Source organism: Pseudophryne corroboree, chromosome 8 (assembly GCF_028390025.1).
Source record: "Pseudophryne corroboree isolate aPseCor3 chromosome 8, aPseCor3.hap2, whole genome shotgun sequence".
NCBI classification, from domain to species: Eukaryota; Metazoa; Chordata; class Amphibia; order Anura; family Myobatrachidae; genus Pseudophryne; species Pseudophryne corroboree.
Window position 1 is genome coordinate 176995400 of NC_086451.1, and position 68359 is coordinate 177063758.

Sequence of the window (68359 nt, forward strand, 5' to 3'; positions counted from 1 at the left end):
ATGCAAGAAAGTATTTAATGTGAAAATACGAAACACTAGACTAATTGGAGGTGCGCCCTAAAGCAAATGACAATGTTAGGATTAGGGGGTTCGGAAAGACCTCTAGTGTATACACTACTATATACATTTTAAGGTAGGAAGGTACAAATTACATATTCACATTGCATCTATGGGCTGGATTCAAATGTCCCTTTCCTCCCTCAATCGTGCCCGTCAGCAGCTATTCTAATGTTGCTGCCAACGGGTGCGACATGTTTATTTCAGCTCGCTACCCCCAGGGGAAACAAGCTGAAATGTGTGCAAAGAGACCCATTTGGGCAACCAAACGGTGTCTTTTCACGATCGCGCCCATTACTTTATTCAGGTTTAGGTGCTTTGTGCACCTAAACCAGAGTGTAATGGGCGCAATAATTGAGGGCATTTGAATTTCCCTTATATGTGTGTGTGTGATATACACACAGACACACATACTGTATTTCTTTATATAATGGACACCTCAGTTTCTATTCATTCATGTCCTGCCCCCTACTCTGTCAGACCCCTTCCCCTCTACTTTTCTGACCCCAAACGCCACTCATTCTTGTTGAGTGCTGGTGGGCCCATTCAGAATTTTGCTATGGGGCCCACAAAGGTCTAGTTACGCCACTGGGCAGGGTTATAGAGGAGGCGGTGCAAGGCATCCTGGGAACAGTCAAAGCTTTAGCCTGTTGGTGCCTTGGATCAACATCCAACTCTACACCCCGATGTTAGTGTAGTGCCTTTTGGGGTTAAGGTTTTACAGAAAGTTACAGGTTTTTTTAATTTAGTAAAATATGCCCCATTTTAAAGATAGGGCATTTAAATTTGTTGCACCTGTGCAGTACATAGCAGCCTGCAGGGCATGTACAGTGGCTTCATTTGGGTGCACATACATTGCCGGCTCCTGGTCGCAAACTGAAATTATTGTGTGTAAGTGGAATTAGCGGTGTTTATGTCATACAGGGGGGTGGGGGAGGTTTGTGGTTGGCGGGGGGCACACTGTGCGATTATTATCCTGCATCTATACATACATGCGCTAAAACCTGGACATACACTGATGTACCCACACCTAATATCCATACATACACGCCCTGACACCTGGACATACACCAACATTCCCACACCTGCATCTATACAAACACATGCTGACACCTGGACATACACCAACATTCAAGCACCTGCATCTATATATACACGCGCTGACAAATGGACATACACCGACGTACCCACACTTGCATCTATACATACATGCACTGACATCTGGACATACAAGCACCTGCATCTATACATACACGCGCTGACACCTGAACCTACACTGACGTTCCCACACCTGCATCTATACATACACATTCTGACACCTGGACATACACAGACGTACCCACACCTGCATCTATACATACACGCGTTGACACCTGGACGTACACTGACGTACACACACCTACATCTATATATGCATGGATGCAAATGTGGGTACGACTGTATACGTCCAGTTGTTAGCATGTGTATGTATAGATGTTAGGTGTGGGTACATCAGTGTATGTCCAGGTGTCAGCACATGTATGTATAGATTCACATGTGGGTACGTTGGTGTACGTTTAGGGGTCAGCGTGTTTATGTATAGATGTTGGTGTGTGTATGTCAGTGTACGTACAGATATAGGTGTGTGTATGTATGTATGTATGTATGTATGTATGTATATGTATAGAGGAAGGTGTGATACATACATATAACACATACATGATAGATACATACATATATCACACACACGATAGATAGATAGATAGATAGATAGATAGATAGATAGATAGAACACATACATACAAGATAGATACATACATACATATATGATAGATACATATATACACACACATACGATAGATAGATAGATAGATAGATACATATATATATATATATATATATATCACAAACATATATGATTCATACATATATCACACACACATACATGATACATACATGAGAAAGACCTGGGAAGGTGATGAGGCCCGGGCCCCCTGCTGATGTTGCGTTGAGGAAGGCAGTGTTCCAGGGCGGATGCCAGTCGGGGAGAGCGCCGCGCAGCCCGGGAAAAATACTGCTGAGGAGCTACATCTGGAAGAGCCCCAGGGAGGGAGAGTGTCACATGCCCCATCCTGCGCGGCACACTCTGCAGGCCTGCACATGGGAAGGGAGGTCTCTGGCCACACATACTCACCCTGCTGCTGAAGCCCCGCTGCTGTCCCCATCAGCGCTCTCCAGCGGGGAGCGGGGCCACGATGAACCTCAACCTGTGAGAACTATCTTCATGATCAAGAGATCTCATATGCAAGATAAGTATGTGTTGGGAAAGGGCTGGGGAGGGCGGCTGCTCGGGCACACCCTCGTCAAGTTAAGGAGATTTAACTGAGGAAGCACAAGGGAACTCTCGTCTGGGGACAACAACTGCAGGGAGACCACATCTTTTCAGATGAACATGGGAGGGCGGAAGGCTGCCTAATACTGAAGCACCCTCAGACATTAAACCATATGCAACAACTATTGCAAGCATTCCTGGGGGAAGGTCTGCAGCAGACGGATTTGCATTCAGTGATGTCATCCAAGCAGTGGGCCAAAGTTGGCTGGAACCCTCATCTGTATATGAAAAGAGAAAAGGGGCATGCGGGGCATGGCGGTCTTTTGCGGCGCTTGGATAACCCCAAGTTTGCATTAAACACCCCCACCCTCCTTCGGTGTGGGGCTCATGTTGGCCATGCCCAAGCCCCTGAAGCATTCAAGCTGATTTCTTGCAGCAGCTGGGCTCTACAAGACAAGTAAAAGGGTGTGGGCCCTGCAGCACCACCGGTAGTTTGCATACACACATATATAGGACAGCATCTCTTATATGCCCCAGGGTCAATAAAATAGTATCCTTGTCTAGGCTATCCATCCCCTCAGATAAGGCATTTGTCCATGCCGCTACAGCACTACACACCCAGGTCGACGCAATTGCCGGTCTGAGTAAGGTACCTGAATGTGTATAAATGGACTTCAGGGTAATCTCCTGTTTGCGGTCAGCACACTCTTTGAGGGTAGCCGTATCCTGGGATGGGAGGGCTACCTTCTTGGATAAGCGTGTTAATGCTTTGTCCACCCTAGGGGAGGATTCCCATCGTAACCTATCCGTTGATGGGAAAGGATACGCCATAAGAATCCTTTTGGAAATCTGCAGTCTTTTATCTGGAGATTTCCAAGCTTTTTTACATAACTCGTTCAGCTCGTGTGAGGGGGGAAAGGTTACCTCAGGCTTCTTTCCCTTGTACATATGTACCCTCTTGTCAGCGACAGGGGGTTACTCTGTGATGTGCAAAACATCTTTTATTGCCATAATCATAAATCGAATGGATTTTGCCAATTTTGGCTGTAACTTTGCATCATCGTAATCGACACTGGAGTCAGAATCCGTGTCGGTATCTGTGTCAACAAACTGGGATAGTGGGCGCTTATGAGACCCTGACAGTCCCTGCAACATAGGATCAGGCATGGGTTGAGACCCTGACTGTCCCAAAGCTTCTGCCTTGTCTAATCTTTTGTGCAATGAGTTTACACTAGCATTTAAAACATTCCACATATCCATCCAATCAGCTGTCGGCAGAGAAACCACATTCATTTGCTCCCGCTCCTCTCTAATATAGCCTTCTTCCTCAGACATGTCGACACACGTGTACCGACACACCACACACACAGGGAATGCTTTTTCTGAAGACAGTTTCCCCACAAGGCCCTTTGGAGAGACAGAGAGGGAGTATGCCAGCACACACCCCAGCGCTATATAACCCAGGAATAAAACAGTAACTTAATGTTTGCCCAGTAGTGCTGCTGTATGTAATTTGCGAATTATGTGCCCCCCCCCCTCTTTTCAACCCTCTTGTCTAACGTGGTATAAGCAGGGTAGAGTCCGGGGAGCTTCCTCTCAGCGGTGCTGTGGAGAAAAAAAGGCGCTGGTGAGTGCTAAGGGAGAAGCCCCGCCCCCTCGGAGGCGGGCTTCTGTCCCGCTTAAACTGTAAAATTGGTGGGGGCTCATACATTTATACAGTGCCCAGCTGTATATATGTTATATTTTTGCGAAAGAGGTTTATATTGCTGCCCAGGGCGCCCCCCCTGCGCCCTGCACCCTTACAGTGACCGGAGTATGTGAGGTGTATGGGACCAAAGGCACACAGTGCTGTGCGTTACCTCAGTGAAGATCATGAAGTCTTCTGCAGCCTCTGAAGTCTTCTTTTCTTCTCATACTCACCCGGCTTCTATCTTCCGGCTCTGCGAGGGGGACGGCGGCGCGGCTCTGGGACGGACGGCGAGGGTGAGATCCTGCGTACCAATCCCTCTGGAGCTAATGGTGTCCAGTAGCCTAAGAAGCAGGACCTTGCAACTCAGAGAGTAGGGCTGCTTCTCTCCCCTCAGTCCCTCGATGAGGGAGTCTGTTGCCAGCAGTGCTCCCTGAAAATTAAAAACCTAACAAAATACTTTCTGTCAGAAAGCTCAGGAGAGCTCCTGAAAAGCACCCAGTCTCCACTGGGCACAGTATCAAACTGAGGTCTGGAGGAGGGGCATAGAGGGAGGAGCCAGTGCACACCCAGAACTAAAGTCTTTCTTAAAGTGCCCATGTCTCCTGCGGAGCCCGTCTATCCCCATGGTCCTTACGGAGTCCCCAGCATCCTCTAGGACGTTAGAGAAAATAGGATTTTAATACCTACTGGTAAATCCTTTTCTCTTATTCCGTAGAGGATGCTGGGCACCCGTCCCAGTGCGTACTGTGTCTGCAGTTATTAAATGGCCCTTAACTCCAGAACATTTATGTGGAGACAACTTTCCTGACTTGACCATCTTCCTTGGATGTTTTCCCCCTGTGTGACTGCTCCCCAGCCTCGGAGGGTTGCATCCGTGGTCCCTAGGATCCCGTCCTGGATCCCAAACCATCGCCCCTCTAGGTGGTGAGAACTGTGCAGCCACCAATGGAGTGAGATTCTGGTCTTGGAAGACAGGATTATCCTCCGGTGCATGTGTAGGTGGGATCCGGACCACTTGTCCAACAGGTCCCACTGGAACACTCTGGCATGGAGCCTGCCAAACTGAATGGCCTCGTAGGCCGCAACCATCTTCCCCAGCAACCGAATGCATTGATGGATTAACACTCTTGCTGGTTTCAGAATTTGTTTGACCAGACTCTGGATCTCCAGAGCCATTCCACTAGAAGAAAACCTCTTCTGTGTCCAGTATCACTCCCAAAAACAACAACCGCGTCATTAGGACCAACTGCGATTTTGGCAAGTTTAGGAGCCAACCATGTTGTTAAAGAACTGTCAGGGAGAGTAGATGTTTTGCACCAACTGGTACCGGGATCGCGTCCTTTATCAGGAGATCATCCAAGTACGGGATAATTGTGACTCCTTGCTTGCGAAGGAGAACCATCATTTCCGCCATCACCCTGGTGAAAATCCTCGGAGCCGTGGACAGACCAAACGGCAACGTCTGAAATTGGTAATGACAATCCTGAATTGCAAACCTCAGGTAGCTTGATGCAGTGGCTAAATGGGAACATGTAAGTAGGCATCCTTTATGTCTACCAAAACCATGAAATCTCCTTTATCCCCCGGACTGGAGATCACTACCCTGAGAGATTCCATCTTGAAATTGAATTTCTTTAGGTAGAAATTAAGGGATTTCAGATTTAAGATTGGTCTGACTGAGCTGTCCGGCTTCGGGACCACGAAGAGGCTTGAATAAAAACCTTCTCCCTGCTGACTAAGGCTGATTTGAACAATTGGTGAGGGGGAACTTCTTGAAACCCCAGTTTGTACCCTTGGGACACTATTTGTAAAACCCACGAGTCCAGGTCCGAATGAATCCAGAACTGACTGAAGAGTTTTAGACGTGCCCCCCAGTGGCGGAACTAGCGAGCAGTGGGCCCATGTGCGACAAAATGGCTTGGGCCCCCCCCCCCATCCCATCCCATCCAAGTCCACCCCCTCACCCCTGGAGAGGATCTGGTGAGGGGGGCCTGCTCAGGGAAGTGGATACCTAGCAACAGTGCCGTAACTAGACATTTTAGCAGTGTGTGCAAGAAACGGCATTGGAGCCCCACCCCTGCATGCAAAACAGGGGCAGTGCGCGCCGTAGGCGCGCGCAAAAAAACATAGTGGCGTGGCTTCGTGGTTAAGGGGTGTGGCCACAAAATAATACCAATTCATAAAACGGTGCACAGTAGTCTCCATTATTCAAATTACGCCGCACAGTAGCACCACTACACCAGGTAGAGACCCTTTTACACCTTACGGCGGACAGATTCCTCTTTTTACACATTACAGCAGACAGCGTCCTCTTTTTACACATTACAGCAGACAGCGTCCCCTTTTTACACATTACGGCAGACAGCATCCCCCTTTTTTACACAACGGCAGACAGCGTGCCCTTGTTACACATAGCGGCAGACAGCGTACATTTTTTTCACATAACGGCAGACAGCCTGCCCTTGTTAAACATAGCGGCAGACAGCGTACACTTTTTACACATAACGGCAGACAGCCTGCCCTTGTTAAACATAGCTGCAGACAGCGTACACTTTTTTCACATAACAGCAGTCAGCCTGCCCTTGTTATACATAATGGCAGACATCGTACACTTTTTACACATTACAGCAGACAGCTTGCCCTTGTTACACATTACAGCAGACAGCTTGCCCTTGTTACACATTATGGCAGACAGCGTGCCCTTGTTACACATTACAGCAGACAGCATCCCCCTTGTTACACATTACGGCAGGCAGATTCCCCCTTGTTACACATTGCGGCAAGCAGATTCCCCCTTTTTACACATTGCGGCAAGCAGCTTCCTCCTTTTTACACATTGCGGCAGGCAGATTCCCCCTTTTTACACATTGCGGCAGGCAGTCCCCCTTTTTACACATAGCTGCAGGCAGATTCCCCCTTTTTACACATAGCGGCAGGCAGATTCCCCCTTTTTACACATTGCGGCAGGCAGTCCCCCTTTTTACACATAGCTGCAGGCAGATTCCCCCTTTTAACACATAGCTGCAGGCAGATTCCCCCCTTTTACACATAGCTGCAGGCAGATTCCCCCTTTTTACACAAAAAGCGGCAGGCAGATTCCCCCTTTTTACACATAGCGGCAGGCAGATTCCCCCTTTTTACACATAGCGGCAGGCAGATTCCCCCTTTTTACACATAGCGGCAGGCAGTCCCAACAAAGAAAGAAAGAGAAGAAAGAAAGAAAGAAAGAAAGAAAGAAAGAAAGAAAGAAAGAAAGAAAGAAAGAAAGAAAGAAAGAAAGAAAGAAGAATTATACTTACCCTCTCCGCTGGCTCAGGCTCCTCGTGCAGCTTGACGATTCCCGGGCAGTAGAGAAGGAGGAGAAGGGAGGTGGAGGAGGGAGCCGCAGCAGCGCTGTGTTATTGGTGGAGGCGCTGCTGCTGCTGCCCCTCTGCTTCACTATAGGCTGTTCTCGGAAGACAGCCTATAGTGAAGCAGAGGGGCAGCAGCAGCAGCGCCTCCACCAGTAACAAAGCGCTGCTGCGGCTCCTTCCTTCACCTCCCTCCTCCTCCTCCTCCCCCCCGTGCCGCTGCTCCTCTCATCTCCAAGCGACCCTCCTCCCTCTTCGTGTGTTACAGAGGCGGCAGCGTGTCTGGTGCTGCGGCTGCTGCCCGTAGTGCCCTGGCCTGATCTGTTCGTTACGACGGGCGGGCGGCGGGAGTCGCAGGACGCAGACCCGACGGGAGCGCTGGTGTGCGGCTGCGGCATGATACAATGAGTCATTGTGACTCATTGTAATGCCGGCGGCTGTGGGCCCTTGAGTGCGGCGGGGCCCCAGTGCAATGCACTGCCTGCCCTGCCAGTAGTTCCGCCCCTGGTGCCCCCCACTGGTGTGGGCTCCTGCAAGAGAGCCCCAGCGTCATGCAGTGGATTTGGCAGAAGCAGAGGACTCTGCTCCTGCGATCTTGAAGAGGCTTCTTGGAGTCAGCATCAGCATTCCCTTGGTGAATCCACAATGCCCTCCTCTCCGAGACTGCCATGAAATTGGCCCGTGAGCACTTGTGCCCGGTGTAGGATTTTTAAATATGTGTAGTTTACTGTATGCAAGGGTTTAAAACCTTTTAGGAACTGAGATCTAAGGTGTATTACATGTAGTTTAAAAAAAACAAAAAAGGTTTATTTTATGGCAGTAGTTTCCAAACTGGGGTTCTTGCACTGGTAGCATAGTTTGGTGGTCCAGGACCAATTAAAATTATTTATACTTTATTAAATTGGCAAAACCATTCCCTCACAACATAACTGAACCTGAGAATGACATGCTATAAACACAATTTACTTAATTTTATATTTTTTTCTGAATTTCTCAATAAAAAAAACTTTGGCCTAGGGGTGCCGTGAAACAAATTTTGATACTATTTATTTATATAGTGCTCTTTCTCCAACAGGACTCAAGGCGCTTGAGATATGGCTTCTGGAACTGAACACAGGATTCTAAATGTGGCTGTACCAAGGACCTATACAGTGGCATTACAGGTTGAGTATCCCTTATCCAAAATGCTTGGGACCAGAGGAATTTTGGATATCGGATTTTTCTGTATTTTGGAATAATTGCATACCATAACGAGATATTATGGTGATGGGACCTAAATCTAAGCACAGAATGCATTTATGTTTCATATATACCATATACACACAGCCTGAAGGTCATTTTAGCCAATATTTTTTATAACTTTGTGCATTAAACAAAGTGTGTGTACATTCACAGAATTCATTTAAGGTGTCATATACACCTTATACACACAGTCTGAAGTTCATTTAATACAATATTTTTAATAACTTTGAGTATTAAACAAAGTTTGTGTACACTGAGCCATCAAAAAACAAAGGTTTCACTATCTCAGTCTCACTCAAAAAAGTCCGTATTTCGGAATATTCCGTATTTCGGAATATTTGGATATGGGATACTCAACCTGTATTACTTTTTTCTGCTACTGGTTCTTTACCTATGCAAACAAGCATCTGACTTGCCTTTCCTATTGCTTTGTTACATTGCTCACCTGAAATAGTAATACTTAGATAGCTTTCCTCTTGCCATTATAATGCCCTTAATATTATAGTTAGCCTTTGTATTTTTGAGACGTGTATGATTTTGCATTTTTTGGCATTAAATGTTGCCATGTTCTTGACCATTCCTCTAGTGCAGGGGCGGAACTGCCAGAGACAACGGAGTCAGTTGCCGCCGGGCTCCAGCCCTAAAGGGGCTTCCTCCATTGCCCTCCGGCTGTTACGTGCCCTTCCTACTAAATAGACAAAGGCGCTACCAGCAGGGTCTCGCAGTTTGTACATTCCATGCCGTAACACCCTTCTTTCCACCTTTTTAAAGACCCAGCCCAGCAGCCTCGCCGCTGCCACCACCGCTAGCTGCAGCACTGCCAGCGGTGGGGTGCCCCTGCTTCTTCTCACACCACAGATAGCTGGGCAGCACTGCAACTGCCTGCCTGATTGCTCCGCCCCCTTCCGGCTCCCAAGCACCTCTGCTGCCCAGTGATCCAGGAGCCTGCTGCTAGGAAGAAGTGGCCGAGCTTCAGCAAGCGAGTCTGGACACTGGCGGAGGAAGCCATGATAACCAGATAATGGGGAGTGGAGAGCCAGTTCCAAGGTAATACTTTATACAGCTGGTTGAGATCCTGGTCGGTGGATATGGATTCCAAGAAAACCCTGGAGGTGCTTCCTTTCAAGGGAGACACTCTCTTTGGAGAAGACCTCAATAAGATTGTAGCTGATCTGGCTACTGCTAAAACAGCTTGCCTACCTAGTATGACTCCTACCACGCAGAAGGCTAAAAGTACTTTCCCTTGGCCCTTTCATCCTCAAGGTAAAGCGTACCCAAGGTCAGGCATACCCAAAGCAAGCTCATGCTTCCAGACCTGACAAGCCCAGACTGAAGCAAGCCTGGGCTGCCCATCAGCCTGCTTCCAAAACGGACAAGCCTGCCGCATGACGGTGCAGGCCTCCCTCTGGGGGATCCCAGGGTGGGGGGCCCGACTTCTAGGTTTGGCATAATTCTAAGCTAGAGAATTCTGTTTGGAGCTCACCTTGTACTTTGTGAAGAAATAATCAGCATTGTGGCTGAGCAGATACATGTAGTGTGTGGCTGCAAACTGCATGGATCTGCTGCGTTGTAATGCTGATACTTTTTTTTTCAAAGTACCAATAGCTTCATATAATGTTCACAATTTTTATGCAGGATCAAATAGCTCAATAGGTAGGGTGTTTGATTAGAATTCAACAGGTTATAGGTTTGAATCCTGGGTATGGTAGTTATAGGTTTGAATCCTGGGTATGGTATAGTTGTTCTGACTGCCGGCATCCTATCACCTGGGATATCATACTAAATAAATGGAGTTGATCAATTTTTTTTTATTTTTTTTTTAAACTAGGGACAATTTCCAGATACTTTTCTTTATAACTGAGATTGCCCCCTGGAACTTCACATCAGTTGACAACTATGCATGAGTGGGCAGTGCTTGCTCTGGATGTGCCGTCATAAAAGAAAGCACAACTGACAGTTATCCTGGGCGTACACTACACAATTATCTGTCAGGCTATCTATCCAGTCTGGATGGATGGAATGAAAATCTGGTAATGTATAGAAGCAAATGTCAATTAACCATTTGCTCCCAAACACTAGAAAAGTGGTCAAAAATGGTCATTACACAAATTGGTTAAACCCAAAATTTAACCAATTTGTTTGAGGGACCATTTTTGTCCATTTTCTAGTGTTTGAGAGTAAATCGTTGATGGTCATTTGCTCACATAGATAACCGGATTTCTATTCCAACCAGCCAGTGTTGGAGATATGGTCTGCCAGATTACATAATGCATACCAGAGCCATAACTAGACTTTTTGGTGCCCTGTGACAGATAATTATATGCCCCCCCCCCCCTCCCCATTTTTGCAATATGGACAAAAGGCGCATGCCTTGTGGGGAAGGGGCATAACAAGATTGGTCTCAGAGAAAGCACATGAGATATGAAGATATATCTAGTATACTTGACACTCAATGGTTTGTGGTATTGCCGGGGTGCCCTCCTTAAATGCATATACAGTCACACATGGCGTGTTTGTGCAAATGGCATATCAGCAGTCAGCACTAACTGGTGACATGCCATTTGTACAAGTAAGCCATGTGTGACTAATATATAAACATACTTTATTAAATAACACCTCAAACTATCATACCCAGGATTCAAACCTATAACCTGTTGAATTCTAATCAAATACCCTACCCATTGAGCTACTTGATCCTGCATCTATTCTAACCTCCAAAAACAGATTCAGTTGCATTTTCCAGCGTGTTTTGTTTGCGCCTTTGCAAATGTCTTACATCGACAAACTTATTTAGTACTATTTTGCAAATAGGGTTACATTGTCGCAACATTGTGTTCCCTAATTGCTTGATTTTTTTAAATGCAACAATTGATAAAGACACCTGATAATTGCTCTGTGGAGTCTTATTTTGTGTCTACTTCTTATCTACATTTAATTCCCTACCTCTAATCAAGGCATTTTTAAATGCTGGGGGCTGCCAGGACGTGAGGCCTACCTAGACTTTAGATCTGAATTTGAAAGTACTTGTGAACTAACTTAATTTCCTACTTCTAAATTCATTCCTAAATTCACTACTTACATTAATCCTGTAGTTGGGCATTTTGAGCCTTCAATTGTGGGCATTGTTTTGTGTCCAGACCAGCAGCTGGTGGTGTGCATTTGCTGGAAAGGCATCGAAGACCTCCGATATGCTGCATCTCCTGATGTGTGTCTCCCTCAAGTGGCTGTCAGCAAATGCATGCTAGACACCCCATTCCAAGCTGATTGTGACATCACGGAACATGCATCATAGAACAGGCATGCTAGAATATGGGTCTTCAACCTGCGACCCTCCAGCTGCTGTGGAACTACATATACCAGCATGCCCTGCCTCAGTTTTAGCATACCTTAATAGCAAAACTGTGGCAGGGCATGCTGGGATGTGTAGTTTCACAGCAGCTGGAGGGCCACAGGATGAAGACCCATGTGCTAGAGCCAAGCCGCAGGTACATTGAATGCTAGCAAGCTGAATGTTTAAATCATTTTTGTTCCGCAGCATTCCAATGCGGAAGATTCCATGGAACCAGAGATTATTCCATTGAGATGGACATGCTGCCTGGATGACTGCACTGTGCAAATTAAATCACGGAGCCAGTTGGCTTGTGGGTGGCTCTGGTGACTGGGGGGTTGGGTGGGCGGTGTGTCGGAGGTGGAGCACATGCAAATGAATGTGTATCATCCAGCTAGTGAGAGTGAAAACTCATGCAGGAGTGTGCCTGCTTGTCAGTGGGTTATGCACCTTGCCAGGCGTCAAATCTACATGGAGCAGCTGGAGGGGTCAAGAGCAGGTTTGCAAAATATAGATAGAAGAGCATATATGCTGGCGCATTCTCCATGATTGTGTCAGCTTATGTTTTGGTGCACTGCACTTTCCTTCACTAAGTTTTAGCCATTTTGGTTAAACGCAAGTGTAGTTGCTTCTCGCACTTTTGGCTGTGATCTTGTATCGTGGTTGAAGAGTCTGCTGGAGGGATTGTTTTCTTCATTGGCGAGAGACTGAAGATATTCCAGGATGGAAGGCTTGGGAACACTATCCGTTTTTCAGTTGTGGAAGAGTTGAAAGACCGGATTGGACTACATTCTATAGTAAAGGATATCTTTGTATTTATTAATCCTCCCTTTATATGTGTCTGTCTTTCAATAAAGCTTCGGGCTTGTGATTCCCTCACCCTCTTACACTCCACACACATAGCCTTATTAACTGTTGTATTATTGTATAGTTTAAATGTATAGTGCAGTTCATGATTTATAGTGTAGGCTGGCCTGTGCTGTAGTTCTTGAACTGTACTATACCGACAGCATTTGTATTGTGTTTTATCTGTGCTGCAACACAGTACTTATGTGTGTAATGTTTATGTATGTTTTTTTGCTTCTTTATGTCAATAAAGACTGCTTTTTCAATCCAATATCTGAAAACAATCAATGTTTATCTTTGATGGCAATAGAAGTGGTATGATATTTGCTGCTTTTGAAAGGCAATATCTGATATGTCCCCTATCTGGGAACCATATATTAAATGGCTTTTCAGAAAAGGAAGATGGTAGAAGAGCTTTCAGTTCTTGTTGGACCGATGCACATTTCCTATTCTAGCCTCCAAAAACAGATTCAGTTGCATTTTCCAGCGTGTTTTAAATGTGCCTTTGCAAATGTCTTACATCGACAAACTTATTTAGTACTATTTTGCAAATAGGGTTACATTGTTGCAACATTGTGTTCCCTAATTGCTTGATTTTTTAAATGCAACAATTGATAAAGACACCTGATAACTGCTCTGTGGAGTCTTATTTTGCGTCTACTTCTTATCTCCATTTAATTCCCTACCTCTAATCAAGGCATTTTTAAATGCTGGGGGCTGCCAGGACGTGAGGCCTACCTAGACTTTAGATCTGAATTTGAATGTACTTGTGAACTAACTTAATTTCCTACTTCTAAATTCATTCCTAAATTCACTACTTACATGAATCCTGTAGTTGGGCATTTTGGGACTTCGATTGTGGGCATTGTTTTGTGTCCAGACCAGCAGCAGGTGGTGTGCATTTGCTGGAAAGGCATCGAAGACCTCCGATATGCTGCATCTCCTGATGTGTGTCTCTCTCAAGTGGCTGTCAGCAAATGCCTGCTAGATACCCCATTCCAAGCTGATTGTGACATCACGGAACATGCATCATAGAACAGGCATGCTAGAACATGGGTCTTCAACCTGCGACCCTCCAGCTGCTGTGGAACTACACATCCCAGCATGCCCTGCCTCAGTTTTAGCATACCTTAATAGCAAAACTGTGGCAGGGCATGCTGGGATGTGTAGTTTCACAGCAGCTGGAGGGCCACAGGATGAAGACCCATGTGCTAGAGCCAAGCCGCAGGTACATTGAATGCTAGCAAGCTGAATGTTTAAATCCTTTTTGTTCCGCAGCATTCCAATGCAGAAGATTCCATGGAACCAGAGATTATTCCATTGAGAAGGACATGCTGCCTGGATGACTGCACTGTGCAAATTAAGTCACGGAGCCAGTTGGCTTGTGGGTGGCTCTGGTCACTGGGTGGTTGGGTGGGTCGTGTGTCGGAGGTGGAGCACATGCAAATGATTGTGTATCATCCAGCTAGTGAGAGAGAAAACTCATGCAGGAGTGTGCCTGCTTGTCAGTAGGTTATGCACCTTTCCAGACGTCAAATCTACATGGAGCAGCTGGAGAGGACAAGAGCAGGTTTGCAAAATATAGACAGAAGAGCTCTCCAGCCTAGTTTGCTGTCTGTTTCCACTTCTCTTTTCTTGAGCCGCTCCCTTCTATGCCCTTGCGCACTATCCTGACTTCTCCCGTCTGCTTACTTTGTGCCTTCCAATGCACAATGCAAACTACAGGTAGTGCTGCAGGGCCCACACCCTTTTACTTGCCTTACAGAGCAGCTCTGGAGCTGTTACAGTGCCCAGCTGCTGCAAGAAATCAGCTTGAATGCTTCAGGGGCTGGGGCATAGCCAACATGAGCCCCACACCGAAGGAGGGTGGAGGTGTTTAATGCGAACTAGAGGTCATCCAAGCGCCGCAAAAGGCCGCCATGCCCTGCACGCCCCTTTTCTCTTTTCATATGCAGACGAGGGTTAAAGCCAACTTTGACCCACTGCTTGGATGGCATTACCATATGCAAATCAATCTGCTGCAGGCCTTCCCCCAGGAATGCTTGCACTAGTTGTTGCATTTGGTTTGTTGTTTGGGGGTGCTTCAGTATTAGGCAGCCTTCTGCCCTCCCATGTTCATCTGAAAATATGTGTTCTCCCTGCAGTTGTTGTCCCCAGATGAGAGTTCCCTTGTGCTGCCTCAGTTGAATCTCCTTTACTTGACAGAGATGTGCCTGAGCAGCGGCCCTCTCCAGCCCTATCCCAAATCATACTTATCGTGCATAGGAGATACCATGGTCATGAAGATTGTTATCCCAGGGTGAGGTTCATTCATTGCATTCTGGGTATGCTGACCCCTGTGATTTCCCCAAATGTGGGAAACTTGACTGCATTATTTGTAGTAGTGGGGGACTGTGTTTGTGCTTTCCTCTGGTCAGCTCTGGTAGAAGTCAGATTTCTTTGTCTCATTTCTTCCTCTAGCCTTGTTCTTCTTTCGAGAGTTCCCTTGTGCTGCCTCAGTTGGATCTCCTTCACTTGACAGGGGGGTGCCCGAGCAGCGACCCTCCCCAGCTCTAGCCCAACTCCTACTTACCTGCCAGGTGAGATACTATGATCATGTAGGTGCTTCTCCCAGGGCAAGGCTCACCCATTGCACTCTGGGTGTGCTGCTCCTGCGATTTCCCCAAATGTGGGACACTTGACTGCATAATTTGTGTTTCCCCTGGTCGGCTCTCGTATAATTCAGATCTCTTTGTCTCAGGTCTCTCTCCAGCCTAGTTTGCTGTCTGTTTCCACTTCTCTTTTCTTGAGCCGCTCCCTTCTATGCCCTTGCGCACTATTCTGACCTCTCCTGTCTGCTTACTTTGTGCCTTCCAACGCACAATGCAAACTACAGGTAGTGCTGCAGGGCCCACACCCTTTTACATGCTTTACAGAGCAGCTCTGGAGCTGTTACAGTGCCCAGCTGCTGCAAGAAATCAGCTTGAATGCTTCAGGGGCTGGGGCATAGCCAACATGAGCCCCACACCGAAGGAGGGTGGAGATGTTTAATGCGAATTAGGGGTCATCCAAGCGCCGCAAAAGGCCGCCATGCCCTGCACATCCCTTTTTTCTTTTCATATGCAGACGAGGGTTGAAGCCAACTTTGACCCACTGCTTGGATGACATCACCATATGCAAATCCATCTGCTGCAGGCCTTCCCCAGGAATGCTTGCACTAGTTGTTGCATTTGGTTTGTTGTTTGGGGGTGCTTCAGTATTAGGCAGCCTTCTGCCCTCCCATGTTCATCTGAAAATATGTGTTCTCCCTGCAGTTGTTGTCCCCAGATGAGAGTTCCCTTGTGCTGCCTCAGTTGAATCGCCTTTACTTGACAGAGATGTGCCTGAGCAGCGGCCCTCCCCAGCCCTATCCCAAATCATACTTATTTTGCATAGGAGATACCATGGTCATGAAGATTGTTCTCCCAGGGTGAGGTTCATTCATTGCATTCTGGGTATGCTGACCCCTGTGATTTCCCCAAATGTTGGAAACTCGACTGCATTATTTGTGGTAGTGGGGGACTGTGTTTGTGCTTTCCTCTGGTCAGCTCTGGTAAAAGACAGATTTCTTTGTCTCAGATCTTCCTCTAGCCTTGTTCTTCTTTCGAGAGTTCCCTTGTGCTGCCTCAGTTGGATCTCCTTCACTTGACAGGGGGGTGCCCGAGCAGCGACCCTCCCCAGCTCTAGCCCAACTCCTACTTACCTGCCAGGTGAGATACTATGATCATGTAGGTGCTTCTCCCAGGGCAAGGCTCACCCATCGCACTCTGGGTGTGCTGCCCCTGTGATTTCCCCAAATGCGGGAAACTTGACTGCATAATTTGTGTTTCCCCTGGTCGGCTCTCGTATAATTCAGATGTCTTTGTCTCAGGTCTCTCTCCAGCCTAGTTTGCTGTCTGTTTCCACTTCTCTTTTCTTGAGCCGCTCCCTTCTATGCCCTTGCGCACTATCCTGACTTCTCCCGTCTGCTTACTTTTTGCCTTCCAACGCACAATGCGAACTACAGGTAGTGCTGCAGGGCCCACACCCTTTTACTTGCCTTACAGAGCAGCTCTGGAGCTGTTACAGTGCCCAGCTGCTGCAAGAAATCAGCTTGAATGCTTCAGGGGCTGGGGCATAGCCAACATGAGCCCCACACCGAAGGAGGGTGGAGGTGTTTAATGCGAACTAGGGGTCATCCAAGCGCCGCAAAAGGCCGCCATGCCCTGCATGCCAATTTTCTCTTTTCATATGCAGACGAGGGTTGAAGCCAACTTTGACCCACTGCTTGGATGACATCACCATATGCAAATCCATCTGCTGCAGGCCTTCCCCCAGGAATGCTTGCACTAGTTGTTGCATTTGGTTTGTTGTTTGGGGGTGCTTCAGTATTAGGCAGCCGTCTGCCCTCCCATGTTCATCTGAAAATATGTGTACCTCCTGCAGTTGTTGTCCCCAGATGAGAGTTCCCTTGTGCTGCCTCAGTTGAATCTCCTTTACTTGACAGAGATGTGCCTGAGCAGCGGCCCTCCCCAGCCCTATCCCAAATCATACTTATTTTGCATAGGAGATACCATGGTCATGAAGATTGTTCTCCCAGGGTGAGGTTCATTCATTGCATTCTGGGTATGCTGACCCCTGTTATTTCCCCAAATGTGGTAAACTTGACTGCATTATTTGTGGTAGTGGGGGACTGTGTTTGTGCTTTCCTCTGGTCAGCTCTGGTAAAAGTCAGATTTCTTTGTCTCAGATCTTCCTCTAGCCTTGTTCTTCTTTCGAGAGTTCCCTTGTGCTGCCTCAGTTGGATCTCCTTCACTTGACAGGGGGGTGCCCGAGCAGCGACCCTCCCCAGCTCTAGCCCAACTCCTTCTTACCTGCTAGGTAAGATACTATGATCATGAAGGTGCTTCTCCCAGGGCAAGGCTCACCAATTGCACTCTGGGTGTGCTGCTCCTGCGATTTCCCCAAATGTGGGAAACTTGACTGCATAATTTGTGTTTCCCCTGGTCGGCTCTCGTATAATTCAGATCTCTTTGTCTCATGTCTCTCTCCAGCCTAGTTTGCTGTCTGTTTACACTTCTCTTTTCTTGAGCCACTCCCTTCTATGCCCTTGCGCACTATCTTGACTTCTCCCGTCTGCTTACTTTGTGCCTTCCAACGCACAATGCGAACTACAGGTAGTGCTGCAGGGCCCACACCCTTTTAGTTTCCTTACAGAGCAGCTCTGGAGCTATTACAGTGCCCAGCTGCTGCAAGTAATCAGCTTGAATGCTTCAGGGGCTGGGGCATAGCCAACATGAGCCCCACACCGAAGTAGGGTGGAGGTGTTTAATGCGAACTAGGGGTCATCCAAGCGCCGCAAAAGGCCGCCATGCCCTGCACGCCCCTTTTCTCTTTTCATATGCAGACGAGGGTTGAAGCCAACTTTGACCCACTGCTTGGATGACATCACCATATGCAAATCCATCTGCTGCAGGCCTTCCCCCAGGAATGCTTGTACTAGTTGTTGCATTTGGTTTGTTGTTTGGGGGTGCTTCAGTATTAGGCAGCCTTCTGCCCTCCCATGTTCATCTGAAAATATGTGTTCTCCCTGCAGTTGTTGTCCCCAGATGAGAGTTCCCTTGTGCTGCCTCAGTTGAATCTCCTTTACTTGACAAGGGAGGCATTTTGGATTTTTTCTTTGGGTACCCTTACACCTGATGGTCTGAATGAGAGCATCGAACTGAACAACATTGGCAGTCTCTGAAGATTTTATCTATTGATTTACCTAATATATTATTTATTGAATATCCATTTATTGTATGTTTAATAAATAAACAAAATTATTAGAAGTAGCTATTTTGGAAACAGCTTTCCTCTTAGGATGAAACTGTATAATCCTGTTGTGTGTATTCCTTTAAAGTTCCTTAGTAAAATCCACTAGTAATGATGAACATCAGATTTCTTCCTCCATCCTCTTTTTACACTTTCTCTTGGTTCTATATATATATTTTTTTTTCTATTTTTATTTTTTTCCCCTCCTTCTCCCAAAAGGCCACCCTCCCTCCCCCCCCCTCCCTGTTTTAAATTTTAAAATCTTTAAATATTTAAATCTTCGAATCCTTAAATTGTCTGTTTAATATTTATTTTTTCTTCAATTCTTTTTGTTGTTTAAACAGCAATGTAATTATTCCAGGGGTTAAAATAATGAAATATAGAAATAATATTAACAAAAATTAAAGGTAAAAATGAATTGATAGAATGATCCCATTAAAAGTAAATAAATAATATGGATGTTAAGCTGAGCAGGTTGGATTCGAACATGGGACTAGTTGCATAGAGTGCAGGTGATGTTTCCCCTGCGCCACAAGAACTGCTTTAGTAGTGGCATGGATTTATGTTACCCTAAAAGGTTTTATATAAGTAAATGGGGATCCTTAGTGCTGAGTCTCTGAATTATGTATATGTGATTATAGATATGAGGTATTGATTGAAAGATTATAGGTTAATCTGTATATAGATTATATATTTTCTGTTATTTTTTAAACCACCTTGTTGCTTATTTTATTATTATTTTTAATCACCATGTTGCTTATTTTTATATTATGAAATGCCTTTATATGTGCAATTGCAATTAGAAAGTTGTTCCATATGTGAGTCATTACATGTATGCATCCAATTAGTACATGTATGTATCCAATCAACTAATTAGTAATACTATTGGTCCGGTGCATTTTAAAAAGAGCCTGCTAGGCTGCTGATGTATCCTCTGACGAAACCGCTCTTGGATAACAGCGGAGAAACGCGTAAGGAAGGTGATTACCGGACACTCTGATTGCTGAGATATAAGCCCGTTCATGAACGAGCTACATCACGGCGGACGTCTGATGTAAAGACAGCGGTGAAGGGGAAAAAGCAATTTGAGACCGAGCAAAAGGAGGTCTCTACCCCACGGCAGGGAGAAATATCCCGACCGCGAGTGCCAATAAGATCCAGCCACGGTTAACGGGGGTCGTAGCATACCGCTGTGTTTCACCAACCATCACAGCGCTCTCCCCCTGTTTTCTTTCATTACTCACGTGAGTTACATATGAACTTTAACTGCAGTAAATAAGAGGCGTTGGTTACAACTGTTGCTGTTCATCCACAAGAAGGAATTTAATGTATCAATTACAATTGGAAAGTAACGATTAAATTACAACAGCTGTATCCAGGAGGATTTTTTGGACACTTTAATAAACATTCCGTTGTCATCAAGGGCAATATGAAATAGATCCTGATTACATTTAGATATGGATAGTGGTGCCTATATATGTTGACTCCATTGTAATTTATTGAATGTGTGTTTCTTCTGTCTATATATATTTTTTAAAAATAAAGAGCTTGTATATTTTATTTTTTGCGCTCCCTTGATAACAAGTGTGATTATCTTTAAAATTTGGTTTATTATTGGTAGAACAGTACTACCTATGGGAGCAGCATTTTATAATATATGGTGAAAATTAATAGATGTATAAAGATTAAATAAGCAACAAATTGGTGAAATAGATACGTTTTGATAGGAGCGCTGGGTTCTATATATATATATTGACATTTGGTTATATATATGTATAGACTTTATAAATTCTTGACAGAGATGTGCCTGAGCCCTCCCCAGCCCTATCCCAAATCATACTTATTTTGCATAGGAGATACCATGGTCATGAAGATTGTTCTCCCAGGGTGAGGTTCATTCATTGCATTCTGGGTATGCTGACCCCTGTTATTTCCCCAAATGTGGTAAACTTGACAGCATTATTTGTGGTAGTGGGGGACTGTGTTTGTGCTTTCCTCTGGTCAGCTCTGGTAAAAGTCAGATTTCTTTGTCTCAGATCTTCCTCTAGCCTTGTTCTTCTTTCGAGAGTTCCCTTGTGCTGCCTCAGTTGGATCTCCTTCACTTGACAGGGGGGTGCCCGAGCAGCGACCCTCCCCAGCTCTAGCCCAACTCCTACTTACCTGCCAGGTGAGATATTATGATCATGAAGGTGCTTCTCCCAGGGCAAGGCTCACCCATTGCACTCTGGGTGTGCTGCTTCTGCGGTTTCCCCAAATGTTGGACACTTGACTGCATAATTTGTGTTTCCCCTGGTCGGCTCTCGTATAATTCAGATCTCTTTGTCTCAGGTCTCTCTCCAGCCTAGTTTGCTGTCTGTTTCCACTTCTCTTTTCTTGAGTTGCTCCCTTCTATGCCCTTGCTCACTATCCTGACTTCTCCCGTCTGCTTACTTTGTGCCTTCCAACGCATAATGCAAACTACAGGTAGTGCTGCAGGGCCCACACCCTTTTACTTGCCTTACAGAGCAGCTCTGGAGCTGTTACAGTGCCCAGCTGCTGCAAGAAATCAGCTTGAATGCTTCAGGGGCTGGGGCATAGCCCCACACCGAAGGTGGGTGGAGGTGTTTAATGCGAACTAGGGGTCATCCAAGTGCCGCAAAAGGCCGCCATGCCCTGCACGCCCCTTTTCTCTTTTCATATGTAGACGAGGGTTGAAGCCAACTTTGACCCACTGCTTGGATGACATCACCATATGCAAATCCATCTGCTGCAGGCCTTCCCCCAGGAATGCTTGCACTAGTTGTTGCATTTGGTTTGTTGTTTGGGGGTGCTTCAGTATTAGGCAGCCTTCTGCCCTACCATGTTCATCTGAAAATATGTGTTCTCCCTGCAGTTGTTGTCCCCAGATGAGAGTTCCCTTGTGCTGCCTCAGTTGAATCTCCTTTACATGACAGAGATGTGCCTGAGCAGCGGCCCTCCCCAGCCCTATCCCAAGTCATACTTATTTTGCATAGGAGATACCATGGTCATGAAGATTGTTCTCCCAGGGTGAGGTTCATTCATTGCATTCTGGGTATGCTGACCCCTGTGATTTCCACAAATGTGGGGAACTCGACTGCATTATTTGTGGTAGTGGGGGACTGTGTTTGTTCTTTCCTCTGGTCAGCTCTGGTAAAAGTCAGATTTCTTTGTCTCAGATCTTCCTCTAGCCTTGTTCTTCTATCGAGAGTTTCCTTGTGCTGCCTCAGTTGGATCTACTTCACTTGACAGGGGGGTGCCCGAGCAGCGACCCTCCCCAGCTCTAGCCCAACTCCTACTTACCTGCCAGGTGAGATACTATGATCATGAAGGTGCTTCTCCCAGGGCAAGGCTCACCCATTGCACTCTGGGTGTGCTACTCCTGCGGTTTCCCCAAATGTTGGACACTTGACTGCATAATTTGTGTTTCACCTGGTCGGCTCTCGTATAATTCAGATCTCTTTGTCTCAGGTCACTCTCCAGCCTAATTTGCAGTCTGTTTCCACTTCTCTTTTCTTGAGTTGCTCCCTTCTATGCCCTTGCGCACTATCCTGACTTCTCCCGTCTGCTTACTTTGTGCCTTCCAACGCACAATGCAAACTACAGGTAGTGCTGCAGGGCCCACACCCTTTTACTTGCCTTACAGAGCAGCTCTGGAGCTGTTACAGTGCCCAGCTGCTGCAAGAAATCAGCTTAAATGCTTCAGGGGCTGAGGCATAGCCATCATGAGCCCCACACCGAAGGAGGGTGGAGGTGTTTAATGCGAACTAGGGGTCATCCAAGCACCGCAAAAGGCCGCCATGCCCTGCATGCCAATTTTCTCTTTTCATATGCAGACGAGGGTTGAAGCCAACTTTGACCCACTGCTTGGATGACATCACCATATGCAAATCCATCTGCTGCAGGCCTTCCCCCAGGAATGCTTGCACTAGTTGTTGCATTTGGTTTGTTGTTTGGGGGTGCTTTAGTATTAGGCAGCCTTCTGCCCTCCCATGTTCATCTGAAAATATGTGTACCTCCTGCAGTTGTTGTCCCCAGATGAGAGTTCCCTTGTGCTGCCTCAGTTGAATCTCCTTTACTTGACAGAGATGTGCCTGAGCAGCGGCCCTCCCCAGCCCTATCCCAAATCATACTTATTTTGCATAGGAGATACCATGGTCATGAAGATTGTTCTCCCAGGGTGAGGTTCATTCATTGCATTCTGGGTATGCTGACCCCTGTTATTTCCCCAAATGTGGTAAACTTGACAGCATTATTTGTGGTAGTGGGGGACTGTGTTTGTGCTTTCCTCTGGTCAGCTCTGGTAAAAGTCAGATTTCTTTGTCTCAGATCTTCCTCTAGCCTTGTTCTTCTTTCGAGAGTTCCCTTGTGCTGCCTCAGTTGGATCTCCTTCACTTGACAGGGGGGTGCCCGAGCAGCGACCCTCCCCAGCTCTAGCCCAACTCCTTCTTACCTGCTAGGTAAGATACTATGATCATGAAGGTGCTTCTCCCAGGGCAAGGCTCACCAATTGCACTCTGGGTGTGCTGCTCCTGCGATTTCCCCAAATGTGGGAAACTTGACTGCATAATTTGTGTTTCCCCTGGTCGGCTCTCGTATAATTCAGATCTCTTTGTCTCATGTCTCTCTCCAGCCTAGTTTGCTGTCTGTTTACACTTCTTTTTTCTTGAGCCGCTCCCTTCTATGCCCTTGCGCACTATCCTGACTTCTCCCGTCTGCTTAATTTGTGCCTTCCAACGCACAATGCGAACTACAGGTAGTGCTGCAGGGCCCACGCCCTTTTACTTGCCTTACAGAGCAGCTCTGGAGCTGTTACAGTGCCTAGCTGCTGCAAGAAATCAGCTTGAATGCTTCAGGGGCTGGGGCATAGCCAACATGAGCCCCACACCGAAGGAGGGTGGAGGTGTTTAATGCGAACTAGGGGTCATCCAATTGCCGCAAAAGGCCGCCATGCCCTGCACGCCCCTTTTCTCTTTTCATATGCAGACGAGGGTTGAAGCCAACTTTGACCCACTGCTTGGATGACATCACCATATGCAAATCCATCTGCTGCAGCCTTCCCCCAGGAATGCTTGCACTAGTTGTTGCATTTGGTTTGTTGTTTGGGGGTGCTTCAGTATTAGGCAGCCTTCTGCCCTCCCATGTTCATCTGAAAATATGTGTTCTCCCTGCAGTTGTTGTCCCCAGATGAGAGTTCCCTTGTGCTGCCTCAGTTGAATCTCCTTTACTTGACAGAGATGTGCCTGAGCAGCGGCCCTCCCCAGCCCTATCCCAAATCATACTTATTTTGCATAGGCGATATCATGGTCATGAAGATTGTTCTCTCAGGGTGAGGTTCATTCATTGCATTCTGGGTATGCTGACCCCTGTGATTTCCCTAAATGTGTGAAACTCGACTGCATTATTTGTGGTAGTGGGGGACTGTGTTTGTTCTTTCCTCTGGTCAGCTCTGGTAAAAGTCAGATTTCTTTGTTTCAGATTTTCCTCTAGCCTTGTTCTTCTTTCGAGAGTTCCCTTGTGCTGCCTCAGTTGGATCTCCTTCACTTGACAGGGGGGTGCCCGAGCAGCGACCCTCCCCAGCTCTAGCCCAACTCCTACTTACCTGCCAGGTGAGATACTATGATCATGAAGTTGCTTCTCCCTGGGCAAGGATCACCCATTGCACTCTGGGTGTGCTGCCCCTGTGATTTCCCCAAATGTGGGAAACTTGACTGTGTAATTTGTGTTTCCCCTGGTCGGCTCTCATATAATTCAGATCTCTTTGTCTCAGGTCTCTCTCCAGCCTAGTTTGCTGTCTGTTTCCACTTCTTTTTTCTTGAGCCCCTCCCTTCTATACCCTTGTGCACTATCCTGACTTCTCCTCCCGTCTGCTTACTTTGTGCCTTACAATGCACAATGCAAACTACAGGTAGTGCTGCAGGGCCCACACCCTTTTTCTTGCCTTACAGAGCAGCTCTGGAGCTGTTACAGTGCCCAGCTGCTGCAAGAAATCAGCTTGAATGCTTCAGGGGCTGGGGCATGGCCAACATGAGCCCCACACAGAAGGAGGGTGGAGGTATTTAATGCGAACTAGGGGTCATCCAAGCGCTGCAAAAGGCCGCCATGCCCTGCATACCCCTTTTCTCTTTTCATATGCAGATGAGGGTTCCAGCCAACTTTGGCCCACTGCTTGGATGACATCACCGTATGCAAATCCGTCTTCTGCAGACCTTCCCCCAGGAATGCTTGTACTAGTTGTTGCATTTGGTTTGTTGTTTGGGGGTGCTTCAGTATTAGGCAGCCTTCTGCCCTCCCATGTTCATCTGAAAATATGTGTTCTCCCTGCAGTTGTTGTCCCCAGATGAGAGTTCCCTTGTGCTGCCTCAGTTGAATCTCCTTTACTTGACAGAGATGTGCCTGAGCAGCGGCCCTCCCCAGCCCTATCCCAAATCATACTTATTTTGCATAGGAGATACTATGGTCATGAAGATTGTTCTCCCAGGGTGAGGTTCATTCATTGCATTCTGGGTATGCTGACCCCTGTGATTTCTCCAAATGTGGGAAACTTGACTGCATTATTTGTGGTAGTGAGTGACTGTGTTTGTGCTTTCCTCTGGTCAGCTCTGGTAAAAGTCAGATTTCTTTGTCTCAGATCTTCCTCTAGCCTTGTTCTTCTTTCGAGAGTTTCCTTGTGCTGCCTCAGTTGGATCTCCTTCACTTGACAGGGGGGTGCCCGAGCAGCGACCCTCCCCAGCTCTAGCCCAACTCCTACTTACCTGCCAGGTGAGATACTATGATCATGAAGGTGCTTCTCCCAGGGCAAGGCTCACCCATTGCACTCTGGGTGTGCTGCTCCTGCGATTTCCCCAAATGTGGGAAACTTGACTGCATAATTTGTGTTTCCCCTGGTCGGCTCTCGTATAATTCAGATCTCTTTGTCTCAGGTCTCTCTCCAGCCTAGTTTGCTGTCTGTTTCCACTTCTCTTTTCTTGAGCCGCTCCCTTCTATGCCCTTGCGCACTATCCTGTCTTCTCCCGTCTGCTTACTTTTTGCCTTCCAACGCACAATGCGAACTACAGGTAGTGCTGCAGGTCCCACACCCTTTTATTTGCCTTACAGAGCAGCTCTGGAGCTGTTACAGTGCCAACTGCTGCAAGAAATCAGCTTGAATGCTTCAGGGGCTGGGGCATAGCCAACATGAGCCCCACACCGAAGGAGGGTGGAGGTGTTTAATGCGAGCTAGAGGTCATCCAAGCGCAGCAAAAGGCTGCCATGCCCTGCACGCCCCTTTTCTCTTTTCATATGCAGACGAGGGTTGAAGCCAACTTTGACCCACTGCTTGGATGACATCACCATATGCAAATCCATCTGCTGCAGGCCTTCCCCCAGGAATGCTTGCACTAGTTGTTGCATTTTGTTTGTTGTTTGGGGGTGCTTCAGTATTAGGTAGCCTTCTGCCCTCCCATGTTCATCTGAAAATATGTGTTCTCCCTGCAGTTGTTGTCCCCAGATGAGAGTTCCCTTGTGCTGCCTCAGTTGAATCTCCTTTACTTGACAGAGATGTGCCTGAGCAGCGGCCCTCCCCAGCCCTATCCCAAATCATACTTATTTTGCATAGGAGATACCATGGTCATGAAGATTGTTCTCCCAGGGTGAGGTTCATTCATTGCATTCTGGGTATGCTGACCCCTGTGATTTCCACAAATGTGGGAAACTCGACTGCATTATTTGTGGTAGTGGGGGACTGTGTTTGTGCTTTCCTCTGGTCAGCTCTGGTAAAAGTCAGATTTCTTTGTCTCAGATTTTCCTCTAGCCTTGTTCTTCTTTCGAGAGTTCCCTTGTGCTGCCTCAGTTGGATCTCCTTCACTTGACAGGGGGCTGCCCGAGCAGCGACCCTCCCCAGCTCTAGCACATGTAAGTTTGTTTTTATTTTACTACATTGTGGTTTGTGGCTCTATACCATGTAATGCATGTCTTTTAACAGTAGTCAAGTCTTCCAATGTGCTTGTTAGTGAAACCCAATACATAGCTTTATTTTATTTTGTTTCTTCAAATATTGAATGCATATGTCTTATAACTTTTTTTTTCAATATATAAACATTTTTATTATAAGATTTTCAATGACACAAGTACATCCAAGTTGCAGATTATGGGTTGTGAAGGACAAATCAACCATATAAACAATTTAAGCAATTTAAATTGCATGCAGGTAGTAGAATATCAAACTCCTTGGATGAGAGTTGGTCGTAATAAACTAGGATAGAAAAGAATAAAGTAGAAAATAAGATTTTAAACCTACCGGTAAATCTTTTTCTCGTAGTCCGTAGAGGGTGCTGGGGACTCCGTAAGGACCATGGGGATAGACGGGCTCCGCAGGAGACATGGGCACTTTAAGAAAGACTTTAGTTCTGGGTGTGCACTGGCTCCTCCCTCTATGCGCCTCTATGCCACAGTTAGAGAAACTGTGCCCAGAGGAGACTGACAGTATGAGGAAAGGATTTTGTTAATCCAGGGCAAGATTCATACCAGCCACACCAATCACACCGTATAACTTGTGATAAACTACCCAGTTATGAGTACGAAAAAACAACATACTGTAGCATCAGTGCAGGACCGATGCAACTATAACATAACCCTTATTGAAGCAATAACTATATACAAGTATTGCAGAAGTAGTCCGCACTTGGGACGGGCGCCCAGCATCCTCTACGGACTACGAGAAAAAGATTTACCGGTAGGTTTAAAATCTTATTTTCTCTAACGTCCTAGAGGATGCTGGGGACTCCGTAAGGACCATGGGGATTATACCAAAGCTCCAAAACGGGCGGGAGAGTGCGGATGACTCTGCAGCACCGATTGAGCAAACATGAGTTCCTCCTCAGCCAGGGTATCAAACTTATAGTATTTTGAAAAGGTGTTTGAACCTGACCAAGTAGCAGCTCGACACAGCTGTAGTGCTGAGACCCCTCGGGCAGCCGCCCAAGAAGAGCCCACTTTCCTCGTGGAATGGGCCTAGACCGATTTCGGTAACTGCAATCCAGCCATAGAATGCGCTTGCTGAATCGTGTTACAAATCCAGCGAGCAATAGCCTGCTTTGAAGCAGGGGCACCAATCTTGTTGGTTGCATACAGGACAAACAGCGCTTCAGTTTTCCTGACTCTAGCCGTCCTGGCCACGTAAATTTTCAAAGCCCTGACCACATCAAGTAACTCGGAATCCTCCAAGTCACGCGTAGCCAAAGGCACCACAATAGATTGGTTCATATGAAAAGATGAGACCACTTTTGGTAGGAATTGAGGATGGGTCCGCAATTCCGCTCTATCCACATGGAACACCAAATATGGGCTTTTATGTGACAAAGCCGCTAATTCCGACACTCGCCTAGCCGAAGCCAAGGCTAATAACATGACCACCTTCCACGTGAGATATGTTAACTCCACCGTTTTAAGGCTGCTAAAAACTGCTAGCGAGCAATCAACTCAGAATGACCCCCATAGTGTATTGCAAGAAAATATCTGTAAATCCAATGGTACCGTAAGTGCGGTATATACTCGCACTTCTTTGCGGGGCGAGAACATCTCCCCTAAGTGAAGTCAGCCCTATGAATAGAGTTTGTGTGATCCCTGTGCAGCAGTCACAGAAAGGGTTCATCTCTGCAGTTTGTCACTCAAATTACATTGTTGCATTTTTTCTAGAAGTGGATCTGAGAGCTGTTACCTGCAGACCAGCTACAATAATTATCCTGGGATAGTGCGCAAGGGCATAGAAGGGAGCGGCTCAAGAAAAGAGAAGTGGAAACAGACAGCAAACTAGGCTGGAGAGAGACCTGAGACAAAGAGATCTGAATTATACGAGAGCCGACCAGGGGAAACACAAATTATGCAGTCAAGTTTCCCACATTTGGGGAAATCGCAGGAGCAGCACACCCAGAGTGCAATGGGTGAGCCTTGCCCTGGGAGAAGCACCTTCATGATCATAGTATCTCACCTGGCAGGTAAGTAGGAGTTGGGCTAGAGCTGGGGAGGGTCGCTGCTCGGGCACCCCCCTGTCAAGTGAAGGAGATCCAACTGAGGCAGCACAAGGAAACTCTCGAAAGAAGAACAAGGCTAGAGGAAGATCTGAGACAAAGAAATCTGACTTTTACCAGAGCTGACCAGAGGAAAGCACAAACACAGTCACTCACTACCACAAATAATGCAGTCAAGTTTCCCACGTTTGGGGAAATCACAGGGGTCAGCATACCCAGAATGCAATGAATGAACCTCACCCTGGGAGAACAATCTTCATGACCATGGTATCTCCTATGCAAAATAAGTATGATTTGGGATAGGGCTGGGGAGGGCCGCTGCTCAGGCACATCTCTGTCAAGTAAAGGAGATTCAACTGAGGCAGCACAAGGGAACTCTCATCTGGGGACAACAACTGCAGGGAGAACACATATTTTCAGATGAACATGGGAGGGCAGAAGGCTGCCTAATACTGAAGCACCCCCAAACAACAAACCAAATGCAACAACTAGTACAAGCATTCCTGGGGGAAGGTCTGCAGAAGACGGATTTGCATACGGTGATGTCATCCAAGCAGTGGGCCAAAGTTGGCTGGAACCCTCATCTGCATATGAAAAGAGAAAAGGGGTATGCAGGGCATGGCGGCCTTTTGCGGCGCTTGGATGACCCCTAGTTCGCATTAAATACCCCCACCCTCCTTCTGTGTGGGGCTCATGTTGGCCATGCCCCAGCCCCTGAAGCATTCAAGCTGATTTCTTGCAGCAGCTGGGCACTGTAACAGCTCCAGAGCTGCTCTGTAAGGCAAGTAAAAGGGTGTGGGCCCTGCAGCACTACCTGTAGTTTGCATTGTGCATTGTAAGGCACAAAGTAAGCAGACGGGAGGAGAAGTCAGGATAGTGCACAAGGGTATAGAAGGGAGGGGCTCAAGAAAAAAGAAGTGGAAACAGACAGCAAACTAGGCTGGAGAGAGACCTGAGACAAAGAGATCTGAATTATATGAGAGCCGACCAGGGGAAACACAAATTACGCAGTCAAGTTTCCCACATTTGGGGAAATCACAGGGGCAGCACACCCAGAGTGCAATGGGTGATCCTTGCCCAGGGAGAAGCAACTTCATGATCATAGTATCTCACCTGGCAGGTAAGTAGGAGTTGGGCTAGAGCTGGGGAGGGTCGCTGCTCGGGCAGCCCCCTGTCAAGTGAAGGAGATCCAACTGAGGCAGCACAAGGGAACTCTCGAAAGAAGAACAAGGTTAGAGGAAAATCTGAGACAAAGAAATCTGACTTTTACCAGAGCTGACCAGAGGAAAGCACAAACACAGTCCCCCACTATCACAAATAATGCAGTCGAGTTTCCCACATTTGTGGAAATCACAGGGGTCAGCATACCCAGAATGCAATGAATGAACCTCACCCTGGGAGAACAATCTTCATGACCATGGTATCTCCTATGCAAAATAAGTATGATTTGGGATAGGGCTGGGGAGGGCCGCTGCTCAGGCACATCTCTGTCAAGTAAAGGAGATTCAACTGAGGCAGCACAAGGGAACTCTCATCTGGGGACAACAACTGCAGGGAGAACACATATTTTCAGATGAACATGGGAGGGCAGAAGGCTACCTAATACTGAAGCACCCCAAAACAACAAACAAAATGCAACAACTAGTGCAGGCATTCCTGGGGGAAGGCCTGCAGCAGATGGATTTGCATATGGTGATGTCATCCAAGCAGTGGGTCAAAGTTGGCTTCAACCCTCGTCTGCATATGAAAAGAGAAAAGGGGCGTGCAGGGCATGGCAGCCTTTTGCGGCGCTTGGATGACCCCTAGCTCGCATTAAACACCTCCACCCTCCTTCAGTGTGGGGCTCATGTTGGCTATGCCCCAGCCCCTGAAGCATTCAAGCTGATTTCTTGCAGCAGCTGGGCACTGTAACAGCTCCAGAGCTGCTCTGTAAGGCAAATAAAAGGGTGTGGGACCTGCAGCACTACCTGTAGTTCGCATTGTGCGTTGGAAGGTAAAAAGTAAGCAGACGGGAGAAGTCAGGATAGTGCGCAAGGGCATAGAAGGGAGCGGCTCAAGAAAAGAGAAGTGGAAACAGACAGCAAACTAGGCTGGAGAGAGACCTGAGACAAAGAGATCTGAATTATACGAGAGCCGACCAGGGGAAACACAAATTATGCAGTCAAGTTTCCCACATTTGGGGAAATCGCAGGAGCAGCACACCCAGAGTGCAATGGGTGAGCCTTGCCCTGGGAGAAGCACCTTCATGATCATAGTATCTTACCTGGCAGGTAAGTAGGAGTTGGGCTAGAGCTGGGGAGGGTCGCTGCTCGGGCACCCCCCTGTCAAGTGAAGGAGATCCAACTGAGGCAGCACAAGGAAACTCTCGAAAGAAGAACAAGGCTAGAGGAAGATCTGAGACAAAGAAATCTGACTTTTACCAGAGCTGACCAGAGGAAAGCACAAACACAGTCACTCACTACCACAAATAATGCAGTCAAGTTTCCCACATTTGGGGAAATCAGAGCCGACCAGGGGAAACACAAATTATGCAGTCAAGTTTCCCACATTTGGGGAAATCGCAGGAGCAGCACACCCAGAGTGCAATGGGTGAGACTTGCCCTGGGAGAAGCACCTTCATGATCATAGTATCTCACCTGGCAGGTAAGTAGGATTTGGGATAGAGCTGGGGAGGGTCGCTGCTCGGGCACCCCCCTGTCAAGTGAAGTAGATCCAACTGAGGCAGCACAAGGAAACTCTCGATAGAAGAACAAGGCTAGAGGAAGATCTGAGACAAATAAATCTGACTTTTACCAGAGTTGACCAGAGGAAAGAACAAACACAGTCCCCCACTACCACAAATAATGCAGTCGAGTTTCCCACATTTGGGGAAATCATAGGGGTCAGCATACCCAGAATGCAATGAATGAACCTCACCCTGGGAGAACAATCTTCATGACCATGGTATCTCCTATGCAAAATAAGTATGACTTGGGATAGGGCTGGGGAGGGCCGCTGCTCAGGCACATCTCTGTCAAGTAAAGGAGATTCAACTGAGGCAGCACAAGGGAACTCTCATCTTGGGACAACAACTGCAGGGAGAACACATATTTTCAGATGAACATGGGAGGGCAGAAGGCTGCCTAATACTGAAGCACCCCCAAACAACAAACCAAATGCAACAACTAGTGCAAGCATTCCTGGGGGAAGGCCTGCAGCAGATGGATTTGCATATGGTGATGTCATCCAAGCAGTGGGTCAAAGTTGGCTTCAACCCTCGTCTGCATATGAAAAGAGAAAAGGGGCGTGCAGGGCATGGCGGCCTTTTGCGGCGCTTGGATGACCCCTAGTTCGCATTAAACACCTCCACCCTCCTTCGGTGTGGGGCTATGCCCCAGCCCCTGAAGCATTCAAGCTGATTTCTTGCAGCAGCTGGGCACTGTAACAGCTCCAGAGCTGCTCTGTAAGGCAAGTAAAAGGGTGTGGGCCCTGCAGCACTACCTGTAGTTTGCATTGTGCGTTGGAAGGCACAAAGTAAGCAGACGGGAGAAGTCAGGATAGTGCGCAAGGGCATAGAAGGGAGCAACTCAAGAAAAGAGAAGTGGAAACAGACAGCAAACTAGGCTGGAGAGAGACCTGAGACAAAGAGATCTGAATTATACGAGAGCCGACCAGGGGAAACACAAATTATGCAGTCAAGTGTCCAACATTTGGGGAAACCGCAGGAGCAGCACACCCAGAGTGCAATGGGTGAGCCTTGCCCTGGGAGAAGCACCTTCATGATCATAGTATCTCACCTGGCAGGTAAGTAGGAGTTGGGCTAGAGCTGGGGAGGGTCGCTGCTCGGGCACCCCCCTGTCAAGTGAAGGAGATCCAACTGAGGCAGCACATGGAAACTCTCGAAAGAAGAACAAGGCTAGAGGAAGATCTGAGACAAATAAATCTGACTTTTACCAGAGCTGACCAGAGGAAAGCACAAACACAGTCCCCCACTACCACAAATAATGCAGTCGAGTTTCCCACATTTGGGGAAATCACAGGGGTCAGCATACCCAGAATGCAATGAATGAACCTCACCCTGGGAGAACAATCTTCATGACCATGGTATCTCCTATGCAAAATAAGTATGATTTGGGATAGGGCTGGGGAGGGCCGCTGCTCAGGCACATCTCTGTCAAGAATTTATAAAGTCTATACATATATATAACCAAATGTCAATATATATATATAGAACCCAGCGCTCCTATCAAAACGTATCTATTTCACCAATTTGTTGCTTATTTAATCTTTATACATCTATTAATTTTCACCATATATTATAAAATGCTGCTCCCATAGGTAGTACTGTTCTACCAATAATAAACCAAATTTTAAAGATAATCACACTTGTTATCAAGGGAGCGCAAAAAATAAAATATACAAGCTCTTTATTTTTAAAAAATATATATAGACAGAAGAAACCCACATTCAATAAAATACAATGGAGTCAACATATATAGGCACCACTATCCATATCTAAATGTAATCAGGATCTATTTCATATTGCCCTTGATGACAACGGAATGTTTATTAAAGTGTCCAAAAAATCCTCCTGGATACAGCTGTTGTAATTTAATCGTTACTTTCCAATTGTAATTGATACATTAAATTCCTTCTTGTGGATGAACAGCAACAGTTGTAACCAACGCCTCTTATTTACTGCAGTTAAAGTTCATATGTAACTCACGTGAGTAATGAAAGAAAACAGGGGGAGAGCGCTGTGATGGTTGGTGAAACACAGCGGTATGCTACGACCCCCGTTAACCGTGGCTGGATCTTATTGGCACTCGCGGTCGGGATATTTCTCCCTGCCGTGGGGTAGAGACCTCCTTTTGCTCGGTCTCAAATTGCTTTTTCCCCTTCACCGCTGTCTTTACATCAGACGTCCGCCGTGATGTAGCTCGTTCATGAACGGGCTTATATCTCAGCAATCAGAGTGTCCGGTAATCACCTTACTTACGCGTTTCTCCGCTGTTATCCAAGAGCGGTTTCGTCAGAGGATACATCAGCAGCCTAGCAGGCTCTTTTTAAAATGCACCGGACCAATAGCATTACTAATTAGTTGATTGGATACATACATGTACTAATTGGATGCATACATGTAATGACTCACATATGGAACAACTTTCTAATTGCAATTGCACATATAAAGGCATTTCATAATATAAAAATAAGCAACATGGTGATTAAAAATAATAATAAAATAAGCAACAAGGTGGTTTAAAAAATAACAGAACATATATAATCTATATACAGATTAACCTATAATCTTTCAATCAATACCTCATATCTATAATCACATATACATAATTCAGAGACTCAGCACTAAGGATCCCCATTTACTTATATAAAACCTTTTAGGGTAACATAAATCCATGCCACTACTAAAGCAGTTCTGGTGGCGCAGGGGAAACATCACCTGCACTCTATGCAGCTAGTCCCATGTTCGAATCCAACCTGCTCAGCTTAACTTCCATATTATTTATTTACTTTTAATGGGATCATTCTATCAATTCATTTTTACCTTTAATTTTTGTTAATATTATTTCTATATTTCATTATTTTAACCCCTGGAATAACTACATTGCTGTTTAAACAACAAAAAGAATTGAAGAAAAAATAAATATTAAACAGACAATTTAAGGATTCGAAGATTTAAATATTTAAAGATTTTAAAATTTAAAACAGGGAGGGGGGGGGGGAGGGAGGGGGGCCTTTTGGGAGAAGGAGGGGAAAAAAATAAAAATAGAAAAATATATATATATAGAACCAAGAGAAAGTGTAAAAAGAGGATGGAGGAAGAAATCTGATGTTCATCATTACTAGTGGATTTTACTAAAGAACTTTAAAGGAACACACACAACAGGATTATACAGTTTCATCCTAAGAGGAAAGCTGTTTCCAAAATAGCTACTTCTAATAATTTTGTTTATTTATTAAACATACAATAAATGGATATTCAATAAATAATATATTAGGTAAATCAATATATAAAATCTTCAGAGACTGCCAATGTTGTTCAGTTCGATGCTCTCATTCAGACCATCAGGTGTAAGGGTACCCAAAGAAAAAATCCAAAATGCCTCCCTTGTCAAGTAAAGGAGATTCAACTGAGGCAGCACAAGGGAACTCTCATCTGGGGACAACAACTGCAGGGAGAACACATATTTTCAGATGAACATGGGAGGGCAGAAGGCTGCCTAATACTGAAGCACCCACAAACAACAAACCAAATGCAACAACTAGTACAAGCATTCCTGGGGGAAGGCCTGCAGCAGATGGATTTGCATATGGTGATGTCATCCAAGCAGTGGGTCAAAGTTGGCTTCAACCCTCGTCTGCATATGAAAAGAGAAAAGGGGCGTGCAGGGCATGGCGGCCTTTTGCGGCGCTTGTATGACCCCTAGTTCGCATTAAACACCTCCACCCTACTTCGGTGTGGGGCTCATGTTGGCTATGCCCCAGCCCCTGAAGCATTCAAGCTGATTACTTGCAGCAGCTGGGCACTGTAATAGCTCCAGAGCTGCTCTGTAAGGCAACTAAAAGGGTGTGGGCCCTGCAGCACTACCTGTAGTTCGCATTGTGCGTTGGAAGGCACAAAGTAAGCAGACGGGAGAAGTCAAGATAGTGCGCAAGGGCATAGAAGGGCGTGGCTCAAGAAAAGAGAAGTGTAAACAGACAGCAAACTAGGCTGGAGAGAGACATGAGACAAAGAGATCTGAATTATACGAGAGCCGACCAGGGGAAACACAAATTATGCAGTCAAGTTTCCCACATTTGGGGATATCGCAGGAGCAGCACACCCAGAGTGCAATTTATGAGCCTTGCCCTGGGAGAAGCACCTTCATGATCATAGTATCTCACCTAGCAGGTAAGTAGGAGTTGGGCTAGAGCTGGGGAGGGTCGCTGCTCGGGCACCCCCCTGTCAAGTGAAGGAGATCCAACTGAGGCAGCACAAGGGAACTCTCGAAAGAAGAACAAGGCTAGAGGAAGATCTGAGACAAAGAAATCTGACTTTTACCAGAGCTGACCAGAGGAAAGCACAAACACAGTCCCCCACTACCACAAATAATGCTGTCAAGTTTACCACATTTGGGGAAATAACAGGGGTCAGCATACCCAGAATGCAATGAATGAACCTCACCCTGGGAGAACAATCTTCATGACCATGGTATCTCCTATGCAAAATAAGTATGATTTGGGATAGGGCTGGAGAGGGCCGCTGCTCAGGCACATCTCTGTCAAGTATAGGAGATTCAACTGAGGCAGCACAAGGGAACTCTCATCTGGGGACAACAACTGCAGGAGGTACACATATTTTCAGATGAACATGGGAGGGCAGAAGGCTGCCTAATACTGAAGCACCCCCAAACAACAAACCAAATGCAACAACTAGTGCAAGCATTCCTGGGGAAAGGCCTGCAGCAGATGGATTTGCATATGGTGATGTCATCCAAGCAGTGGGTCAAAGTTGGCTTCAACCCTCGTCTGCATATGAAAAGATAAAATTGGCATGCAGGGCATGGCGGCCTTTTGCGGTGCTTGGATGACCCCTAGTTCGCATTAAACACCTCCACCCTCCTTCGGTGTGGGGCTCATGATGGCTATGCCCCAGCCCCTGAAGCATTCAAGCTGATTTCTTGCAGCAGCTGGGCACTGTAACAGCTCCAGAGCTGCTCTGTAAGGCAAGTAAAAGGGTGTGGGCCCTGCAGCACTACCTGTAGTTTGCATTGTGCGTTGGAAGGCACAAAGTAAGCAGACGGGAGAAGTAAGGATAGTGCGCAAGGGCATAGAAGGGAGCAACTCAAGAAAAGAGAAGTGGAAACAGACTGCAAATTAGGCTGGAGAGAGACCTGAGACAAAGAGATCTGAATTATACGAGAGCCGACCAGGTGAAACACAAATTATGCAGTCAAGTGTCCAACATTTGGGGAAACCGCAGGAGTAGCACACCCAGAGTGCAATGGGTGAGCCTTGCCCTGGGAGAAGCACCTTCATGATCATAGTATCTCACCTGGCAGGTAAGTAGGAGCTGGGCTAGAGCTGGGGAGGGTCGCTGCTCGGGCACCCCCCTGTCAAGTGAAGGAGATCCAACTGAGGCAGCACAAGGGAACTCTCGAAAGAAGAACAAGGCTAGAGGAAGATCTGAGACAAAGAAATCTGACTTTTACCAGAGCTGACCAGAGGAAAGCACAAACACAGTCCCTCACTACCACAAATAATGCAGTCCAGTTTCCCACATTTGGGGAAATCACAGGGGTCAGCATACCCAGAATGCAATAAATGAACCTCACCCTGGGAAAACAATCTTCATGACCATGGTATCTCCTATGCAAAATAAGTATGATTTGGGATAGAGCTGGGGAGGGCCGCTGCTCAGGCACATCTCTGTCAAGTAAAGGAGATTCAACTGAGGCAGCACAAGGGAACTCTCATCGGGGGACAACAAATGCAGGGAGAACACAAATTTTCAGATGAACATGGGAGGGCAGAAGGCTGCCTAATACTGAAGCACCCCCAAACAACAAACCAAATGCAACAACTAGTGCAAGCATTCCTGGGGGAAGGCCTGCAGCAGATGGATTTGCATATGGTGATGTCATCCAAGCAGTGGGTCAAAGTTGGCTTCAACACTCATCTGCATATGAATAGAGAAGAGGGGCGTGCAGGGCATGGCGGCCTTTTGCGGCGCTTGGATGACCCCTAGTTCGCATTAAACACCTCCACCCTCCTTCGGTGTGGGGCTCATGTTGGCTATGCCCCAGCCCCTGAAGCATTCAAGCTGATTTCTTGCAGCAGCTGGGCACTGTAACAGCTCCAGAGCTGCTCTGTAAGGCAAGTCAAAGGGTGTGGGCCCTGCAGCACTACCTGTAGTTCGCATTGTGCGTTGGAAGGCACAAAGTAAGCAGACGGGAGAAGTCAGGATAGTGCGCAAGGGCATAGAAGGGAGCAGCTCAAGAAAAGAGAAGTGGAAACAGACAGCAAACTAGGCTGGAGAGAGACCTGAGACAAAGACATCTGAATTATACGAGAGCCGACCAGGGGAAACACAAATTATGCAGTCAAGTTTCCCACATTTGGGGAAATCACAGGGGCAGCACACCAAGAGTGCGATGGGTGAGCCTTGCCCTGGGAGAAGCACCTACATGATCATAGTATCTCACCTGGCAGGTAAGTAGGAGTTAGGCTAGAGCTGGGGAGGGTCGCTGCTCGGGCACCCCCCTGTCAAGTGAAGGAGATCCAACTGAGGCAGCACAAGGGAACTCTCGAAAGAAGAACAAGGCTAGAGGAAGATCTGAGACAAAGAAATCTGACTTTTACCAGAGCTGACCAGAGGAAAGCACAAATAATGCAGTCGAGTTTCCAACATTTGGGGAAATCACAGGGGTCAGCATACCCAGAATGCAATGAATGAACCTCACCCTGGGAGAACAATCTTCATGACCATGGTATCTCCTATGCAAAATAAGTATGATTTGGGACAGGGCTGGGGAGGGCCGCTGCTCAGGCACATCTCTGTCAAGTAAAGGCGATTCAACTGAGGCAGCACAAGGGAACTCTCATCTTGGGACAACAACTGCAGGGAGAACACATATTTTCAGATGAACATGGGAGGGCAGAAGGCTGCCTAATACTGAAGCACCCCCAAACAACAAACCAAATGCAACAACTAGTGCAAGCATTCCTGGGGAAGGCCTGCAGCAGATGGATTTGCATATGGTGATGTCATCCAAGCAGTGGGTCAAAGTTGGCTTCAACCCTCGTCTGCATATGAAAAGAAAAAAGGGATGTGCAGGGAATGGCGGCCTTTTGCGGCGCTTGGATGACCCCTAATTCGCATTAAACATCTCCACCCTCCTTCGGTGTGGGGCTCATGTTGGCTATGCCCCAGCCCCTGAAGCATTCAAGCTGATTTCTTGCAGCAGCTGGGCACTGTAACAGCTCCAGAGCTGCTCTGTAAAGCATGTAAAAGGGTGTGGGCCCTGCAGCACTACCTGTAGTTTGCATTGTGCGTTGGAAGGCACAAAGTAAGCAGACAGGAGAGGTCAGAATAGTGCGCAAGGGCATAGAAGGGAGCGGCTCAAGAAAAGAGAAGTGGAAACAGACAGCAAACTAGGCTGGAGAGAGACCTGAGACAAAGAGATCTGAATTATACGAGAGCCGACCAGGGGAAACACAAATTATGCAGTCAAGTTTCCCACATTTGGGGAAATCACAGGGGCAGCACACCCAGAGTGCAATGGGTGAGCCTTGCCCTGGGAGAAGCACCTACATGATCATAGTATCTCACCTGGCAGGTAAGTAGGAGTTGGGCTAGAGCTGGGGAGGGTCGCAGCTCGGGCACCCCCCTGTCAAGTGAAGGAGATCCAACTGAGGCAGCACAAGGGAACTCTCAAAAGAAGAACAAGAAGATCTGAGACAAATAAATCTGACTTTTACCAGAGCTGACCAGAGGAAAGCACAAACACAGTCCCCCACTACCACAAATAATGCAGTCAAGTTTCCCACATTTGGGGAAATCACAGGGGTCAGCATACCCAGAATGCAATGAATGAACCTCACCCTGGGATAACAGTCTTCATTACCATGATATCTCCTATGCAAAATAAGTATGATTTGGGATAGGGCTGGGGAGGGCCGCTGCTCAGGCACATCTCTGTCAAGTAAAGGAGATTCAACTGAGGCAGCACAAGGGAACTCTCATCTGGGGACAACAACTGCAGGGAGAACACATATTTTCAGATGAACATGGGAGGGCAGAAGGCTGCCTAATACTGAAGCACCCCCAAACAACAAACCAAATGCAACAACTAGTACAAGCATTCCTGGGGGAAGGTCTGCAGAAGACGGATTTGCATACAGTGATGTCATCCAAGCAGTGGGCCAAAGTTGGCTGGAACCCTCATCTGCATATGAAAAGAGAAAAGGGGTATGCAGGGAATGGCGGCCTTTTGCGGCGCTTGGATGACCCTTAGTTCGCATTAAACACCCCCACCCTCCTTCGGTGTGGGGCTCATGTTGGCAATGCCCCAGCCCCTGAAGCATTCAAGCTGATTTCTTGCAGCAGCTTGGCACTGTAACAGCTCCAGAGCTGCTCTGTAATGCAAGTAAAAGTTTGTGGGCCCTGCAGCACTACCTGTAGTTTGCATTGTGCATTGGAAGGCACAAAGTAAGCAGACAGGAGGAGAAGTCAGGATAGTGCACAAGGGTATAGAAGGGAGGGGCTCAAAAAAAAAGAAGTGGAAACAGACTGCAAACTAGGCTGGAGAGAGACCTGAGACAAAGAGATCTGAATTATATGAGAGCCGACCAGTGGAAACACAAATTATGCAGTCAAGTTTCCCACATTTGGGGAAATCACAGGGGCAGCACACCCAGAGTGCAATGGGTGAGCCTTGCCCTGGGAGAAGCACCTTCATGATCATAGTATCTCACCTGGCAGGTAAGTAGGAGTTGGGCTAGAGCTGGGGAGGGTCGCTGCTTGGGCACCCCCCTGTCAAGTAAAGGAGATCCAACTGAGGCAGCACAAGGGAACTCTCGAAAGAAGAACAAGGCTAGAGGAAGATCTGAGACAAAGAAATCTGACTTTTACCAGAGCTGACCAGAGGAAAGCACAAACACAGTCCCCCACTACCACAAATAATGCAGTCAAGTTTCCCACATTTGGGGAAATCACAGGGGTCAGCATACCCAGAATGCAATGAATGAACCTCACCCTGGGAGAACAATCTTCATGACCATGGTATCTCCTATGCAAAATAAGTATGATTTGGGATAGGGCTGGGGAGGGCCGCTGCTCAGGCACATCTCTGTCAAGTAAAGAAGATTCAACTGAGGCAGCACAAGGGAACTCTCATCTGGGGACAACAACTGCAGGGAGAACACATATTTTCAGATGAACATGGGAGGGCAGAAGGCTGCCTAATACTGAAGCACCCCCAAACAACAAACCAAATGCAACAACTAGTGCAAGCATTCCTGGGGGAAGGCCTGCAGCAGATGGATTTGCATATGGTGATGTCATCCAAGCAGTGGGTCAAAGTTGGCTTCAACCCTCGTCTGCATATGTAAAGAGAAAAGGGGCGTGCAGGGCATGTCGGCCTTTTGCAGCGCTTGGAAGACCCCTAGTTCGCATTAAACACCTCCACGCTCCTTCGGTGTGGGGCTCATGTTGGCTATGCCCCAGCCCCTGAAGCATTCAAGCTGATTTCTTGCAGAAGCTGGGCACTGTAACAGCTCCAGAGCTGCTCTGTATGGCAAGTAAAAGGGTGTGGGCCCTGCAGCACTACCTGTAGTTCGCATTGTGCGCTGGAAGGCACAAAGTAAGCAGATGGGAGAAGTCAGGATAGTGCGCAAGGGCATAGAAGGGAGCGGCTCAAGAAAAGAGAAGTGGAAACAGACAGCAAACTAGGCTGGAGAGCTCTTCTGTCTATATTTTGCAAACCTGCTCTTGTCCTCTCCAGCTGCTCCATGTAGATTTGACGTCTGGCAAGGTGCATAACCCACTGACAAGCAGGCACACTCCTGCATGAGTTTTCTCTCTCACTAGCTGGATGATACACAATCATTTGCATGTGCTCCACCTCCGACACACCACCCACCCAACCACCCAGTGACCAGAGCCACCCACAAGCCAACTGGCTCCGTGATTTAATTTGCACAGTGTAGTCATCCAGGCAGCATGTCCTTCGCAATGGAAGGATCTCTGGTTCCATGGAATCTTCCACATTGGAATGCTGCGGAATAAAAAGGATTTAAATATTCAGCTTGCTAGCATTCAATGTACCTGCGGCTTGGCTTTAGCACATGGGTCTTCATCCTGTGGCCTTCCAGCTGCTGTGAAACTACACATCCCAGCATGCCCTGCCACAGTTTTGCTATTAAGGTATGCTAAAACTGAGGCAGGGTATGCTGGGATGTGTAGTTCCACAGCATCTGGAGGGTCGCAGGTTGAAGACCCATGTTCTAGCATGCCTGTTCTATGATGCATGTACCGTGATGTCACAATCAGCTTGGAATGGGGTGTCTAGCAGGCATTTGCTGACAGCCACTTGAGGGAGACACACATCAGGAGATGCAGCATAGCGGAGGTCTTCGATGCCTTTCCAGCAAATGCACACCACCTGCTGCTGGTCTGGACACAAAACAATGCCCACAATCGAAGTCCCAAAATGCCCAACTACAGGATTCATGTAAGTAGTGAATTTAGGAATGAATTTAGAAGTAGGAAATTAAGTTAGTTCACAAGTACATTCAAATTCAGATCTAAAGTCTAGGTAGGCCTCACGTCCTGGCAGCCCCCAGCACTTAAAAATGCCTTGATTAGAGGTAGAGAATTAACTGTAGATAAAAAGTAGACACAAAATAAGACTCCACAGAGCAGTTATCAGGTGTCTTTATCAATTGTTGCATTTAAAAAATCAAGCAATTAGGGAACACAATGTTGCAACAATGTAACCCTATTTGCAAAATAGTACTAAATAAGTTTGTCGATGTAAGACATTTGCAAAGGCGCATCCAAAACACGCTGGAAAATGCAACTGAATCTGTTTTTGGAGGCTAGAATAGGAAATGTGCATCGGTCCTACCAGTACTGAAAGCTCTTCTACCATCTCCCTTTTCTGAAAAGCCATTTAATATATGGTTCCCAGATAGGGGACATATCAGATATTGCCTTTCAAAAGCAGCAAATATCATACCACTTCTATTGCCATCAAAGATAAACATTGATTGTTTTCAGATATTGGATTGAAAAAGCAGTCTTTATTGACATAAAGAAGCAAAAAAACATACATAAACATTACACACATAAGTACTGTGTTGCAGCACAGATAAAACACAATACAAATGCTGTCGGTATAGTACAGTTCAAGAACTACAGCACAGGCCAGCCTACACTATAAATCATGAACTGCACTATACATTTAAACAATACAATAATACAACAGTTAATAAGGCTATGGGTGTGGAGTGTAAGAGGGTGAGGGAATCACAAGCCCGAAGCTTTATTGAAAGACAGACACATATAAAGGGAGGATTAATAAATACAAAGATATCCTTTACTATAGAATGTAGTCCAATCCGGTCTTTCAACTCTTCCACAACTTAAAAACGGATAGTGTTCCCAAGCCTTCCATCCTGGAATATCTTCAGTCTCTCGCCAATGAAGAAAACAATCCCTCCAGCAGACTCTTTAACCACGATACAAGATCACAGCCAAAAGGGCGAGAAGCAACTACACTTGCGTTTAACCAAAATAGCTAAAACTTAGTGGAGGAAAGTGCAGTGCACCAAAACATAAGCTGACACAATCATGGAGAATGCGCCAGCATATATGCTCTTCTATCTATATTTTGCAAACCTGCTCTTGTCCCCTCCAGCTGCTCCATGTAGATTTAACGTCTGGCAAGGTGCATAACCCACTGACAAGCAGGCACACTCCTGCATGAGTTTTCACTCTCACTAGCTGGATGATACACATTCATTTGCATGTGCTCCACCTCCGACACACCGCCCACCCAACCACCCAGTCACCAGAGCCACCCACAAGCCAACTGGCTCCGTGACTTAATTTGCACAGTGCAGTCATCCAGGCAGCATGTCCTTCTCAATGGAATAATCTCTGGTTCCATGGAATCTTCCGCATTGGAATGCTGCGGAACAAAAAGGATTTAAACATTCAGCTTGCTAGCATTCAATGTACCTGCGGCTTGGCTCTAGCACATGGGTCTTCATCCTGTGGCCCTCCAGCTGCTGTGAAACTACACATCCCAGCATGCCCTGCCACAGTTTTGCTATTAAGGTATGCTAAAACTGAGGCAGGGCATGCTGGGATGTGTAGTTCCACAGCAGCTGGAGGGTCGCAGGTTGAAGACCCATGTTCTAGCATGCCTGTTCTATGATGCATGTTCCGTGATGTCACAATCAGCTTGGAATGGGGTATCTAGCAGGCATTTACTGACAGCCACTTGAGGTAGACACACATCAGGAGATGCAGCATATCGGAGGTCTTCGATGCCTTTCCAGCAAATGCACACCACCTGCTGCTAGTCTAGACACAAAACAATGCCCACAATCGAAGTCCCAAAATGCCCAACTACAGGATTCATGTAAGTAGTGAATTTAGGAATGAATTTAGAAGTAGGAAATTAAGTTAGTTCACAAGTACATTCAAATTCAGATCTAAAGTCTAGATAGGCCTCACGTCCTGGCAGCCCCCAGCATTTAAAAATGCCTTGATTAGAGGTAGGGAATTAAATGTAGATAAGAAGTAGACGCAAAATAAGACTCCACAGAGCAGTTATCAGGTGTCTTTATCAATTGTTGCATTTAAAAAATCAAGCAATTAGGGAACACAATGTTGCAACAATGTAACCCTATTTGCAAAATAGTACTAAATAAGTTTGTCGATGTAAGACATTTGCAAAGGCGCATTTAAAACACACTGGAAAATGCAACTGAATCTGTTTTTGGAGGCTAGAATAGGAAATGTGCATCGGTCCAACAAGTACTGAAAGCTCTTCTACCATCTTCCTTTTCTGAAAAGCCATTTAATATATGGTTCCCAGATAGGGGACATATCAGATATTGCCTTTCAAAAGCAGCAAATATCATACCACTTCTATTGCCATCAAAGATAAACATTGATTGTTTTCAGATATTGGATTGAAAAAGCAGTCTTTATTGACATAAAGAAGCAAAAAAACATACATAAACATTACACACATAAGTACTGTGTTGCAGCACAGCCAAAACACAATAAAAATGCTGTCGGTATAGTACAGTTCAAGAACTACAGCACAGGCCAACCTACACTATAAATCATGAACTGCACTATACATTTAAACTATACAATAATACAACAGTTAATAAGGCTATGTGTGTGGAGTGTAAGAGGGTGAGGGAATCACAAGACCGAAGCTTTATTGTAACACAGACACATATAAGGGGAGGGGCAATAAATAGAAAGGTATCCTTTACTATAGAATGTAGTCCAATCCGACCTCTGTGCTCTTCCACAACTGAAAAACGGATAGTGTTCCCAAGCCTTCCATCCTGGAATATCTTTGGTCTTTCGCCAATGAAGAAAACAATCCCTCCCTCCAGCAGACCCTTCAACCACGATACAAGATCACAGCCAAAAGGCCGAGAAGCAACTACACTTGAACTTAACAAAAATGGCTAAAACTTAGTGGAGGAAAGTGCAGTGCACCAAAACATAAGCTGACACAATCATGGAGAATGTGCCAGCATATATGCTCTTCTATCTATATTTTGCAAACCTGCTCTTGTCCCCTCCAGCTGCTCTATGTAGATTTGACGTCTGGCAAGGTGCATAACCCACTGACAAGCAGGCACACTCCTGCATGAGTTTTCTCTCTCACTAGCTGGATGATACACAATCATTTGCATGTGCTCCACCTCCGACACACCACCCACCCAACCACCCAGTCACCAGAGCCACCCACAAACCAACTAGCTCCGTGATTTAATTTGCACAGTGTAGTCATCCAGGCAGCATGTCCTTCTCAATGGAAGGATCTCTGGTTCCATGGAATCTTCCACATTGGAATGCTGCGGAACAAAAAGGATTTGAATATTCAGCTTGCTAGCATTCAATGTACCTGCGGCTTGGCTCTAGCACATGGGTCTTCATCCTGTGGCCCTCCAGCTGCTGTGAAACTACACATCCCAGCATGCCCTGCCACAGTTTTGCTATTAAGGTATGCTAAAACTGAGGCAGGGCATGCTGGGATGTGTAGTTCCACAGCAGCTGGAGGGTCGCAGGTTGAAGACCCATGTTCTAGCATGCCTGTTCTATGATGCATGTACCGTGATGTCACAATCAGCTTGGAATGGGGTGTCTAGCAGGCATTTGCTGACAGACACTTGAGGGAGACACACATCAGGAGATGCAGCATATCGGAGGTCTTCGATGCCTTTCCAGCAAATGCACACCACCTGCTGCTGGTCTGGACACAAAACAATGCCCACAATCGAAGTCCCAAAATGCCCAACTACAGGATTCATGTAAGTAGTGAATTTAGGAATGAATTTAGAAGTAGGAAATTAAGTTAGTTCACAAGTACATTCAAATTCAGATCTAAAGTCTAGGTAGGCCTCACGTCCTGGCAGCCCCCAGCATTTAAAAATGCCTTGATTAGAGGTAGAGAATTAAATGTAGATAAGAAGTAGACACAAAATAAGACTCCACAGAGCAGTTATCAGGTGTCTTTATCAATTGTTGCATTTAAAAAAGCAAGCAATTAGGGAACACAATGTTGCAACAATGTAACCCTATTTGCAAAATAGTACTAAATAAGTTTGTCGATGTAAGACATTTGCAAAGGCGCATCCAAAACACGCTGGAAAATGCAACTGAATCTGTTTTTGGAGGCTAGAATAGGAAATGAGCATCGGTCCTACAAGTACTGAAAGCTCTTCTCCCATCTCCCTTTTCTGAAAAGCCATTTAATATATGGTTCCCAGATAGGGGACATATCAGATATTGCCTTTCAAAAGCAGCAAATATCATACCACTTCTATTGCCATCAAAGATAAACATTGATTGTTTTCAGATATTGGATTGAAAAAGCAGTCTTTATTGACATAAAGAAGCAAAAAAACATACATAAACATTACACACATAAGTACCGTTTTGCAGCACAGCCAAAACACAATACAAATGCTGTCGGTATAGTACAGTTCAAGAACTACAGCACAGGCCAGCCTACACTATAAATCATGAACTGCACTATACATTTAAACAATACAATAATACAACAGTTAATAAGGCTATGTGTGTGGAGTGTAAGAGGGTGAGGGAATCACAAGCCCGAAGCTTTATTGAAAGACAGACACATATAAAGGGAGGATTAATAAATACAAAGATATCCTTTACTATAGAATGTAGTCCAATCCGGTCTTTCAACTCTTCCACAACTGAAAAACGGATAGTGTTCCCAAGCCTTCCATCCTGGAATATATTCAGTCTCTCGCCAATGAAGAAAACAATCCCTCCAGCAGACTCTTCAACCACGATACAAGATCACAGCCAAAAGGGCGAGAAGCAACTACACTTGCATTTAACCAAAATGGCTAAAACTTAGTGAAGGAAAGTGCAGTGCACCAAAACATAAGCTGACACAATCATGGAGAATGCGCCAGCATATATGCTCTTCTATCTATATTTTGCAAACCTGCTCTTGTCCCCTCCAGCTGCTCCATGTAGATTTGACGCCTGGCAAGGTGCATAACCCACTGACAAGCAGGCACACTCCTGCATGAGTTTTCACTCTCACTAGCTGGATGATACACATTCATTTGCATGTGCTCCACCTCCGACACACCGCCCACCCAACCACCCAGTCACCAGAGCCACCCACAAGCCAACTGGCTCCGTGATTTAATTTGCACAGTGCAGTCATCCAGGCAGCATGTCCTTCTCAATGGAATAATCTCTGGTTCCATGGAATCTTCCGCATTGGAATGCTGCGGAACAAAAATGATTTAAACATTCAGCTTGCTAGCATTCAATGTACCTGCGGCTTGGCTCTAGCACATGGGTCTTCATCCTGTGGCCCTCCAGCTGCTGTGAAACTACACATCCCAGCATGCCCTGCCACAGTTTTGCTATTAAGGTATGCTAAAACTGAGGCAGGGCATGCTGGTATATGTAGTTCCACAGCAGCTGGAGGGTCGCAGGTTGAAGACCCATATTCTAGCATGCCTGTTCTATGATGCATGTTCCGTGATGTCACAATCAGCTTGGAATGGGGTGTCTAGCATGCATTTGCTGACAGCCACTTGAGGGAGACACACATCAGGAGATGCAGCATATCGGAGGTCTTCGATGCCTTTCCAGCAAATGCACACCACCAGCTGCTGATTTGGACACAAAACAATGCCCACAATTGAAGGCTCAAAATGCCCAACTACAGGATTAATGTAAGTAGTGAATTTAGGAATGAATTTAGAAGTAGGAAATTAAGTTAGTTCACAAGTACATTCAAATTCAGATCTAAAGTCTAGGTAGGCCTCACGTCCTGGCAGCCCCCAGCATTTAAAAATGCCTTGATTAGAGGTAGGGAATTAAATGTAGATAAGAAGTAGACACAAAATAAGACTCCACAGAGCAATTATCAGGTGTCTTTATCAATTGTTGCATTTAAAAAAATCAAGCAATTAGGGAACACAATGTTGCGACAATGTAACCCTATTTGCAAAATAGTACTAAATAAGTTTGTCGATGTAAGACATTTGCAAAGGCGCAAACAAAACACGCTGGAAAATGCAACTGAATCTGTTTTTGGAGGTTAGAATAGATGCAGGATCAAGTAGCTCAATGGGTAGGGTATTTGATTAGAATTCAATAGGTTATAGGTTTGAATCCTGGGTATGATAGTTTGAGGTGTTATTTAATAAAGTATGTTTATATACTAGTCACACATGGCTTACTTGTACAAATGGCATGTCACCAGTTAGTGCTGACTGCTGATATGCCATTTGCACAAACACGCCATGTGTGACTGTATATGCATTTAAGGAGGGCACCCCGGCAATACCACAAACCATTGAGTGTCAAGTATACTAGATATATCTTCATATCTCATGTGCTTTCTCTGAGACCAATCTTGTTATGCCCCTTCCCCACAAGGCATGCGCCTTTTGTCCATATTGCAAAAATGGGGAGGGGGGGGGGCATATAATTATCTGTCACAGGGCACCAAAAAGTCTAGTTATGGCTCTGGTATGCATTATGTAATCTGGCAGACCATATCTCCAACACTGGCTGGTTGGAATAGAAATCCGGTTATCTATGTGAGCAAATGACCATCAACGATTTACTCTCAAACACTAGAAAATGGACAAAAATGGTCCCCTAAACAAATTGGTTAAATTTTGGGTTTAACCAATTTGTGTAATGACCATTTTTGACCACTTTTCTAGTGTTTGGGAGCAAATGGTTAATTGACATTTGCTCCTATACATTACCAGATTTTCATTCCATCCATCCAGACTGGATAGATAGCCTGACAGATAATTGTGTAGTGTACGCCCAGGATAACTGTCAGTTGTGCTTTCTTTTATGACGGCACATAAATGGGTGGGCAGATCCAGAGCAAGCACTGCCCACTCATGCATAGTTGTCAACTGATGTGAAGTTCCAGGGGGCAATCTCAGTTATAAAGAAAAGTATCTGGAAATTGTCCCTAGTTTAAAAAAAAAAATTAAAAAAATTGATCAACTCCATTTATTTAGTATGATATCCCAGGTGATAGGATGCCGGCAGTCAGAACAACATACTTTATTAAATAACACATCTCAAACTACCATACCCAGGATTCAAACCTATAACCTGTTGAATTCTAATCAAACACCCTACCTATTGAGCTATTTGATCCTGCATAAAAATTGTGAACATTATATGAAGCTATTGGTACTTTGAAAAAAAAAGTATCAGCATTACAACGCAGCAGATCCATGCAGTTTGCAGCCACACACTACATGTATCTGCTCAGCCACAATGCTGATTATTTCTTCACAAAGTACAAGGTGAGCTCCAAACAGAATTCTCTAGCTTAGAATTATGCCAAACCTAGAAGTCGGGCCCCCCACCCTGGGATCCCCCAGAGGGAGGCCTGCACCGTCATGCGGCAGGCTTGTCCGTTTTGGAAGCAGGCTGATGGGCAGCCCAGGCTTGCTTCAGTCTGGGCTTGTCAGGTCTGGAAGCATGAGCTTGCTTTGGGTATGCCTGACCTTGGGTACGCTTTACCTTGAGGATGAAAGGGCCAAGGGAAAGTACTTTTAGCCTTCTGCGTGGTAGGAGTCATACTAGGTAGGCAAGCTGTTTTAGCAGTAGCCAGATCAGCTACAATCTTATTGAGGTCTTCTCCAAAGAGAGTGTCTCCCTTGAAAGGAAGCACCTCCAGGGTTTTCTTGGAATCCATATCCACCGACCAGGATCTCAACCAGCTGTATAAAGTATTACCTTGGAACTGGCTCTCCACTCCCCATTATCTGGTTATCATGGCTTCCTCCGCCAGTGTCCAGACTCGCTTGCTGAAGCTCGGCCACTTCTTCCTAGCAGCAGGCTCCTGGATCACTGGGCAGCAGAGGTGCTTGGGAGCCGGAAGGGGGCGGAGCAATCAGGCAGGCAGTTGCAGTGCTGCCCAGCTATCTGTGGTGTGAGAAGAAGCAGGGGCACCCCACCGCTGGCAGTGCTGCAGCTAGCGGTGGTGGCAGCGGCGAGGCTGCTGGGCTGGGTCTTTAAAAAGGTGGAAAGAAGGGTGTTACGGCATGGAATGTACAAACTGCGAGACCCTGCTGGTAGCGCCTTTGTCTATTTAGTAGGAAGGGCACGTAACAGCCGGAGGGCAATGGAGGAAGCCCCTTTAGGGCTGGAGCCCGGCGGCAACTGACTCCGTTGTCTCTGGCAGTTCCGCCCCTGGACTAGAGGAATGGTCAAGAACATGGCAACATTTAATGCCAAAAAATGCAAAATCATACACGTCTCAAAAATACAAAGGCTAACTATAATATTAAGGGCATTATAATGGCAAGAGGAAAGCTATCTAAGTATTACTATTTCAGGTGAGCAATGTAACAAAGCAATAGGAAAGGCAAGTCAGATGCTTGTTTGCATAGGTAAAGAACCAGTAGCAGAAAAAAGTAATACAGGTTGAGTATCCCATATCCAAATATTCCGAAATACGGAATATTCCGAAATACGGACTTTTTTGAGTGAGACTGAGATAGTGAAACCTTTGTTTTTTGATGGCTCAGTGTACACAAACTTTGTTTAATACTCAAAGTTATTAAAAATATTGTATTAAATGAACTTCAGACTGTGTGTATAAGGTGTATATGACACATAAATGAATTCTGTGAATGTACACACACTTTGTTTAATGCACAAAGTTATAAAAAATATTGGCTAAAATGACCTTCAGGCTGTGTGTATATGGTATATATGAAACATAAATGCATTCTGTGCTTAGATTTAGGTCCCATCACCATAATATCTCGTTATGGTATGCAATTATTCCAAAATACAGAAAAATCCGATATCCAAAATTCCTCTGGTCCCAAGCATTTTGGATAAGGGATACTCAACCTGTAATGCCACTGTATAGGTCCTTGGTACAGCCACATTTAGAATCCTGTGTTCAGTTCCAGAAGCCATATCTCAAGCGCCTTGAGTCCTGTTGGAGAAAGAGCACCATATAAATAAATAGTATCAAAATTTGTTTCACGGCACCCCTAGGCCAAAGTTTTTTTTATTGAGAAATTCAGAAAAAAATATAAAATTAAGTAAATTGTGTTTATAGCATGTCATCCTCAGGTTCAGTTATGTTGTGAGGGAATGGTTTTGCCAATTTAATAAAGTATAAATAATTTTAATTGGTCCTGGACCACCAAACTATGCTACCAGTGCAAGAACCCCAGTTTGGAAACTACTGCCATAAAATAAACCTTTTTTGTTTTTTTTAAACTACATGTAATACACCTTAGATATCAGTTCCTAAAAGGTTTTAAACCCTTGCATACAGTAAACTACACATATTTAAAAATCCTACACCGGGCACAAGTGCTCACGGGCCAATTTCATGGCAGTCTCGGATAGGAGGGCATTGTGGATTCACCAAGGGAATGCTGATGCTGACTCCAAGAAGCCTCTTCAAGATCGCAGGAGCAGAGTCCTCTGCTTCTGACAAATCCACTGCATGACGCTGGGGCTCTCTTGCAGGAGCCCACACCAGTGGGGGGCACCAGGGGCGGAACTACTGGCAGGGCAGGCAGTGCATTGCACTGGGGCCCCGCCGCACTCAAGGGCCCACAGCCGCCGGCATTACAATGAGTCACAATGACTCATTGTATCATGCCGCAGCCGCACACCAGCGCTCCCGTCGGGTCTGCGTCCTGCGACTCCCGCCGCCCGCCCGCCGTAACGAACAGATCAGGCCAGGGCACTACGGGCAGCAGCCGCAGCACCAGACACGCTGCCACCTCTGTAACACACGAAGAGGGAGGAGGGTCGCTTGGAGATGAGAGGAGCAGCGGCACGGGGGGGAGGAGGAGGAGGAGGGAGGTGAAGGAAGGAGCCGCAGCAGCGCTTTGTTACTGGTGGAGGCGCTGCTGCTGCCCCTCTGCTTCACTATAGGCTGTCTTCCGAGAACAGCCTATAGTGAAGCAGAGGGGCAGCAGCAGCAGCGCCTCCACCAATAACACAGCGCTGCTGCGGCTCCCTCCTCCACCTCCCTCCTCCTCCTTCTCTACTGCCCGGGAATCGTCAAGCTGCACGAGGAGCCTGAGCCAGCGGAGAGGGTAAGTATAATTCTTCTTTCTTTCTTTCTTTCTTTCTTTCTTTCTTTCTTTCTTTCTTTCTTTCTTTCTTTCTTTCTTTCTTTCTTTCTTTCGTCTCTTTCTTTCTTTGTTGGGACTGCCTGCCGCTATGTGTAAAAAGGGGGAATCTGCCTGCCGCTATGTGTAAAAAGGGGGAATCTGCCTGCCGCTATGTGTAAAAAGGGGGAATCTGCCTGCCGCTATGTGTAAAAAGGGGGAATCTGCCTGCAGCTATGTGTAAAAGGGGGGAATCTGCCTGCAGCTATGTGTTAAAAGGGGGAATCTGCCTGCAGCTATGTGTAAAAAGGGGGACTGCCTGCCGCAATGTGTAAAAAGGGGGAATCTGCCTGCCGCTATGTGTAAAAAGGGGGAATCTGCCTGCAGCTATGTGTAAAAAGGGGGACTGCCTGCCGCAATGTGTAAAAAGGGGGAATCTGCCTGCCGCAATGTGTAAAAAGGGGGAAGCTGCTTGCCGCAATGTGTAAAAAGGGGGAATCTGCTTGCCGCAATGTGTAACAAGGGGGAATCTGCCTGCCGTAATGTGTAACAAGGGGGATGCTGTCTGCCGTAATGTGTAACAAGGGCACGCTGTCTGCCATAATGTGTAACAAGGGCAAGCTGTCTGCTGTAATGTGTAACAAGGGCAAGCTGTCTGCTGTAATGTGTAAAAAGTGTACGATGTCTGCCATTATGTGTAACAAGGGCAGGCTGACTGCTGTTATGTGAAAAAAGTGTACGCTGTCTGCCGCTATGTTTAACAAGGGCAGGCTGTCTGCCGTTATGTGTAAAAAGTGTACGCTGTCTGCCACTATGTTTAACAAGGGCAGGCTGTCTGCCGTTATGTGAAAAAAATGTACGCTGTCTGCCGCTATGTGTAACAAGGGCACACTGTCTGCCGTTGTGTAAAAAAGGGGGATGCTGTCTGCCGTAATGTGTAAAAAGGGGACGCTGTCTGCTGTAATGTGTAAAAAGAGGACGCTGTCTGCTGTAATGTGTAAAAAGAGGAATCTGTCCGCCGTAAGGTGTAAAAGGGTCTCTACCTGGTGTAGTGGTGCTACTGTGCGGCGTAATTTGAATAATGGAGACTACTGTGCACCGTTTTATGAATTGGTATTATTTTGTGGCCACACCCCTTAACCACGAAGCCACGCCACTATGTTTTTTTGCGCGCGCCTACGGCGCGCACTGCCCCTGTTTTGCATGCAGGGGTGGGGCTCCAATGCCGTTTCTTGCACACACTGCTAAAATGTCTAGTTACGGCACTGTTGCTAGGTATCCACTTCCCTGAGCAGGCCCCCCTCACCAGATCCTCTCCAGGGGTGAGGGGGTGGACTTGGATGGGATGGGATGGGGGGGGGGCCCAAGCCATTTTGTCGCACATGGGCCCACTGCTCGCTAGTTCCGCCACTGGGGGGCACGTCTAAAACTCTTCAGTCAGTTCTGGATTCATTCGGACCTGGACTCGTGGGTTTTACAAATAGTGTCCCAAGGGTACAAACTGGGGTTTCAAGAAGTTCCCCCTCACCGATTGTTCAAATCAGCCTTAGTCAGCAGGGAGAAGGTTTTTATTCAAGCCTCTTCGTGGTCCCGAAGCCGGACGGCTCAGTCAGACCAATCTTAAATCTGAAATCCCTTAATTTCTACCTAAAGAAATTCAATTTCAAGATGGAATCTCTCAGGGTAGTGATCTCCAGTCCGGGGGATAAAGGAGATTTCATGGTTTTGGTAGACATAAAGGATGCCTACTTACATGTTCCCATTTAGCCACTGCATCAAGCTACCTGAGGTTTGCAATTCAGGATTGTCATTACCAATTTCAGACGTTGCCGTTTGGTCTGTCCACGGCTCCGAGGATTTTCACCAGGGTGATGGCGGAAATGATGGTTCTCCTTCGCAAGCAAGGAGTCACAATTATCCCGTACTTGGATGATCTCCTGATAAAGGCGAGATCCCGGTACCAGTTGGTGCAAAACATCTACTCTCCCTGACAGTTCTTTAACAACATGGTTGGCTCCTAAACTTGCCAAAATCGCAGTTGGTCCTAATGACGCGGTTGTTGTTTTTGGGAGTGATACTGGACACAGAAGAGGTTTTTTTCTAGTGGAATGGCTCTGGAGATCCAGAGTCTGGTCAAACAAATTCTGAAACCAGCAAGAGTGTTAATCCATCAATGCATTCGGTTGCTGGGGAAGATGGTTGCGGCCTACGAGGCCATTCAGTTTGGCAGGCTCCATGCCAGAGTGTTCCAGTGGGACCTGTTGGACAAGTGGTCCGGATCCCACCTACACATGCACCGGAGGATAATCCTGTCTTCCAAGACCAGAATCTCACTCCATTGGTGGCTGCACAGTTCTCACCACCTAGAGGGGCGATGGTTTGGGATCCAGGACGGGATCCTAGGGACCACGGATGCAACCCTCCGAGGCTGGGGAGCAGTCACACAGGGGGAAAACATCCAAGGAAGATGGTCAAGTCAGGAAAGTTGTCTCCACATAAATGTTCTGGAGTTAAGGGCCATTTAATAACTGCAGACACAGTACGCACTGGGACGGGTGCCCAGCATCCTCTACGGACTAAGAGAAAAGGATTTACCAGTAGGTATTAAAATCCTATTTTCTCTAAAGTCCTAGAGGATGCTGGGGACTCCGTAAGGACCATGGGGATAGACGGGCTCCGCAGGAGACATGGGCACTTTAAGAAAGACTTTAGTTCTGGGTGTGCACTGGCTCCTCCCTCTATGCCCCTCCTCCAGACCTCAGTTTGATACTGTGCCCAGTGGAGACTGGGTGCTTTTCAGGAGCTCTCCTGAGCTTTCTGACAGAAAGTATTTTGTTAGGTTTTTAATTTTCAGGGAGCACTGCTGGCAACAGACTCCCTCATCGAGGGACTGAGGGGAGAGAAGCAGCCCTACTCTCTGAGTTGCAAGGTCCTGCTTCTTAGGCTACTGGACACCATTAGCTCCAGAGGGATTGGTACGCAGGATCTCACCCTCGCCGTCCGTCCCAGAGCCGCGCCTCCGTCCCCCTCGCAGAGCCGGAAGATAGAAGCCGGGTGAGTATGAGAAGAAAAGAAGACTTCAGAGGCGGCAGAAGACTTCATGATCTTCACTGAGGTAACGCACAGCACTGCAGCTGTGTGCCTTTGCTCCCATACACCTCACATACTCCGGTCACTGTAAGGGTGCAGGGCGCAGGGGGGGCGCCCTGGGCAGCAATATAAACCTCTTTCGCAAAAATATAACATATATACAGCTGGGCACTGTATAAATGTATGAGCCCCCACCAATTTTACAGTTTAAGCGGGACAGAAGCCCGCCTCCAAGGGGGCGGGGCTTCTCCCTCAGCACTCACCAGCGCCATTTTTTCTCCACAGCACCGCTGAGAGGAAGCTCCCCGGACTCTACCCTGCTTATACCACGTTAGACAAGAGGGTTGAAAAGAGGGGGGGGGGGCACATAATTCGCAAATTACATACAGCAGCACTACTGGGCAAACATTAAGTTACTGTTTTATTCCTGGGTTATATAGCGCTGGGGTGTGTGCTGGCATACTCCCTCTCTGTCTCTCCAAAGGGCCTTGTGGGGAAACTGTCTTCAGAAAAAGCATTCCCTGTGTGTGTGGTGTGTCGGTACACGTGTGTCGACATGTCTGAGGAAGAAGGCTATATTAGAGAGGAGCGGGAGCAAATGAATGTGGTGTCTCCGCTGACAGCTGATTGGATGGATATGTGGAATGTTTTAAATGCTAGTGTAAACTCATTGCACAAAAGATTAGACAAGGCAGAAGCTTTGGGACAGTCAGGGTCTCAACCCATGCCTGATCCTATGTTGCAGGGACTGTCAGGGTCTTATAAGCGCCCACTATCCCAGTTTGTTGACACAGATACCGACACGGATTCTGACTCCAGTGTCGATTACGATGATGCAAAGTTACAGCCAAAATTGGCAAAATCCATTCGATTTATGATTATGGCAATAAAAGATGTTTTGCACATCACAGAGTAACCCCCTGTCGCTGACAAGAGGGTACATATGTACAAGGGAAAGAAGCCTGAGGTAACCTTTCCCCCCTCACACGAGCTGAACGAGTTATGTGAAAAAGCTTGGAAATCTCCAGATAAAAGACTGCAGATTTCCAAAAGGATTCTTATGGCGTATCCTTTCCCATCAACGGATAGGTTACAATGGGAATCCTCCCCTAGGGTGGACAAAGCATTAACACGCTTATCCAAGAAGGTAGCCCTCCCGTCCCAGGATACGGCTACCCTCAAAGAGTGTGCTGACCGCAAACAGGAGATTACCCTAAAGTCCATTTATACACATTCAGGTACCTTACTCAGACCGGCAATTGCGTCGACCTGGGTGTGTAGTGCTGTAGCGGCATGGACAAATGCCTTATCTGAGGGGATGGATAGCCTAGACAAGGATACTATTTTATTGACCCTGGGGCATATAAGAGATGCTGTCCTATATATGTGTGTATGCAAACTACCGGTGGGGCTGCAGGGCCCACACCCTTTTACTTGTCTTGTAGAGCAGCTCTGAAGCTGTTACAGTGCCCAGCTGCTGCAAGAAATCAGCTTGAATGCTTCAGGGGCTTGGGCATGGCCAACATGAGCCCCACACCGAAGGAGGGTGGGGGTGTTTAATGCAAACTTGGGGTTATCCAAGCGCCGCAAAAGACCGCCATGCCCCGCATGCCCCTTTTCTCTTTTCATATACAGATGAGGGTTCCAGCCAACTTTGGCCCACTGCTTGGATGACATCACCGAATGCAAATCCGTCTGCTGCAGACCTTCCCCCAGGAATGCTTGCAATAGTTGTTGCATATGGTTTTAATGTCTGAGGGTGCTTCAGTATTAGGCAGCCTTCCGCCCTCCCATGTTCATCTGAAAAGATGTGGTCTCCCTGCAGTTGTTGTCCTCAGACGAGAGTTCCCTTGTGCTTCCTCAGTTAAATCTCCTTAACTTGACGAGGGTGTGCCCGAGCAGCCGCCCTCCCCAGCCCTTTCCCAACACATACTTATCTTGCATATGAGATCTCTTGATCATGAAGATAGTTCTCACAGGTTGAGGTTCATCCTGGCCCCGCTCCCCGCTGGAGAGCGCTGATGGGGACAGCAGCGGGGCTTCAGCAGCAGGGTGAGTATGTGTGGCCAGAGACCTCCCTTCCCATGTGCAGGCCTGCAGAGTGTGCCGCGCAGGATGGGGCATGTGACACTCTCCCTCCCTGGGGCTCTTCCAGATGTAGCTCCTCAGCAGTATTTTTCCCGGGCTGCGCGGCGCTCTCCCCGACTGGCATCCGCCCTGGAACACTGCCTTCCTCAACGCAACATCAGCAGGGGGCCCGGGCCTCATCACCATCCCAGGTCTTTCTCATGTATGTATCATGTATGTGTGTGTGATATATGTATGAATCATATATGTTTGTGATATCTATCTATCTATCTATCTATCTATCGTATGTGTGTGTATATATGTATCTATCATGTATGTATGTATCTATCTTGTATGTATGTGTTCTATCTATCTATCTATCTATCTATCTATCTATCTATCTATCGTGTGTGTGATATATGTATGTATCTATCATGTATGTGTTATATGTATGTATCACACCTTCCTCTATACATATACATACTGTGACAAGAACACTGGGATAGTGTTTGAGGGCAGGTATATTTGTCCCAGGTTCTTGTCTTACATGTTTTAGAAAATGTTAACTTCTAGGAAAAATGCTTTTTGTTTTGTCTGAACCTTTTCAGTTTGCTGTAAAAGCTGGGTAAAGGCTCTGAGAGAGAGATAAGGCGAGTTCTAGACATTGGGCCCAGTTCGGGTCTTTGGCCTCACAGAGGGCTAATCAGGGTTTCAGCTGTGTAAGAGTGATATAGTGCTTCTAACCTGATTAGTATGGGCAGACTGCCTGGGAAGGCTGCAGGATCTGTGTGTGAGAGACACGCTTTCTGATGCAAGTAAGCTATACAGTATGTACTGAAGAACTCTGTGTTTTGTTTAGTGACAGTTAGGAACGTCTTATGTTTAGTTAGTGCCGGACAGGCAAGGTATTTTTATTTTGGGGTTTGTTTTATTTTCTGTTTCAATAAAACTGGCCGGGGTCAGTTGTACCAGAAACTGGACTTGTGTTGTTCCTCAGCTGCTGCGTGCTGCCATATTCCCCAGGAAAAGGCACCTTGCACCCCTACAGTGTTACAACTTGGTGGAGAATGCGAGCAGGCCGTTCTGCACATAAGTGAAAGCAGCAGCTTTGTGAGGCCTGCAGAAAACGGTGGTTTATGCAGATACAGCCCAGTGTGAAGTTACTGAGACTCACCCCTGAGGGTTTGATATATGTCCTGGGTGAAAGCAGCTGCAAAGCCGCCTGAAAAATCTGTTGACATGGAGGATCTGCTTAAAGCCTTGCTGCAAGCTACAGCGGCTCAGCAGGAGGCCAACCGACAGCAGCAGGTGGCAATGGAGGAAAATTGGAGACTACAGCAGGAGGCCAACAGACAGCAGCAGGTGGCAATGGAGGAAAATAAGAGACAACAGCAGGCAGTTGTTGATGAACTTTACAGGCAACAGCGTCAGGATAGAGAGGCCTTAGCAGAAGTGGTGCAGAGACTTGCAGCTCGGGTTGGAGATGTGGCCGTCAGTGCTCCAACCAGCTCTAGTTCTATACGAGCCAGTCACTTCCTGCAGAAAATGACAGAGGCTGATGATGTGGAGGCCTATCTGACCACGTTTGAAAGGACTGCCGAGCGTGAGAACTGGCCGAAAGCACAGTGGGCCAGTCTGCTGGCACCTTTCCTGTCAGGTGAGCCCCAAAAAGCTTACTTTGATTTAAGCCCTGCTGAGGCTCGGGACTATGATAAACTAAAGACTGAGATCCTGACCCGCCTGGGAGTCACGCTGTCAGTACGAGCACAACGGGTGCACCGTTGGCTGTACGCCATGGAGAAGCCTCCGCGCTCCCAGATGCACGACCTTATTCAGCTAACAAAAAAATGGCTACAGCCAGAGACATTAACTGGTCCCCAGATGGTGGAAAGAGTCGTCATGGACCGCTACTTGAGATCTTTGCCCATGGTCCTGCGCAAGTGGGTGAGCCATGGAAACCCGGGTACTGCTGACCAATTAGTGGACATGGTAGAGAGGTATTTGGCAGCAGAGGAACTACTGATGACCACCCAGCAACCCATAGATCCTCGACAGCGCCCTTCAGTAAAGACTGGTAAGACTGTTCCGTGGGAAAACGTTGCTGGGCGGTTAAGAGAACGCAAGGCTGGAGAGACTGTAAACACTGGCCCTGGAAACAGGCCAATGGGGCTAGAACGGTCTATGCTGCCCAAATGGGTTGATAATCGTGTGGTTAAATGTTTTAGGTGTGGTATGCCAGGTCATGTTATTGCCAATTGCCCAGTCACGCAAGAACCCATGCAATGTGATGCTGCCTTTGAATGTCGCAGAATGTCTTTCTTTACTAGGTTAGCCTGTACTGTGGTACCTTCACCTGAGCTGGAAAAACAAATGTGTGATGTGTTCTTAGAAGGTAACCGGGTAGAGGCCTTGCTAGATTCAGGAAGTTTAGTTACCCTCGTGAAAGCTGGGTTAGTGAACCCCTTAAAGGTCCAGCAAATACCTATTGGGGTAACTTGCATACATGGGGATACCCAACATTATGCCACTGCTGAGGTGAATATAGAAACTTGTTGTGGGTCAGCAATGGTTAAAGTGGGACTGGTCCCTACCTTGGTGCATGAGGCCATAATAGGGAGGGATTTTCCTCATTTTTGGAAACTGTGGGAATCACGGTTATCAACAGATGTGAGAAGTAAAAAGCCAGTTGATAATACCGGTGATTTTATGGATGTACGTGGGTCTTCGGAACTTTCTGGCCCTTTGCCTTTTGCTAGTTTGGCTGGGGAAGTGACAGATGGGGAGTCCAGTGAGGACCCTCTTGCCGGGAACAGAGACATAGTAGTTAGAACTGAAAGCGTGCCTGACCTGGAGGTAAAGAAGGATCTGTTTGCGTCTGAACAGTTAAAGGATCCTACCTTAATAAAGGCTAGAGAGAATGTTAAGATTGTTAATGGGGAACCTGTGGTACCAGGTGACAGGGTTACGTATCCCCACATGGCCATCTGTAATGAGCTCTTGTACCACATTGTCAAAAGGGGTGAGGATGTGGTGGAACAGCTGGTAGTTCCCCAGCCTTATCGGAGAACGGTACTAGATTTAGCTCATAGTCACGTTACCGCAGGACATTTAGGGGCAGAAAAAACCACTGAAAGAGTTTTACAAAGGTTCTTTTGGTCAGGGGTTTATAAAGAAGTGTCTGAATATTGTTCTTCCTGTCCTGAATGCCAGTATCATGCCCCTAGACCCCATTTCAGGAGCCCACTAGTTCCCATGCCTATTATAGAGGTCCCGTTTGACAGAATAGCCATGGATCTCGTGGGGCCCTTGTTAAAGTCTGCTCGGGGCCATCAGTATATCCTGGTAATTATGGACTATGCCACTCGATATCCTGAGGCAGTCCCTTTACGCACTATCACAACCAAGGCGATAGCTAGGGAGCTGGTGCAGGTATTTAGTAGAGTGGGAATACCAAAAGAAATTTTGACTGACCAAGGTACTCCATTTATGTCAAGGATCATGAAAGAATTGTGCAAGTTATTTAAGGTCACTCACCTCAGGACGTCCATCTACCATCCCCAAACTGACGGGTTGGTGGAAAGGTTTAATAAAACATTAAAAAGTATGTTAAAAAAGGTTGTTGAGAGAGATGGGAAAAACTGGGATTGTTTGTTGCCCTACTTGTTAATGGCCATCAGAGAAGTTCCTCAGTCCTCTACGGGGTTTTCTCCATTTGATTTGTTGTATGGTAGACACCCCAGAGGGCTGTTGGATGTTGCCAAAGAGACGTGGGAAGGACAGCCCACTCCTTATAGAAGCGTTATTGAGCATGTAACACAAATGCAGGATAGGATTGCAGCCGTGGTACCTGTTGTCAGAGAGCACATGGAACAGGCCCAAAGTGCTCAACAGAGGGTCTATAACCGGAGTGCCAAGATACGGGAATTTGCTCCTGGAGATAGAGTTCTTGTTTTGGTACCCACTGTGGAAAGCAAATTCCTAGCTAAATGGCAGGGTCCATTTGAGATTAGGGAAAAAATGAATGAGGTTAATTACAAAGTATACCAGCCGGGAAAGAGAAAACCCGAACAGATCTACCATGTTAACTTAATCAAACCCTGGAAAGATAGGTTGTCTCTGTCAGCGGAGCCTTGCCCTTCGGTGTCTTCACCCCGGTTGCTTCCCGCAGTGAAGGTGTCAGAGACATTATCAGCTGATCAGAACAATCAGGTTAAAGAATTTCTCATCCAAAATAGGGAGGTATTTTCAGAGCTGCCTGGCCGAACGACCATAATAAAACATGACATTGTCACAGAACCAGGGGTCAGGGTTCATTTAAAGCCATATAGGATTCCTGAAGCTCAGCGAGAAGCTATTTCTAAGGAAGTTAAAACCATGTTAGAACTTGGAGTCATAGAGGAGTCTAACAGTGAGTGGTCCAGTCCCATAGTGCTCATCCCGAAGCCCGACGGTAGCATACGCTTCTGTAATGACTTTCGTAAGTTAAATGAGGTGTCCAAGTTTGACGCATACCCCATGCCCCGTGTGGATGAGCTTGTAGAAAGGCTGGGAACAGCCAGGTTTCTCACCACATTGGACCTGACCAAAGGTTACTGGCAAATACCTTTATCTGATAGCGCCAAAGAAAAAACAGCCTTTTCGGTTCCGGAGGGGCTGTACCAGTATAAGATGTTACCCTTTGGGTTGCATGGGGCTCCAGCAACCTTTCAACGGGCGATGGATAAAATTTTGAGGCCCCATAGAAAATATGCAGCTGCCTATTTGGATGATGTGGTAATTCACAGTACAGACTGGGGGTCACATTTGGTTAAAGTACAAGCAGTACTGGACTCAATCAGAGAGGCAGGGTTAACTGCTAACCCAAAGAAGTGCTGCCTCGCAATGGAGGAGGTCAAATACTTGGGCTTCACCATAGGCAGAGGTCTGATTAGGCCCCAATTGAATAAAGTTGATGCTATTCAAAACTGGCCTCGTCCAGTGAATAAAAAACAGGTAAGGGCTTTTTTGGGAATTACTGGGTACTATAGACGGTTTATTCCTAATTTTGCGACCACAGCGGTGCCGTTGTCAGACCTTACCAAAGGGAAGCAGTCAAATGTGGTGAAATGGAACCCTGATGCAGAAAAGGCGTTCCAAGCGTTAAAAGTGGCTTTGTGTTCACAACCGGTGTTGATAACACCAGATTTTTCAAAAGAATTTGTGGTACAGACAGATGCCTCAGAGGTAGGGATAGGTGCTGTGCTGTCCCAAACCAGAGATGGGGACGAACACCCTATCATTTATTTGAGTAGGAAACTCAATGAGCATGAAAAAAGGTATGCCATTGTGGAAAAGGAGGCTTTGGCCATTAAGTGGGCACTAGATACCTTGAGATATTACCTCTTGGGTAGACAATTCAGACTAGTGACAGACCATGCCCCTTTAAAATGGATGTATGTAAATAGAGGCAAGAATGCTCGTGTAACTAGATGGTTTCTAGCGTTGCAGGACTTTAAGTTTACTGTCGAACATAGACCGGGAACACAATTGGCCAACGCAGATGCATTGTCTCGCATCTTCTGTTTGGGGGCTACAAGTGTTCCGGCCCCTAGGTCGAAACAGGGGAGGGGGATATGTGACAAGAACACTGGGATAGTGTTTGAGGGCAGGTATATTTGTCCCAGGTTCTTGTCTTACATGTTTTAGAAAATGTTAACTTCTAGGAAAAATGCTTTTTGTTTTGTCTGAACCTTTTCAGTTTGCTGTAAAAGCTGGGTAAAGGCTCTGAGAGAGAGATAAGGCGAGTTCTAGACATTGGGCCCAGTTCGGGTCTTTGGCCTCACAGAGGGCTAATCAGGGTTTCAGCTGTGTAAGAGTGATATAGTGCTTCTAACCTGATTAGTATGGGCAGACTGCCTGGGAAGGCTGCAGGATCTGTGTGTGAGAGACACGCTTTCTGATGCAAGTAAGCTATACAGTATGTACTGAAGAACTCTGTGTTTTGTTTAGTGACAGTTAGGAACGTCTTATGTTTAGTTAGTGCCGGACAGGCAAGGTATTTTTATTTTGGGGTTTGTTTTATTTTCTGTTTCAATAAAACTGGCCGGGGTCAGTTGTACCAGAAACTGGACTTGTGTTGTTCCTCAGCTGCTGCGTGCTGCCATATTCCCCAGGAAAAGGCACCTTGCACCCCTACAGTGTTACAATACATACATACATACATACATACATACATACACACACCTATATCTGTACGTACACTGACATACACACACCAACATCTATACATAAACACGCTGACCCCTAAACGTACACCAACGTACCCACATGTGAATCTATACATACATGTGCTGACACCTGGACATACACTGATGTACCCACACCTAACATCTATACATACACATGCTAACAACTGGACGTATACAGACGTAACCACATTTGCATCCATGCATATATAGATGTAGGTGTGTGTACGTCAGTGTACGTCCAGGTGTCAACGCGTGTATGTATAGATGCAGGTGTGGGTACGTCTGTGTATGTCCAGGTGTCAGAATGTGTATGTATAGATGCAGGTGTGGGAACGTCAGTGTAGGTTCAGGTGTCAGCGCGTGTATGTATAGATGCAGGTGCTTGTATGTCCAGATGTCAGTGCATGTATGTATAGATGCAAGTGTGGGTACGTCGGTGTATGTCCATTTGTCAGCGCGTGTATATATAGATGCAGGTGCTTGTATGTTGGTGTATGTCCAGGTGTCAGCATGTGTATGTATAGATGCAGGTGTGGGAATGTTGGTGTATGTCCAGGTGTCAGGGCGTGTATGTATGGATATTAGGTGTGGGTACATCAGTGTATGTCCAGGTGTTAGCGCATGTATGTATAGATGCAGGATAATAATCGCACAGCGTGCCCCCCGCCAACCACAAACCTCCCCCACCCCCCTGTATGACATAAACACCGCTAATTCCACTTACACACAATAATTTCAGTTTGCGACCAGGAGCCGGCAATGTATGTGCACCCAAATGAAGCCACTGTACATGCCCTGCAGGCTGCTATGTACTGCACAGGTGCAACAAATTTAAATGCCCTATCTTTAAAATGGGGCATATTTTACTAAATTAAAAAAACCTGTAACTTTCTGTAAAACCTTAACCCCAAAAGGCACTACACTAACATCGGGGTGTAGAGTTGGATGTTGATCCAAGGCACCAACAGGCTAAAGCTTTGACTGTTCCCAGGATGCCTTGCACCGCCTCCTCTATAACCCTGCCCAGTGGCGTAACTAGACCTTTGTGGGCCCCATAGCAAAATTCTGAATGGGCCCACCAGCACTCAACAAGAATGAGTGGCGTTTGGGGTCAGAAAAGTAGAGGGGAAGGGGTCTGACAGAGTAGGGGGCAGGACATGAATGAATAGAAACTGAGGTGTCCATTATATAAAGAAATACAGTATGTGTGTCTGTGTGTATATCACACACACACATATAAGGGAAATTCAAATGCCCTCAATTATTGCGCCCATTACACTCTGGTTTAGGTGCACAAAGCACCTAAACCTGAATAAAGTAATGGGCGCGATCGTGAAAAGACACCGTTTGGTTGCCCAAATGGGTCTCTTTGCTCACATTTCAGCTTGTTTCCCCTGGGGGTAGCGAGCTGAAATAAACATGTCGCACCCGTTGGCAGCAACATTAGAATAGCTGCTGACGGGCACGATTGAGGGAGGAAAGGGACATTTGAATCCAGCCCATAGATGCAATGTGAATATGTAATTTGTACCTTCCTATCTTAAAATGTATATAGTAGTGTATACACTAGAGGTCTTTCCGAACCCCCTAATCCTAACATTGTAATTTGCTTTAGGGCGCACCTCCAATTAGTCTAGTGTTTCGTATTTTCACATTAAATACTTTCTTGCATTGGTTGGTTAAAGATTAGATCGTATATTTTTCTAGATATAGCTGTGCATAGTCTACAAGGCTACATGCTTCTCCCCTAACTAGAGATGTGCAGCGGGCATTTTTCGTGTTTCATGTTTTGGTTTCGGATCCGCAGTTGTGTTTTGGATACGGACGCGTTTTGGCAAAACCACCCTTTCGTGTTTTGGATTTGGGTGATTTTTTTTTAAAACCTCAAACAGCTAAAATCATAGAATTTGGGGGTCATTTTGATCCTATAGTATTAAGCTCAATAACCATAATTTCTACTCCTTTCCAATCTATTCTGAACACCTCACACCTCCCAATATTATTTTTAGTCCTAAAATTTGCACCAAGGTCCCTGGATGACTAAGCTAAGCGACCCAAGTGGGCAGCACAAACACCTGGCCCATCTAGGAGTGGCACTGCAGTGTCAGACAGGATGGCACTTAAAAAAATAGCCCCAAACAGCACATGATGCAAAGATAAATAAAAAAAGAGGCGCAAGATGAAATTGTAGTGTGTCTCTCCTGCTCAGTGTCAGTTCTCAGTAGTATCCTCATCAGTGCTCAGTATCACTGCTCATTGTCTTGTGCTGCATTGTGGTGCTCAGTATACTAGAGTACATTACTAATAGTCCAGTGCTGCATCTTGCTGCTCAGTGTCAGTTCTAGTATCCTCATCAGTGCTCAGTATCACTGCTCATTGTTTTGTGCTGCATTGTGGTGCTCAGTATACTACAGAACATTACTAATAGTCCAGTGCTGCATCTGGCTGCTCAGTGTCAGTTCTAGTAATCTCATCAGTGCTCCGTATCACTGCTCATTGTCTTGTGGTGCTCAGTATACTACAGTACATTACTAATACTCCAGTGTCTTGTGCCGCATATGGCTGCTGTAGGGTGCTGTGGTAGTGTCCTGTCACTGTGCATATGTCATCATTCCAGTCACAGTGACATACCCACCAACTGTACCTTTTTAATAGGTACAGTACCTTTTTTTCATGGTCTGTACCTATTTTTGGCTCTCCAAACTTCCATTGAAAGTATAGGAAAAGGGGTGTGACCACGCCCCCTTTACCCGTGACCACGCCCCTTTTCCTAATTTGTACCAATTTTTGTGTGTAAAATGTTGGAGGGTATGCAGTGATATCTGGTATCTATCTAGTGGTATCTAATTCCAGACATTACCACCGTCTAATTCCAGATATATTACTGGCATATAATTCCACACATTAAAAAATGGAGAACAAAAAGGTGGAGGGTAAAATAGGGAAAGATCAAGATCCACTTCCACCTAGTGCTGAAGCTGCTGCCACTAGTCAAGGCAGAGACAATTCAATGCCATCAACATTATGTAATGATTATACGATACATTATATATCATATCATTGTATGGTTGTAAAATACAACTTAAAAACTTTAATGAATAAATACATAAAGTAGCTTTTATGTAACCTTTTTAAACCTATTAGCATAGACCGAATCTCATCGTGTGTATAGGCCTTTAGTTCAACAACAGCATGGGACCAGTTAGTGTGTTTTGACCACTGCACAGCACCTGGTGTTATATAGTAAGCACCACTATGGCATAGTATACAGCATTATGGGCCTGATATGAGTGTGACCAGCGGTGATGTGGAATGCAGTAGGAGGTGCTGTTTAGTAAGCACCACTTCTATATTCACCATGCAGTATATTGTGTGAATATAGAAGTGTTGGCTGTGTTATGTATTAGAGTAATTATTGCAGCTCCCAGCTAAAATTGCAACAATGTAATTTAGTGACAAGCTGCAGAGATTAACCCTTTCTGTGGCTGCTGCACAACCTCTATTCATATCGCTGAATTCAATTAGGGAGATGTTCTCACCCCGCGAGCAAGCGCAGGTATATGCCACACTTATGGTAACATTGGATTTGCAGATATTTTCTAGCAGGGGTGTTTCTAAACAATTTGGCTTCAAATGCGTGCCCCCCGCCACCATTGGCATTAAAAATTGCGCCCCTCCCCCATATATATATATATATATATATATATATATATATATAAAAAACTATATTTGCGTGAGCGCTCCGGACGGGATGGGGGGGCGTGACCTCGCAAAAATGGGTATGGTCTCCATAAAATGGGCGTAGCCTTGCAGGCAAAGACTACCTTACACCCCAGTTCTTGACCCTGCACCAACAGACCTCGGCCACCACAGGGAAAAAAGTACAGTAATTTCCACCATGTTAAGCCCCACACATTAATGCCCTTTGGAACATATTATGTCACTCACCACAATATCTGTGATACACTATGCCCTACAGTAAAGCTTCTAATTACTTTTACAAAAACTGCTCAATGCCAAGAGTTTCACGTGCTGGGTGTCATGCTCATTGCCAGGGGTTTCACTCTCTGGGTGTCATGCTCATTGCCAGGGGGAACGCAGTAGGAGGTGTTATATAGTAAGCACCACTATGGCATAGTATATAGCATTATATATATTGTGAGCACTGGTGATGTTGAGTGCAGTAGAGCTGCTGCTGGGTAATTACAATTGACTACAACCACCAATATATTCTGCTGCACTATATATATGCAAAGCTAATTCTGCTGGGTAATTACAACTGACTACAACCACCAATATATTCTGCTGCACTATATCTATATTTGCAAAGCTAATTCTGCTGGGTAATTACAATTGACTACAACCACCAATATATTCTGCTGCACTATATCTATATATGCAAAGCTAATTCTGCTGAGTAATTACAATTGACTACAACCACCAATATATTCTGCTGCACTATATCTATATATGCAAAGCTAATTCTGCTGGGTAATGCAAATTGAAACATTATTGCATAGTATGTGATTTTGAAGTACTTTTTTAAAGTTTTGAATGATATAGACCCAGTTTAATCTTTGTGGAATGCCTGGTTGTTGTTTTTACGGTAATTTATTGCCTGGCATTTGAGGGGATGGGGTGTGGTTACAGATTTCAATTATTGGTTTCACTTGTAATAGTCTTCTACTTAAGTCCAATGGTGTAGGCTGTGCAAAGCCGTTTGGCTGTGCATTTATTGATCTAAGCGTGCATTTTTATCAAAGCGTGATAAAATTGACACATAACAGCAGTGTTCAATTAGCGTTCAATCGAAGTGAAAAAGAAGGAAAACAGAAGCACACCAATCTAACAAAACAAAAAAAACTGAAGAACTAATAACAAATGTGAGTCACTTACTCCTCAGATCACTCACCTCCTGATTGTTGCATCTGATTACATAGCACAGAACTACCTTACTTGGACATTTCATAAACCA

At 46.2% G+C, this 68359-nt stretch overlaps 31 non-coding genes and 5 pseudogenes across 31 annotated transcripts; 17 read left to right on the top strand and 19 right to left on the bottom strand.

The window, feature by feature from the left end:
* The first annotated feature begins 15072 nt into the window (after positions 1–15072).
* On the top strand, positions 15073–15236 carry LOC134951646 (U1 spliceosomal RNA). The gene has a single exon (XR_010184347.1). It is a non-coding gene; the product is annotated as a U1 spliceosomal RNA (small nuclear RNA).
* A 152-nt stretch (positions 15237–15388) lies between these two features.
* On the top strand, positions 15389–15551 carry LOC134952606 (U1 spliceosomal RNA). Its single transcript, XR_010185094.1, has one exon. It is a non-coding gene; the product is annotated as a U1 spliceosomal RNA (small nuclear RNA).
* Positions 15552–16221: 670 nt separating this feature from the next.
* Positions 16222–16385, top strand: LOC134950818 (U1 spliceosomal RNA). The gene has a single exon (XR_010183671.1). It is a non-coding gene; the product is annotated as a U1 spliceosomal RNA (small nuclear RNA).
* A 152-nt stretch (positions 16386–16537) lies between these two features.
* LOC134952986 (U1 spliceosomal RNA) lies at positions 16538–16700 on the top strand. The gene has a single exon (XR_010185339.1). It is a non-coding gene; the product is annotated as a U1 spliceosomal RNA (small nuclear RNA).
* Positions 16701–17371: 671 nt separating this feature from the next.
* Positions 17372–17535, top strand: LOC134950845 (U1 spliceosomal RNA). The gene has a single exon (XR_010183692.1). It is a non-coding gene; the product is annotated as a U1 spliceosomal RNA (small nuclear RNA).
* Positions 17536–17687: 152 nt separating this feature from the next.
* Positions 17688–17850, top strand: LOC134953609 (U1 spliceosomal RNA). Its single transcript, XR_010185680.1, has one exon. It is a non-coding gene; the product is annotated as a U1 spliceosomal RNA (small nuclear RNA).
* A 2621-nt stretch (positions 17851–20471) lies between these two features.
* LOC134951315 (U1 spliceosomal RNA) lies at positions 20472–20635 on the top strand. Its single transcript, XR_010184078.1, has one exon. It is a non-coding gene; the product is annotated as a U1 spliceosomal RNA (small nuclear RNA).
* Positions 20636–20787: 152 nt separating this feature from the next.
* Positions 20788–20950, top strand: LOC134953136 (U1 spliceosomal RNA). The gene has a single exon (XR_010185449.1). It is a non-coding gene; the product is annotated as a U1 spliceosomal RNA (small nuclear RNA).
* A 661-nt stretch (positions 20951–21611) lies between these two features.
* Positions 21612–21775, top strand: LOC134951072 (U1 spliceosomal RNA). Its single transcript, XR_010183879.1, has one exon. It is a non-coding gene; the product is annotated as a U1 spliceosomal RNA (small nuclear RNA).
* A 152-nt stretch (positions 21776–21927) lies between these two features.
* Positions 21928–22090, top strand: LOC134953051 (U1 spliceosomal RNA). Its single transcript, XR_010185392.1, has one exon. It is a non-coding gene; the product is annotated as a U1 spliceosomal RNA (small nuclear RNA).
* A 671-nt stretch (positions 22091–22761) lies between these two features.
* LOC134951316 (U1 spliceosomal RNA) lies at positions 22762–22925 on the top strand. Its single transcript, XR_010184079.1, has one exon. It is a non-coding gene; the product is annotated as a U1 spliceosomal RNA (small nuclear RNA).
* Positions 22926–23077: 152 nt separating this feature from the next.
* Positions 23078–23240, top strand: LOC134953610 (U1 spliceosomal RNA). The gene has a single exon (XR_010185681.1). It is a non-coding gene; the product is annotated as a U1 spliceosomal RNA (small nuclear RNA).
* Positions 23241–23910: 670 nt separating this feature from the next.
* On the top strand, positions 23911–24074 carry LOC134951843 (U1 spliceosomal RNA). The gene has a single exon (XR_010184506.1). It is a non-coding gene; the product is annotated as a U1 spliceosomal RNA (small nuclear RNA).
* A 152-nt stretch (positions 24075–24226) lies between these two features.
* LOC134953273 (U1 spliceosomal RNA) lies at positions 24227–24368 on the top strand (annotated as a pseudogene).
* Positions 24369–25063: 695 nt separating this feature from the next.
* Positions 25064–25227, top strand: LOC134951664 (U1 spliceosomal RNA). The gene has a single exon (XR_010184362.1). It is a non-coding gene; the product is annotated as a U1 spliceosomal RNA (small nuclear RNA).
* A 152-nt stretch (positions 25228–25379) lies between these two features.
* On the top strand, positions 25380–25542 carry LOC134952073 (U1 spliceosomal RNA). Its single transcript, XR_010184687.1, has one exon. It is a non-coding gene; the product is annotated as a U1 spliceosomal RNA (small nuclear RNA).
* A 670-nt stretch (positions 25543–26212) lies between these two features.
* LOC134950755 (U1 spliceosomal RNA) lies at positions 26213–26376 on the top strand. Its single transcript, XR_010183619.1, has one exon. It is a non-coding gene; the product is annotated as a U1 spliceosomal RNA (small nuclear RNA).
* A 2075-nt stretch (positions 26377–28451) lies between these two features.
* On the bottom strand, positions 28452–28614 carry LOC134952074 (U1 spliceosomal RNA). The gene has a single exon (XR_010184688.1). It is a non-coding gene; the product is annotated as a U1 spliceosomal RNA (small nuclear RNA).
* A 152-nt stretch (positions 28615–28766) lies between these two features.
* LOC134951343 (U1 spliceosomal RNA) lies at positions 28767–28930 on the bottom strand. Its single transcript, XR_010184100.1, has one exon. It is a non-coding gene; the product is annotated as a U1 spliceosomal RNA (small nuclear RNA).
* A 695-nt stretch (positions 28931–29625) lies between these two features.
* Positions 29626–29767, bottom strand: LOC134953335 (U1 spliceosomal RNA; annotated as a pseudogene).
* Positions 29768–29919: 152 nt separating this feature from the next.
* LOC134950871 (U1 spliceosomal RNA) lies at positions 29920–30083 on the bottom strand. Its single transcript, XR_010183713.1, has one exon. It is a non-coding gene; the product is annotated as a U1 spliceosomal RNA (small nuclear RNA).
* Positions 30084–30754: 671 nt separating this feature from the next.
* On the bottom strand, positions 30755–30917 carry LOC134952488 (U1 spliceosomal RNA). The gene has a single exon (XR_010184999.1). It is a non-coding gene; the product is annotated as a U1 spliceosomal RNA (small nuclear RNA).
* Positions 30918–31069: 152 nt separating this feature from the next.
* LOC134952133 (U1 spliceosomal RNA) lies at positions 31070–31290 on the bottom strand (annotated as a pseudogene).
* A 152-nt stretch (positions 31291–31442) lies between these two features.
* On the bottom strand, positions 31443–31606 carry LOC134950645 (U1 spliceosomal RNA). Its single transcript, XR_010183528.1, has one exon. It is a non-coding gene; the product is annotated as a U1 spliceosomal RNA (small nuclear RNA).
* Positions 31607–32267: 661 nt separating this feature from the next.
* On the bottom strand, positions 32268–32430 carry LOC134952922 (U1 spliceosomal RNA). The gene has a single exon (XR_010185297.1). It is a non-coding gene; the product is annotated as a U1 spliceosomal RNA (small nuclear RNA).
* Positions 32431–32582: 152 nt separating this feature from the next.
* LOC134950373 (U1 spliceosomal RNA) lies at positions 32583–32746 on the bottom strand. Its single transcript, XR_010183304.1, has one exon. It is a non-coding gene; the product is annotated as a U1 spliceosomal RNA (small nuclear RNA).
* A 2627-nt stretch (positions 32747–35373) lies between these two features.
* Positions 35374–35536, bottom strand: LOC134953509 (U1 spliceosomal RNA). The gene has a single exon (XR_010185610.1). It is a non-coding gene; the product is annotated as a U1 spliceosomal RNA (small nuclear RNA).
* A 152-nt stretch (positions 35537–35688) lies between these two features.
* Positions 35689–35852, bottom strand: LOC134951317 (U1 spliceosomal RNA). The gene has a single exon (XR_010184080.1). It is a non-coding gene; the product is annotated as a U1 spliceosomal RNA (small nuclear RNA).
* Positions 35853–36523: 671 nt separating this feature from the next.
* LOC134953052 (U1 spliceosomal RNA) lies at positions 36524–36686 on the bottom strand. Its single transcript, XR_010185393.1, has one exon. It is a non-coding gene; the product is annotated as a U1 spliceosomal RNA (small nuclear RNA).
* A 152-nt stretch (positions 36687–36838) lies between these two features.
* On the bottom strand, positions 36839–37002 carry LOC134951754 (U1 spliceosomal RNA). Its single transcript, XR_010184436.1, has one exon. It is a non-coding gene; the product is annotated as a U1 spliceosomal RNA (small nuclear RNA).
* A 671-nt stretch (positions 37003–37673) lies between these two features.
* LOC134953457 (U1 spliceosomal RNA) lies at positions 37674–37836 on the bottom strand. The gene has a single exon (XR_010185593.1). It is a non-coding gene; the product is annotated as a U1 spliceosomal RNA (small nuclear RNA).
* A 140-nt stretch (positions 37837–37976) lies between these two features.
* LOC134952964 (U1 spliceosomal RNA) lies at positions 37977–38130 on the bottom strand (annotated as a pseudogene).
* A 670-nt stretch (positions 38131–38800) lies between these two features.
* LOC134952563 (U1 spliceosomal RNA) lies at positions 38801–38963 on the bottom strand. The gene has a single exon (XR_010185059.1). It is a non-coding gene; the product is annotated as a U1 spliceosomal RNA (small nuclear RNA).
* Positions 38964–39107: 144 nt separating this feature from the next.
* On the bottom strand, positions 39108–39271 carry LOC134951803 (U1 spliceosomal RNA). Its single transcript, XR_010184476.1, has one exon. It is a non-coding gene; the product is annotated as a U1 spliceosomal RNA (small nuclear RNA).
* A 701-nt stretch (positions 39272–39972) lies between these two features.
* LOC134952396 (U1 spliceosomal RNA) lies at positions 39973–40108 on the bottom strand (annotated as a pseudogene).
* Positions 40109–40260: 152 nt separating this feature from the next.
* On the bottom strand, positions 40261–40424 carry LOC134950567 (U1 spliceosomal RNA). The gene has a single exon (XR_010183464.1). It is a non-coding gene; the product is annotated as a U1 spliceosomal RNA (small nuclear RNA).
* Between the last annotated feature and the right edge of the window lie 27935 nt (positions 40425–68359).